This window comes from Gavia stellata, chromosome Z (assembly GCF_030936135.1).
Source record: "Gavia stellata isolate bGavSte3 chromosome Z, bGavSte3.hap2, whole genome shotgun sequence".
Classification (NCBI taxonomy): domain Eukaryota; kingdom Metazoa; phylum Chordata; class Aves; order Gaviiformes; family Gaviidae; genus Gavia; species Gavia stellata.
Genome location: NC_082637.1, coordinates 65,064,219 through 65,125,166, shown reverse-complemented (window position 1 = coordinate 65,125,166; position 60,948 = coordinate 65,064,219). Strand labels below are relative to the sequence as shown.

Genomic DNA, 60,948 nt, shown 5'->3' with positions numbered 1-60,948 from the left:
CTATGACCCTGATCTCCCTGGCCATAAAAGAGACTGTGTCTAAGTCTTGCAGAATCTTCCCAGATAGTATTTTTGTACATGTTTTTTCCTACCTACCCGTGTAACTCAAACTATTCATATCTCAATTAATTCAAGTTCTGTTCCTGGTGTTCAACAAATGCAATGTAGCCCTACTCAGAATGGTGCTGATAGAAATAATTTCCCTCCCAGACTGTTGGTTTGTTTATATAACTCCTATAATTCATAAAAATTCCTTGTTTGTGCCTCTGAGTCCCTTCAGAGCCTATGATCACACTCCTCACACCTCACTTACCATGAGGACAACAGCTTCTTCATTCACTAGACTGGGCCGGCCACCCTTTTTACATCTGTGTAGAATTTCAATATTCTTTCATGTTCTGCCCGCATGCATGGGATGGCAGTCTTTTAACCACCTGCCATCAGAAGATTATTTCACTGTCCATAATGCAAAAGGCCAAACATTAAAATTGTTCAGGAATCTTAATATGCCTAAATTTGACACTTATGATCAAGAGCTGCCAATATAAATTTGTAGCAAACCAAATGCCTGTCTGGTTTGAGTCAGGTCCAGTGATGTTTCCACCAGTTCCTGTAACAGAAATTCCTGGCAAATGTTTTTCTCCGCAACAGACTCGATCTGAAACAATCTAGGTTATTGGGAAAAGAAAGAGCCTTGGAAGGCATCCAAATTACTCAATCATTCTGACAGTTATGGGAGGCCAACTGCTGGAAAGATTTTCTGAGAGCTAAATGAAACTGTTCTAACAAGACATGTATAAGCACAATATGATACTCTGGCACAGAGCAGGCCACAACCTTCAGGTATCAAAGTATTACTTGCATCCTGAGCAGGATGTTCACTTCTAGTCTGCCACTTTGTTTTGCTCATTTTTAAAAAATTCCCTTGAATTCCTGGTAACAGTAACACACTGAGCATTGCTTCACTGATGAAGAAATTCAAGAATACATTACTGATTTATTTATAGGCACTGAGAGACGGTGACAGATCTGAGAACAGAACTTACAACTTTCTGTTCCAGTTTTGCAGGCAACAAAAGAAAATTCTGCTTTTCCACAACCCCAGTCTTAACTGCAAGCTTTTACCTTCATTCAGCTTTGCTCCTTCTTGTGATCCCTGCCTAGTGTAATTGCCCTTACAGGAGTGGAACTGATCATGGGAATTAGAAAGACTTTAGGCAGCTCAAGCTGCTAAACAGATAAAAAGATCAGGCGAGAGCAGCCTGAAGTGCTACTGAGGACAAGTACCCTTAATGGGAACAAATACAGGCCATACTCTGTAATTTCCATTAGCTCTGGGTCAGCACAGAATCTAGCATAATAAATGTCACATATAATTTATCAGTACCCAGCATTCAGTTTACAGCACTTGAACAGTACCCAGCATTGATCAGTACCCAGCATTCAGTTTACAGCACGTGGTAGAGTCACCCTCCCTGGAGGTACTCAAGGAGCATGTGGATGTGGCATTGTGGCATGTAGGTTGATGGACATGGTCCTCTGTGGTGTTGGGTGGCTTGGTTTTTGGTGTGTTGTGGCTTGTTGTTGTTGTGTGGTGGTTGGCTTTTTTTTTTTTCTTTTTTTTTTTTTTCCAGGTTGGACTTGATGATCTTACAGGTCTTTTCCAACCGTAGTGATTCTGTGATTCTGTGAACATTAACATTGACTATTCTTTTTAAAGTTTGTACAGAGTCCCAGAGAAGATACGGGATTCTCAAATACTGTAAGTGATCCCATTAAATAATAAAAACATTTAAATGTGTATGCAAAAGAGAGAACACAACAAACTATTTATACTCTCAGTGATTTTTCTACCTGTCTCAGCATTAAACACCAGGTCATACTTTGCAATTTGGGTGATCCGAGATAACAGTCCATGGCCAAACATGCTGCACCAGCTGCCAGCTAACTCCTCAACAGTGAAGGACAGAAAGAGTGCTTTGATCATGACATCCCAAATGGGGCTGTCCACCATTACTGCTAATGGCTCCATACATTGCAAAGCACCTGCAAAAGCACAGTCTCCATCTTTTACAGGGTCTGCACAACTTGAAGACCTGTCCTCTTGGGCCAGAATCTCATCCAAAGCACTGTTTACTATAAAACTTCCAAGGAAAAACAATGTTATTGTGAAATGGTCTTCCCCGCAATGAAATGAAATGGAGATTTTCAAGTTTGACAAGCTAAGGCTTATTACTGACAAAATGCTGATACATTCTGAATGAGCTTTTTTTTTATTCCAGAAATGGTACTTGTTAGTTCATGAAGTATCTGAAAACAATTTAAGTTTCTTACCCGCAGTTTGTTTCTCATTTGCTGCTTTGTGAACGTTTTTTTAAGATACACTTAAAAAACAGAATAAGAATTCCAAAAGGTTTGCCTGTGTTTTCTTTCCAGATTAATACACTGCCAGCTAACTAAGAGGATGACGCAGCCAGTGACTTACTCTCTGATGTTTACAGTTATCCCAAGCTGCATACAACTCAAGAAATAATCAGTCTTTATGGCTGTTTATCAAAGCATTCAAAACATGAAGACATATAAAAATTATTTTTCATTTTCTAAATAAGAATGCCTACACTGCTCAGCATTTATACATACCTGTATCCATATTGCTTAGGTAGAATTTTTTCCCTCCCATTACAAGGTCATCTTTGCAACTGTTTCCTTTTTAATTTTAGCCAAACTAAACAACTAGAAACTCAAGACGGGGGTGGCAGGGTGGGGGGGGAAACACAGGATGGGTAAGGATTAGTTGTTTGCTGCCTTTTTGAGTGAAAGAACTAAGGGGAGTAAGATAGAATTAGCAAGCAGCCAGCCTCAAAGCAAGCAAGAGGAGGCAACTGTGATCAGGTAAGCTGTGGAACTCCTTGCCATGGGATACTGCAGATGCAAAAATATAGATGGGTTCAAAAGAGGCCAGGCAGATTGACGAAAGACAAATCCACTGTTCAATATCGCAGAACAGTTAGAAACCACCTTTTCCTCAGACAGTCCATTAATTTCAAATTGGTAAAGGCTGAGAAAGTATTTCGGAGTAAGTATCAGATATGCTTGCTTTGTTTCACTTTTCCTTGGCCTCTGTTTTTGGCCGCTTCGGTCAGATCTAACAGAGCCATTATTATTGTTACATAAAAGCTTCACATTTATTATCTCAGCATAAAGCAAAACTTAGACAGCAGGTCAGATAAAAATATAATCTTACTGAAGTGATTTTTCCCATAGGTTATATTCCTCAATAACTTTTCAGTTCATCACAACACAGAAAAACTTTGGCCAAGAAAATGTCCTGTTGTGTGGGCACTTCTGAAGACTGATGGGTTTGACTCACAGTAAGGCATTTGCACAGTTAATTAGTTAGTTACTAATTGTTTATGTATATATACTGAAGCCCACCAACTTTGGAACTCTATATGGTGCCTTGCTATGGCCTAAGAGTTGCAAAGGAGTCTGATACAGGGTTTCTGATGCCATGTGGTACATGTACGATTGAAGTTATATGCAACTAAAAGCAGAAACTTAGGGGAAATGCTAGGCCACTTTAATAATGCATCACACTGCTAGATCCACAAACAATGAATATCCTGAAAACCAAGCACACTAAAGAGTCAAGCATATGATAAAAGCATATCTTCCCGCCTTTTTATTGCTCCTTCATGTACATTTACAACCCTCCATTATATCAGCTTCAGGGATATGATTTTTGGGCTCTAAAGCAGATAGTCAGGGCCCCACAGCACAGGAAGGGAAGTAAATGCATGGCTACAGTTTATCTGCAGCTCTTTGTCCCCATCGTTTAAATGTAAACTTCTTTTTATCATATGTATAAAGAGTGAAATGGCTGAGGGACAGCCAGGCATTCTTTAGTGTCACTTTGGCTATCCAGATAGCAGTTTTCAGAGGGGAAAAGGAGAAAGAGAGGGGACAGCTTTTAACAACATTATGACTAGATTTCTCAGCACTCACCTGACAACACAATGACTCACATGACTGAAGTGATTTGAATTTACAGAGCAATTGCTCATTCATTGCATTTCTGGGTAGAATCAAACCCAGAGGTTGCTATCTATCTGTCTATGAATATGAACCGATCTTATTAGGAGCCAGGCTTGACCATTTAGTATTCTTTTATTCTTGCTAGAAAGAAAATGGCTTGAGTTGAAGTGGAGTAAGGCTGTAATGTAAGCATGTGGTTGGGTGGGTAACTTATTTTGCATAATGGTGTTGTGTGACTCTGTTTTCCCTATAAACCTGGAAGTGCTGTTTGGAGTTAATACAGGTGAGCACTGAAGGCTTTTGCTAGAGATGGAGAAGATAGGTTGAGTTATTAGGAACTCCTAACTAAAATGCTTGGGCAGCAATCTTCACAAAACCACACAGTTGGTCAGATCTCAAAACCATAGGTCTCAACATGAAACTAAAAGACAGGGTTTGCTCTTGGCCAGCTTACCATGAATGCAGAAATCTTGATTTTCATTGCTCCTCTTCCTCTACCCCCAACTTTCTCAAGACAGGACTAATACTGAGCGCAATTGTTGGAATTCCTCTGTACTATTTCTGGTCATTCTGCTGACTTGTTAGAGGACATTCAGCAACAATGGATGTATCAAGACTGCATGATGAAAAAAGCAAGAGATAGCCAGCTAGCACCAAATTAGTTAGGCCTGGAAGCCACAAATGGGAACCCACCCTGTAGCTAACAGTCCTACATGACAACATACAGATATTTCTACATGGTCCTAAGCTACATGGTCCATTTCCCTACATATCACACAGTTCAGATAACACTTACCTATAATCATGGGTTGCTGTCAAGCTAAATTTATCCAGGTCAAGTGCTTTAAGTCTTGGGATGAAAGGACCTCCCATTGAACAAGTGGAAATTATTACCAACGTTATCAAATGAGTGGGTGCTGCTTAGACCGAGAATTAGCTCTTCAGAATGTGGTTGCTAACGAAATAACAATGGGAAAAGAAGCTCTAGCCTTTCAAGTTAGTCTCTAGCAGGAATAGCATCAGACTGTAACAAAGAATAATTGTTACACTTTGAATCCTAGAGTGGAAATTAAAGAGGTTAATGGAACAAATAAGATTTTTCCTTTATCTTAGCACAATCTGAGGAACAAACCTGTCATTTTAGTAAGATGCCCTCCCTTTCAGTTAAAGGAGAAAAGCATGACTAGGCAATGTAAAGAGTGAATCTTCTTTAGAAATATGGAACATAGATGAAAAATGCTGAATTGATCAGATGTGTCCACAATGTTTTATTCAGCTCTTAAAATTTCTGTAGATGATACATGGAAGCAGTGGGGTGAATACTGCAAGAACTATTTCACAGAAGTTGAGAGAGGACTGGCAGAAATAATTGGAAAGGTCATCAATTAATGCTAGTAAACCCTTGCTTTTCTGTTTTGGGGAGGATGGTAGTTATAGTTAAGATCTTGAGACTGTCTTTTTGGGAAAAAAGTAAAAGCTAATTGGAGAAGGAGGAAAATTATACAATTCTCTTAAGCACAGAATTTTTGTATTTTATTAGATTTAAAATCTGCTTTTTTTGTCTGTGGCTATATACACGTATTTCCAATACCTAGTTAGGTTAATATTTGTGAGAGGCAAAAAGCCTGTGGCCATGTAGACTCATTTCAACAGAACTATAGAGACTGGAACATCAGTCAAAACTGTCAGTTGTCCTTTTCTCTTTAAAGGCAATAGATTATTTCATTTAATATTTTCCAATGCACATAATATATTTATTTGGCTTTTCTGAATGTAGTTCTCAATCCCGGTTAATTAAGATGCAAGGACTTCAGCAATCTTGTCTTCACAATCTTTGCAAAAGTCTCTCTTATTTAAAGCTTTTACCCCAATCCCTCTTCAAAATAACATACTATTTTATTATGGGAAGACAACAGAAAATTAATTTATGGCTTATTATAAAAAATAATTTTTTTCCTGTTATTACAGCAGACTGTCTTGTAGCATAGAAGCCTGTTTCTTGTCAGTGGCTAGAGATTCACTGTAGATATCTCCAATCAACAGGAATCTGTCATTCTAATTGACAGTTCATTTAGGGCTGTCAGTTATTAAAAGCACAGAGCTAACACAGCTTAATAGTTACTTAGACCATAGCATCTCTTTTAGGTCTGTAACCAGTATTTAAAACAGTATTTAAATCAGAAGAACAGCGTATCTGGACTAGCATATAAAGCTGCACTTCAGAAGGGCTGTTGTAACCACCCTCTTGCTGATGGAACACATGGAGGTGGTAAAACTATTCTACCACCACAGTTTGGGTTTGGATCCTTCTCCACTATCAGCATTCAGCTTAACATCAACACTACACTCCTAGGCACCAGCCCACAGCTCTTGCTAGATTAATTCAAATGAAGCTAGATTCATCTTATCTGAACCATTTTCATCTGATGCCACAGTCACTGCATGATGTTTCTGTTTAGGCTGACCAGGCATACCAAGGAGCTCATGGTCCATGTTTGAGCTGCATATCAATTTACAGGGCCAACTTCTGCTAATCCCAGAGCTCCATCTGTGTTTCTTAGTCCAGAGACTTAAGTGGAGTTGGGGTGATAAATGCGGGTTACCTTAAGATTACTGGTAACATTCTGGGGCTCCAGAATTTCCTCCTCCAACATATCAAGATGATAAATAAGCTGAGGAATGAGTATCTAAGCTGTGCTACAGTTTTGCTTGAAAAAAACTCTGCTTTGCAGAGTTTTCAAAGCCTCTCCTTTCAGCATGAAAGGAAATGGCATGTGCCAGAAGAATAGCACCTCCTCAGCCATGTCAAAATAGTCTGGTTTATACATGTATGCTATAATCAAGATCTATTCTTTAACTGCTAGGCACTGGGCTCCGTCAAGAAATATCCTCATACACATGGAGCATAGAATCCAACATGGTCAAACTTTCATTAGCACATACTGTTTTCAGTATCATTATCCCTTAGGAGTAAAGTTTACTTCATTATTTTACCTCTAATATTTAATTGATTTTTTTCTTTCATTTTGACTATTTCAGTATTTTCTTTCTCCACAATGTAGATTAATCAAGCACTTATAAAGTAGGTTAACAAATTTTCCACACTCACAGAAACAGGTATTGTCATGAAAAAATAAATCTTACCTTAACCTGTTTTGTAAAGACAAATCTGTTCAGGTCTTGACAACCCTTAGAAACATTCAGTATATCTCACTAATAGGTTTCTGTTGAGCAAAAATCAGTACATTTTCCACCTAATTTTATCAAGTAACTGCTTTGACAATATCTTTGTATTTCCTACTACATCATTTCTTTCTGTTGCCTTTTAAGATCTTGACATTGGCAATCACAATACACAGACATTAATCCCAATTTTATATAGAAAACCAGCTACAGTTCTCCAAGAGGCTGAATTCCAGCTTTACCTTCTCTGTTTATGAGGAAATTGCTCCTGTCTGATCCCCTAAGGCAGGCCAGGAGACATCTTGCAACTTGCATGTTAACATGCATGTGATAGCCTCAATGTTTAACATTAGCCAGCTGGGGCCACTTGTGGACTCTGTTGACCCTGTCTAAGCAGAATTGCCCATAGGAACTATGTAAGGCACAAAGGCAAGATCTTGCAGTCACCTTGCTGTAAAGGAAAAGAGGGCTTGTACAGCATGGCCACAATGCTCACACTGCTAGGCAGGGAAGAGGAGGAACATGTGGATGCCCATCTCTACCCATTACGGACTTTCAGCAATCAGATCCTTGCTTCCCTGCAGGATCACTGCTATTTACTTCACTGTCTCCCGTTCCTCCTGCGTAAAAAGAGGCTCTGTGTTCCTCTCTTCCAAGCAGGTTTTTTGTCATAAATATTGCTCTGGTATTCAGGTATATGCTCTGATATTTGCATTAATTATTGTGGGAGATGTTGCAAAGGGGACACTATCACTAGAGAGGACATCCTCTCCTAACCCAAGTACCACTGTATTGGGATCCATCCTTTTCCTGAGGACTAACAATCTTTCTTACTTCTGACCACACAGGTTCTTTACACCACCTCAGGCATTTTCCTTGCTAAGGAGTGAGATTTAATTGAGTAAGTCCCCAGCTCCTGAAAAGATACACCCCAGTCTGTTTCTTTTACAGTTTTGAGTTTCCTACTGTCTTCAAGCCTAAGCAGCAGGGTCTTGCTCCACAAATACATTTCTAGACACTACCTTTTCCCTAAGACAACTACACTTTGTGTTTCTTTCTCAGCTGGCTACATGCTTTTACAGTTTCTCTTAACAGTGTTTCTTGGACCTCTCACCATTCCCAGACTAAGTGCCTTGTACCCTAGGAAGAGGGTCTTTGGTCAAGCACAAATTGTGTTACCAAATAATTATAAAATAGTCAGGCTGTAGAAGCTATTATAAAAAGAAGAAAGATCTACAGCTGCAGCAGGGGACATAATACAGTGGTGATACACAAGAATGAAACCTCCAGGGATAAAAGGCAAGAACTTGTAAAACGGTCAAATGTGTTGCGGCACGCACCAATTTTAGAATAATTTTTCTTATCAGACATTCACTTGAAATACTTTCAACTCATTTGGCAGTCTAATTCTTCTACGCCACATTGCAAATCTCTTGAATGCCAATAGCATTATTCAGCATTGCTGCATGTAATTTATTGAGCTTCTTTGCTATGGGATATTTAACAAAATAATAATGCATTAGGCATAATTAGAACGTGACTAAATTAATTTCTGTAATCCTGATTATACTGGATGACTGCAAAAGTAATTCACATCTCTATGCTGTAGACCCAGTATCACCCGTAAATCAGCTCACAGTGTAAAAGGTACATGGCACACAGAATGCAATGAACAAGCACCAAAATTTGCAAAATCTTAACTGACAGCATGCCTTTTGACATAAGTGGCAATTTGCAATGTTTAATAATAGACTATTAAGTATTTACATACTGTTATATTTGCACTGAATTTTATCATTAAATTCATGGCTCTTCCTTTGTCCACCTCAGCAGCCATTTCATCCTAGAAGGCAACCAGCTTGGTTAAGCATGATTTGCCCTCACGACTCTCTACTGGTTGTTCTTCATCATCTTGCCCTTTGTGTACTGGAGATGGATTCCAAAAGCACGTGCAGCATATGCTCCATGATTATTTTGGAGACTGAGATATCTAAGTTTGATCAACCAACAGTTCCCTGGATCCTCCACGTCACCTTTTTTAAAAATGGGCACAACAACCTCAATCCAGTTGTCAGGGACCTCCTCGAACACAATGCTTTTTTATAGCTGTTAGGCAATGCTATTATATTGGACACCATTTGTGTGTTCTGTGCAGTCCCATGGTTGTAAGGTGACTTCAGAGCACTGCACTGTGAAATCTTTCTAACCCATTGCTCCCCCATTGTTGGCAGCTCCTCTCCTTCAGAAAGGATGCTGGTACACACAGAAGATGGAAGCAGGCTTTGCCTGTGAAGACTGAAGCAAAAAAAGGCATCAAGTATTTCTGCCCTTTCCATATACAGCAGTAGGGATGTCATTCTCAGCCATCAACATGAAGGGCACTGCAGGGATTTCTGTACAGATGATGCTGTTTATTCTAGCACCATGAATAAAGCATTTCAATTATGCACTGATGTAAGCACTGCTGAAATACCTTACGTTTATTTTGATTTTGTTGAAACAATTCTTCAAAGAGAATTGGGTAGTCACCCCTCACCCTTTCATCAACCCAAAGGAATGGGAAAATACAAAGGTTAATCTCAAATGTGAACAACAACCAGCTGCACAACCCTGTGTGATCAAACCTTACATTCAACAGAAAATGTAACCCGACACACTCTGACAACACATTTACCTGGGCTTTAAACTTTGCCCCAAATGACAGGAAGGGACATGTCGCCTTACAACAGGCTGATGACTTTTCAGTTCCAGCCGTGCCAAAGAGATGCTAACATTTCCAAAGCAGTAGGGAACATCTCTGGTTGTAAGAGAGGAATGTCATAACCACTTTTTTAGTGAGCTAATTTTACAAAATCCTTTTGAGACATGTGAATCCAAATACCCATTAAGGAGAGTTTGGGGTGCTAATGGATGGGATGAGTTGCTAAATTCACGTCTCATTCCGAGACCAACATTGGGCAACTCAAAAGACAGTAAGTGCTAGACCTTCAGCTGTGTAGCTGTAAGGCAACTAGCAACTTGACTACAGGCTAATAGGATGAAAGAATCCTCTGGACCTAATTTAAGAAGGTAAATTTCTTTTTATTTCCATAGCCTTTGCAAACACAGCAACTGAGTGAAGAGTCTACAAATACATTACTTTATTCTACCTTATTCTGATTTATTCTATGGGTGATTTCACGTAACTGCCAATCACTAAGGTGGTCTGATCCTTCAGGGGGATGACCCTTAACACTGGCATACTCTAATATTCACAGCACGTCAGTCGTTTTAACACACTGGAGAGTCAGGGCAATAGTATGTACCTCCACTTAGCCACATGGACTGTTTTGTGAACTAGCAGTATACACATCAGTGGAGAAAAGGTATCTTCCAGAGATTGCCACTAACCAGCAAAGCTTCATGATGTGCAACAGAGCATCAGAGAGCTCACTCAATCCTTCTGGGGAACATGTAACAGCCAAGGTAGAAGGATATTAGTTATTTTGTCCTTTGTTTTTCTTTCCTCAATTTATCACTGCTTCACAAAAAGAAAAGCACAGGTGCTAAGGACATTTATGAACAGCATTTTATTCTCCTCTAACACATACTGCAAACTCATCAAAAAAGTAAAGCAGAATCCTTGCACTGACATCAAGTAAGGGACTGAGTGGATTCCTCATCTCTAGAAAGGTAAATAGTTTTTTTTAAAAGGTAATTTTTCATCAAACAAGTAATTCTTAAGAAGCACAGGTTTTAAAACTGGTGATGGGCTGAAACATGCTCAGGAAACATCTGCTGATGTCAACAGTCAAAAGGAAAAACTACTTATATATTGGTGATCTTGATGATCTTAGAGGTCTTTTCCAGCCTTAGTGATTCTGTGATTCTATGATCTTTAAACAACGCTAAACTCCTTCAACACAGCTCATCAACAGAGTTCAAACAGGCCAACAAATACTTTTGCTTTTCTACTTCATGGAATGCAAATGAACCAGTTTCCTTACTCTGGGACAGTGGCACTTGCATTACAACAATTTGCACAGAATTGAGACCTTTCCTTACATTTCTTTGGAAGAAGCAAGTGTTAAATTTGAAATATACAAAGTGTTCAAGTGCTTCAAGTCAGTGGTCTATGCCGGCTACTGAATGGGTAAACATTCCATACTGAATGGGTAAACATTTGCATCCATTTACTTCCACTTCACATTTGCATGTTCTTCCTCATAATACCTCTATTTTTACTTGAAAGAAAAAGGAAAGTAAAGATTACAGTGAAGGCTTATGAGAGTAGCCTCTTATGGCTCAGAGAGGAGCAGCCTTCACTGTTCAGAGTTTTAATCCAGCCAGCAACAAATTCAGGGAACAAGGTCGAACTAACACGTTTGGTGTCAAAACAACCCTGAGTACCAAATCAGTTTGGAAAGCACAACACAATCAAAAGAAAATAGTGGAAGTACTGAGACCTAACTCGACAGGACTGCTGTGTACAGGAGTTGCTAAGAGGAGCAGCTATGCTCAGAAGCCAAAAGAGCAGAGAAAATCATGGTGAAAATGGAGCACAGGAACACAGACAGGCACAGGCGAGTAACAGGCTTTAGAAGAAGCTGGGAGGAGTGCTGTGCCACAGTAACAAGGAGAATTGTAACAGCAAACCACTAGTCAGAGCTAGCCTAAACCAGGCTTGGCACTGTGTAAGAATGGTAAAATCTGCAGTAGTCATCCTGCTTGGAAGAAAACATAGGGTTAACAATGGCTATATCCCCTAATTCAGCTAATGATTTTTCTCACACCCTGTTGCATACACCATTACAATGCCAATAGGCTAAAATAAGTTCTTACGGGTAATACAAAGCCCAGTCTATCAAATTCAATTGTAATGTGTCTTACCACTTGTAATCAAAAACTTTTGACTAGTATCAAATAACATTAGTCCTTGATAATAAGATATTGTCCTTTATGTCTTGGGTGAAGGAATAATACAGGAAGTAGCAGGTGAAATATCCAATTGCATCCACTAGCAAGTGGGAATTTTTTATTTCTGAAGAAGTTACTGAAGGCAAAAATTTGCTCACCATTTTGATGTGGTGAAAAAAAGGACAAAATAAAAGGCTAAGAACAAGAGGCAATCAGAGCTATTGGTGTAAGACTGGAACCAGCTTTAAGAATAGTCAAACACTACTGAAATAGCAGTGATGACTAGGAATGTTAAGGAAAAGACAAAAGAATAAAGGAGGTGGGATATCACTAACATCTAAAGAGTTCAGTCATTTCCTTCAGAAAGTAGTGTTCCAGGTAGACCTAAAAGACATCTGTGTATGATATAAGAAACTGTATTAACACGCTTAATGAGATCATCCAGGCTGCAAATATTATGTCAACATAAATTGTTCACAAATATTACACAAATATTCACAAATATTATGTCACATAAATTGTTCACAAAAATTATCTTGCTGGTTCTGCTTTCAGAAGAATGGCCTGTTTGGCAAAAAGTATGTCTTTTTTTCTCCTGATAACATCAAGTAGTCCAGAAAAAAAGAAAGAAAGAAAAAAACCTCCTCTACAAATCTCACAAGTTTTGTACAGAAATGTTATACACAGATTTAAACATCTGTGCCCAAAAAAGGTTCTTGTATGTCAGTTAAAAAACACGTGTGCACTCAGGAAAATGAACTATCTCCTTCACAGGTAGAAACCATTTCACAACTGCTCTGTGGCTGAGAGGCAGTGAAGCATGAAGACTAGAGCACAATTATTTCTCACATTCAAGAAGCAGGAGGGACATACAATAACAGAAGATAGCAGGTCTGGAGTACACAAACAGAAATACATCATTCCCCTTAGTATTTAATTAAATTGTAGGTGCCATTACTACAGGATGTTGTGAAGGATAAATGGGTTCTAAGAGATTGGATGAACTCACAGAGAACAAACAGGTCTGTCACAGAATATTAAACACAACTGTTAAAATACAGCTGGGTCATGAAGTATCTAAACAGCTGTCTGCTAAAAGCTGCTGTGATGTGCTTGAGAAAGGATCACTTTATACATGACCTGTTTGCTAGACCCTTCGCATCTATTCCTTGCTCCAGCTGAAGACAGGACACTAGGCTTGACAGACCTTTGCTCTGATCCAAGAAGAAAGATTTTTATCCACTCTTCCTTCTACTGAGGCACGTCTGCAACTAACTACTGACTTACTCATCTTTTAATATTCTAATGTCTGATTCAAAAAATGATTCTTTAAGATCTTCTAAATTAGTTACAGTACCACCTATAAGCTTAGAGGGAGTGATGGATTCTTGAGAAGAATATCACCAGAAGCTAATCATTCTATGGTACAAAGGATTTTCCTCAATCTCAGTAGTAAACTTCATGAAAAAATCCCGGGTGTACATAATTCCCACAGACTCCACATTCTCAGTCCTAACTGGCTACAACACCACAGTCTATGAACTTCCATATTTCTCTGTTCTCTTCAAGCTTTAACATGAGTCAAAGTTATGGATAAAGAACAGCCAAAACAACACAGAGAAGTTGCAAAAGCTGACTTCCCATCACCTCTGCACTCCTTTGATAACCCTGACGACTCTTCTTGCAAATTTGAGCAGACAAAAGGATGCTGATCTCATGATACATGTGGAATTGTCACTTGTTTCAGGCAGTACCCTACACTGCATGTACATGTTTGCAGATAACTTGTTCCAGGATACATGACTAAAAAAAAAAAAAAAATAGTTCCATAATGTGATGGCATTAAAAAAAAAAATCATGTATTTAGAACAACAAAACCACACTATTTTTTCAGTCTTATGCCAAATGCAATGAAGCCATCTTTTAAGTTTTCTCATGAGAATTGCATACATTTGTATTAGTTACTCTGTTAGTCGGTGTCTGTAGCTGGAGCATGTGAAATATGTCAAAGGCCTTGTTCAGGAGATTCTTCTGCTGTGAGGCAGTACTCTCAAACAGCAAAGTTTAAGATAAACCCATTCATGAGTTCCCAAACTCTGCCCAAACCTTATTATTTGTAATGTAAATATAAATTCATAAAAATAACATCTGATTCAATTAAAAATTCTCCACAACTCAAAGCTTTTATTCCAGTAATCTTTATCTCCCTAAGAAAAGAATCCTAATTTTCTTAAGAAATTGAGCCTCCAAAATTAGAGCAAGAAACCTGGTTATAAAAAATGGGTGGGTTTTTTTGGTTTAGTTACTTTTTTTCCAAGTTCCATCATTTGCAGTGCAGCTAGAAGTCTTTGCTTTCAGAAATAGGTGTCTGAGGCAAAATAGTGAACACAGCTTGCCAAAGTGAGAAGATGACTAATTTTCACAAACTTTATAGGAAAAGCACTCTGATTGCAGAGGAACGCAATTTTTATATTCATTTGCTTTAAATTAACGTTAATATATTGTTAATAATTCAGACTTTTTGTTTTACTTTTGCATCAACAATAATTGTTTATTAAGCACAATAGAGGTTTTGGTGTCCTGCACAGAAATTACATTCCCACTTTTTTTTTTTTTGCAAGCCATTTCTTCATTCTGATTTACATTTGTGCTCAAGAAAGCATAAGATAACTAGCTATATTACCTATAGCCATCCAACTGTTTGTTCACTGACAGCATTAATACAACATGAATATTTAAGCTGCACATATTAATTTTTGCTCCAACTGAAGTGAATAAAAATACTGTTATGCATGTGCTAAAATATTTTGCCATACACAGATATATAAAATACAGTATCAGAAGTCCCAGTATAATTCTTGGAATCCAGTATTTTTGATAATAAATTGTATTGTTATTCTGAAGGGAATTTTATGCAGACAAAACCCTTATGTATTTCACAGCAAAGCACTTTTCATATATGTTAACACACACAGACTCTGATTAAAGAGTGTCCGCAAATGAATCCAAGCTTCCTCAAGTTGCGTTGACAATCTGGATACTTCTTCCAATAGGTTTGGCTCTGATGAGAGAATCTTAAGATGTAACTGAAAATGACAACAAGCAGTTAGTGAAACAAATACAGATAATAAAAAAAATTAAAAGATCAATTTCCTCATTCAATTCCAATACCTTGCTTTCAGGAATGTCCCAAGTAAGGGAAGGACTCTTTTCCTTCAATTAATTCCCTCCATTTAATGTTGCCTCCCTTTTGCTAGTCTTTTACAAGCCATTTTACTCCCACGGATGTATTAAGAGGGGATAAGGCAGCAAAATGTCTTAAATATGCTACTGCTTTACTAGATCATCCGTGGCGGCTGCTGCTGCTGAATCTACCCTAATCACACTTCTCTAGAGGGTAACTTTCTCCTTTTTGCCAACTCTCCTCTAACTTGCATCACAAATTCCTCTTTGGGCTAGAAAGGCTAAACAGATGCCCTGAGGTCAATCAGGTTTATTATTTTAATTACCCAGGTTGCCTAAAGCAAGAAGAATGATGCCAGCACACTCTATACTGATACAGGGAGATGATGTCTCTCTATGTAATAAACAGTAACCTTGGTAAAGCATAAAGAAAAGAAACCTCTCAATCTTGCAGAGGCAATACATTATTACCACTTAATGGATGGAATAGTTATTTTCCTGACTACAGCTTAAATCTAGGAGTCTTGCTAAGCTCAGAGCTGTTTTACTTGGAACCTACAACAAAAGATATTGGTGTTCATGTGTCACAGGATGAGTTTGTATTATTCTAATGTAGTACAGATCAGGAGCAGACTTCTGAGGCAAATTACCTAGCTGTCCCTAATCTACCCTGCAAGAGCTAAATTTCTTTTGTATGAAACTAACATCTAATATTGAAACTATTAAGCATATCCAGTCCATGGGACCAGACTAATAAAAACCAGACTATTAATAAATAGACGTGATAAAAAGCCACTGATGAAGACCTCAACCCTAAGCGTTCCACTCTACAGATCTACTTGTCTGCACTACTTGTTCTTGTGGAAGCTGCCCCACATGTTCTATTTAACCCCACAAAAGGAAAAGAGCAAGTCATTTGTCCAGCATTACACCCTATCATTAAAACCAATCCCTGCAATATTGCTATTAAGAAATATTCAGTTAAACAGACAGTATTACATAAGTCAATGTTTATAACAACTTTTTCCTAGTAAACTGTAACTAATTGCTTTCCCACAGTTTCATAAATCAGAGTATCTTGACAAGGTAAGCATTTGTACATCAGAAGTATTTCAATCTTCTGCAGACCCACTTGCTCTCTAAGAGTAACTGCTATCGTATTTTATCACAATAACTTTCTAACTTCCACACACATGGGAGTAATTTCATTAGCTCTGTGATGCTTAACAGGTTACAGAAGAAAGGCAGCCCACTGACATGGAAAGTAGAAGTCAGGCTTGCAAAGCCTAGTGATAAGCCCAACAAAATGCCTATTTTACTTCCCCAAACATTGTGCATTGAATTATTTTCTTACTTAAGACATAGCATATCTTAGCTTACCAATTAACAACCATTAAGAAGTTAGGTACGTTACTAAAAATAAAAACAATTCTAAGTAACGAATACTAGAATAAAACCTGTCTGGCATGGTCCTCTTCACAATACCTGATTTTTGCAAGTTTTTCTTGACTGTGACCAGACGAGTTGTCAAATTACCCATACATTCAGTTAGTCATTTTAAAACCATTCCCAACAAAAATCACTTAAGATTATTCTTTCAAGCAGACAATTAACATGCTTTTACTGCACAACCATCATTTTAAACAGGACTAACATAAAATTTTATAAGAAAAATGTTACCTTTAGAAATAGTGCAAGGTATGCCTGAGCAAGTTCAAAGTTGTATTTCTTGTTCAGCATCATCCCAATCATTCTCAAAAAGCTTAGCATCACCTCCACTGAGCCACCACCTTCAGGGGCCAAACCCCTTAGTTCTACCTCAATATTAGATGGTCCCAAGCTTTTCAGTAAGTCAAGTGGAGCTGTATCTGTGTTAAAGCATTGAGGGATACATTATCAGTAACATTTGCAGAAAAGAATCTTACAAATCCTTCATGTGGACAGGTTTATTCCAAAATTCTTAAGCAGTGAGTGTATGTTTCAAGCTTCTACTGTTTCCTCACTTTTTTGTTTTCCACAAAATGCTATCCTGTCTTTAATTTACTGTCCCATCACATACTACAGAGAAGCACATCTCTAATAAGACAGTTGCATTTTATTTGTAAGTTCACCTTGAAAAATACAAGCAACATCTTTGTATTTGTATCCCTTTTTTTCCCCATTTCTGTCTTTTAAGCTGAACAAAATTTCTTATTAACCACATAATGTTGTCATTTTACATCTCTTGGCAAAAAGAATGTATATACTTGGGACTTCAAGCTGTTTCTGCAAATATATCCTAGAAGAGACAGGGTACTACTTTTAGTAGGAGTCTTTACAGTGTTTACTCTTATTGACATTAAGCTAAATTAAGGATCACCTGGTGCATCTAAGGTAATTATTACTTTTGTTAAGTGAGTACCTCCTGCTTTTCTTGGAACCTGGGGGGTGGTGCAATGGGGGAAATCTTTTCCTTGGTAGGAATACATGCAATTTACAAACTCTTTCCTCCTCTTCATAAGTGTTCTTCCTCAGGATTTCTACAATCCTACCTGATCTTTGAGAATTCCATCTATTTGCTTTAAAAATTCAGAAATAAAAATATGTATGGTTGCAAACACAGCTGTTATTAAAAACATCTTCTAATTAATTTTTCTTTTGCTAAGAAGTTGCTATGAAGAACAACTTCTTATACTCTTATATCATGGTAACTAATGGTATCAGGCATTGATTAATATTCCTCAGGTGGTATAAATCTATTTCCATCTGTATTTGATGCCTTTCAAAATCATCAGCTAGTTTTAAATGTAATTGTGACAGTAACAGTACTAAACAGATGCATTTACTCATTTTTGTGCTATGACATGAAAAAACCAAGGATGGAACATACTATGAAGTTGGTATACATACAATATGCAAAAGGTGCCCAGCTCAATCTATGTTCCACAGTCCTGATCTGAGGTATGAAACCCTGCTTCCATCCCAATGGTAAGCCAGGATGGCTTCTAGTATAATACTGTTTATCTGCATAGCCTAGTCCCCTTTAGAAAAGATGCTTGTAACCTAGCAAGCACAGAGCCAGGTTACACAACATGAGCTTCCCAAGTCAGGATCAACAGGCTCCCTGGATTGGGACTACACCACAGACCCTGGCACACACCTGCCTTACAGCAGAAAGCTGGCTTGAGGGAAGTGCACGGGACCACTACTGCAACGTGTCATGGAGTGCACTTGCTCCCTGGTACAGCCAGCCTCTAGGTGCTTGGTTAGGTTTTTAAACATTCACCCGATATTTCACTCTTCTCTGAGCAGCTCTGAAGTAGCTTAATAGAATACTATCAATTGAATACTAAAACCACAGCATAAAACCACACGTTTGTGATGCATAATAAAGTTCTGCACACAAAATGTTTTAAGTACAGCTCAGTAAGCTGGTCATCTCAAAAGAGTTTAAGAAGGGGTAGAAAAATTCCCAGCACAACTGCCTTGTGGACAAGCTACCAGTGACTGTCCATTTACATTTCCGAGACAGCTACATCAGCAGCCATTTCCAAAAATACAAATTTCAATGATTCTGTAGCAGCATAAGTTAAACAGGGAAAACAGCAAGTACATTCCACAGACAATTTAAGTGACTAAATTTAAAAATTAATTGAACGTCAAAATAAATCCAACAGCTTATTTTTACATCAATTATTTCTCCTTAAGCTTTAAATTATAAAGCAATCAATTAAAGCTCTAAGTTTGCTGAATGTTTAGTGAAGCAGAAACTTGAAAACAAAACTTGCTAGGCAAATTACATTTTTCATGTTGCAGTGAATCAGCAGACTATTCCTTACCAGATCATTCCCTTCTTACCTGACAAATAATACATAGTACCTTTTCTAGGTGAGATCATAACAATCTCCAAAGAAGTCTAACAAATGTAAGAACATTACCTTCTTTCTCTATATGGGTTTTAGCCGGAACTGGGCTCCACGCTGCAGGCAAGCTGGAGTACCATTGGATCTTTGATCTAGATTGGCTATCTATGTATTAGTCAACTTTATGCATAACAGGCCATTCTCTTTGCCTTTGCTGCTGTACTATGTGTATTTTTTTCCCTCACACGTGTTACAGTTCTGGCATTAGAAATCAAATGTATAACTAAATATTATTAGCATCTACATTTTCAGTGAAATGTCTTGTTAACTTACATTCGTTAGTGCTCAGGGCTTCTTCAAGATGAATGCAGAAATCAGATTTCTGTGCCAGCACCCCAAGGTTTACTACCTTTGACTAGACCATGAAATGTAAGAGAGTATACATGAGTATGCAAACATACTTTTACATCTCAATTAGATACTTTTCCTGCCGAGACGATAAAAGACTTCAAGAAAGAAAGCATTAACGTAAATGCATTAAAACTGGTACTTTGAAGTCTTCAGCAAGATTTCACTCAGCATGAAAAAGGATTTAAGATTTTCTTTTAAAATACACTAGATAAATAGTATTGTATTGATTCTTGTTTTTACCTGTGTACCACTTTCTTCCTCTGGAGCAATGTATCGGGGTATAAGACCAGGAACTGTTGGGATGAAGAAAGGGGCTGACTTGGGAACTTTTGGTGGCTCTCTTGGTTTATTTTTTTTCTGTTAATTAGATATTTAAATTAAAATCATCATCATAGTAAGAACATGTGAGAATTTTCTTTGTCAAGTGTTTTATTTTTAAAATACTATGAAAGCTGTAAGGACTAACTGAAAACTAAATATATAGCTTAAATGTTTTACCACTAAATATGAAAACTACTATTTAGAAGAAAAACAGCCTCTCTCCCAAATCCCAGAAATTTTGAAAAAGTACTATACAGTCTTCTACTGCAAAATCTTGAAAAATACCTGAAAAGTGGGATCAAATTTTGTAATGAGGTAAATGCAGCTCATAGAATGGAAAATGTATCTGGCTGTATACTATTATTTTTTGCACATCCCCTCTTTTTCTGGTTACGGGAATGCCTGACAGTGATTTGGAGGCATAAGCTAGAACAGCTTTACAGGCACTTACTAGCTGCATTGATGTGGAAATATCTGCCTTCAGACAGCTATATTGTATCTTGCAGAACTAGTAATGGCAAAAGTTATGTAACAGTTCCTCCTTCTCAAGGTTTCCTGAACTAGAAAATGGTTAAAGCAACTGTCTGTTTTACATTACAGGAGAAATAGCCCTTATTTTAACTCCTTCTTAAAATATATAATCCAAATACTACAGCAGACAAGCAATGGTGTGCCTAATATCATTACCTTGATAACATCAAGACTGAGGAGATTTTTCCACCTTGATTCCGGTAATGAGGAAAGGGTCACCAGCTGCTCTCCTAATTGCTCAGGTGAGACATATTCTACCATTTCACCACATGTTTCTTCATCTCCTGCCACATCCACATCTTTCAAGAACAGGTATCTTTTATGAACATACATACTTCCGATTTATTTTTTTTAAAAAGCAAACCAACATTATTATTTCTTCTGCAATTTTTGAAAAACACATGCATAACAGCTATATATAAGGGTGCTGGCATAACATATAGCTAAAAAGCTACAGAAACAATCTTTATTAACCCTACGAAATGTTAAATTTAAATTGTGAAAAATTATAGCTAAAATGCAGAATTGGATAAACAAGATTTTAAAGACTAACAAGATTTATCTGCTTTGGCTGAAATGATATAAAAGCAATTTTTAGAAGTCCTAAAGGAAGAATAATGGATTATATGAAAAAATTTGTTAACTGTTTTAAAAATATATACACAGCAATTTTAGTTCTGAGTTACAAATCTGTAAAATCCTTGCATTTAAATATGCACAACATTCACAACCTGTTCATAGGTATGACTGAAGTGGCACATAAAAATTAAGAAAATCTCAATATTAAAGCACAACATGACACAATAAAAGATATGCAGTCTGTTACTAGGTTTTCTCTAGACTTCCTATGTGGTCTTGACCAAACACCTCTACTTTCCCTTCCTTTTTGCAAAATATTACATGGCTAAAACCAGGAATGTTGTAGAAAAGCCTAAACCAACAAAGAAATGTAAACCATTAAAAGCTCTGAGCATCTGAACAGGAGCTTTACATTTGCTGAAAACAGAAAGTGAATTAAAGCATTCAGCCTGAATCAGTTTATATGATTAAAACATTCTAAGTTTTGGGATGAAATCCTGTTTCCCTAATGTAAGTATCTAAAATAAGGATGTGCTTAAGAGAGCATCATCAAGTATGTTCCTCGCTCCTTTATGCAGTCAATAGCTAGGTGAGTTTCTCCTCCAGATGGAGAGCTACATGTAGGCACTGCTAAACTTGGGCAAACAAGATCTCCATCTAGAGGCCTTCAGAAGCACAACCATTTCTATTAAATGGATCATCAAAAATGCAATTTAGGCCTTTCTTTCACTGGGAATCTATCACAGGTACATGGCAGGTCAGCTGAAACCAATTCTCTTGAGAACAAGACAATATACAGCAGTGAAACTACCATGGCATACAGGCAGACAAAAAAGTTAGAGGGAAATGAAACAAAGAACAATCCCCTTCCCGCTGCCAAACAGTAACGTTAATTTCAAACTGGCCTCACAGAGGTCAAAACAGAAGGTATTTACACATGTCTGGGATTAAAGAAAGCCAGCAAACAGCACAGATGTTTTTATTACCTACAAAATCTCCTTCCAATCACAATGTAATTCTTTATGTCTGAACATAGAAACATGATTAGATTTTAGTAAATAACGTTAGCATATGAGTAAATATGCCAAAAATGGTAGAAGCAAGAGGAACAGTTCAGAGAACGAATGCTAAGACACAATGACTTTTCACTGAGGAAGCAAACCACCTTCTATTTGAAATATAATACAAAACTGAAAATAAAATACTCCTTCATCTGAAGATTACCTTGCCCGGGGCTGGTGCTAGGGCGTGTCACCATAGAAGGTTCATAATCTGCCGGAAGGGGCCGTAAAGATACAAGTGAATACAGAGAACGGTTTGACCTGAAAAATAAGACAGGCATTTTAAAAACAATTTTCAGGTGAATAGGAACAAGTATTTTAGACATAATTTTTACTGCAGTCTAATACTACTGCATGACGGCAATTCACCAGGTTCTATTCAAGATTAGTTTTCCTCATCTACCAGATAAACCAGAAATTAAACGCAGTGATATATACCATCTGAAAGTCTGAAACACAGAAGTTATGCTGAAGTATTATTGCCAAGAACGTTTAATAAATATGGCATTACGAAGTATGATTACTTCAATCATTGGCAGTTACTGTATCTACCTGAAATTGAACAACTGCCTAACTAAAAAGGTTGCTTTGTACTTCATATGTACAATACATTATGCAAACACAAATGATTCATCCTGCTTTCATAGAATTTTGGAGTAGTACTCTTAGCAAATTTTCTCAAGGTGTGGAACATGCACACAAGTCATTGTGGCAAATGATTTTCTCTGTCAATATAAACCAGGGCTAGGTAAAAACATTTGTCATTATTCACAATGAAGCACTTTCACTTAATCATAGAAAGGTCTAACAATTGAACACCCCTCAGGCAAAACTACAGGCAACAAATGTAACCTGAAAGATCTATCTATCTATCAAAAGGAAAAAAAGCCAAAGCACTTAAAAGGTGTGTTATTTCAGTACTGGGCCTAATCAGTCATTTGCTTTAAAGCAGTATCAGGAGGAAACTGAACTAAAACATACTTTACAGCTGTGCTGATCTATCATTAATAAACAGAAATAATCACAACTTCCAAATTCTACTGTCTCAGACAACATTGTATACCAGGATGAGAAGAAAAGCCCTTCAGACAGTAACACTGTATGAGCACCGGTATTTCAAAAGGGTAAAAAGTAGCAGACTCAAAAGAAAAACTTTAGGAATGGCATAACAGGAATTCTTTAGAGCAAGAAAGAAACATTTAGAAAAAAGAGATCATTTAATTATAAGAGTAAGTAAGTATCTTAACTGCAAGAGATTTCAAGATTTACAAATCACAACAATACAGAATACGTGTCTTAATTAGAATCAGAGAAGACAAAACCCTGGAGATGATACTTCACAGAACAATTCTCTATTTGCGATAAAGGTGATTAAAGAATTCTTCCCCATCTGAAATTCTGTGTAGAAATAGATGTATTACATACTCACCACAAAAAAATTCCAAGATCATCCACATGTGTTGAAGCTAGAAAATCTCCTGTAGGAGACATAGTAAGGCTCACAGCTGCAGAGTCTACCAAAAAACAATCTATGAGGCTAGGAGAGAAAACAGAACAGATGTATTCTCAGCAAGATGAACTTGTTTATCTATGCGTATCTGAATTACAGCACAAATACAACTGAACACAAGCAGGACACTGGAATTATGTACACAAACTAGCTTATTAGAAGTATTCAAATATGACATATAAACTTAGCAAATGAATGGCACTGTGCAACAAACCACTCACCTCTATAAAATTCTGTAAAATCAGCTAAAGCTGGTACATTTATGCTACCTCCTTAGACATCCACATTCTGTGGAAAATAGGATGAACCATATGCCAACATTCAACTCCTTGTGCCTAACACTAACCTTTTTAGTGGCCATAAATTTCGTACTTCCAATCAGCCCCATGCTGCTCCAACCTCATCTTTTAATGCTCTGCTGTTAATTGTCAATTCCCTCTCTCAAGATACTTCATATACACCTGGCTAACACTAGGACCTAATGTTTCTGAAGTAAAGAATGAACTGTGTACTGCAAAATTTGATTATCGGCAACAATTTGTTTTGACATTCCCATATCTTCAGCCTGATAATACCATTCCTTGATCATTCCTTTCACTATTGCAGAAAGCTGAAAAAATACCACATAAAAAGAAAGTTAAAATATTCAGTGGTATGTGACTATTTTAACAATAAGCCACTTTTGAGTTCTGGGTGATGCCACAAGTCCTGGAGGATGGTACAACCTAGTAGACTTCCACTCAAGCCCAGGTTCATAGCACTGCTTGTCACTTGTTGAAGTGTAGATTTCAGTTACTTCAAATTGTAAGAAGCAGTTGAGTTTGACAACTAGTTCATTGAGATAAACAAAAAGAACAAATGGAGAGCTTGAATACTTTGTTCTTGTTTACAGACCAAAATCAAAAGTAAAGTGAGAAGTGATGAGAGCAGCTTGTTCTACAATCCTGTTCTGTTCACTAACCATAGAAAAAATATTGATGTAACAAAGCAGTTTAAAATGTAAAATTTTGCGGGAATGTATGTTCTTATGTACCGAGCACTCCTGTGATGGTTTGACAAACCATGTTTAAAAAAAAAGCCATTTTCTCCCCTGAATGGAATGTTTTATTCCTTCTGCATGCTGTTAGATGCATGTTACAAGTAAAAAGTAATCAGGTAAGAGCCACATCATTCATCGCTTTCAACATAAAATACACAAACACTAAACCCATAAATGTCAGAACATGTATCAGTTACACTGATATATTTTGCACAAAGTGCACAATGGCTAGAAAATGTACCATAAATACGGTTCTTAGCTTCAAATCCATCCTTTTACCACAGTCTTTATCAGTACCTGAGAAATATTGTTCAATAAAGCAACTGTAAGGAACAGCCACAAAACAAAGTTTTAAAAAATTAAATTTTTCTACTTATTTTAAATCATGATTAAAATTACAGACTGAGGGGGAGAGGGAATCAATCCACTACAGGACAACGAGAGATATGCTTGTAATTTTTACTCAAAATGTACAGTAATTGCTAAATGAATTCTGTCTGGGGGCTGAAGGCATTCACCTTTACACTTCCTGCCTAACTGTGAAAGTGAGACAATGGAAAGTATAAAATTGCAGAGCTCACAATATCAACATGTTTCTTTCACCATTCTGTCTCAGGTACTCGATCCAAACTATAAAGAGTCAGCTTGCACTTTTGATTCCTTAATTTGTCTACGCAAGCTGCACTGCAGAAAGAAAAATTTGCGTAATGCCAAGGTTCCTGCTTGTAAATTTCTCTATACAAATTGGTAATTTTTTTCCCACTTTTCAAAAAGTCCTACATAAAAAACATGCACTAGGAATACTTACATTATATAAGGACAGTTAAGCAGCATTTCCAAGTAAAAACAGATGTTCAATAAGTAAATGGTATGATATCTATTAAAGTCAGTTGCTATTTTTCGTAACGTAGGACTTAGTAATCTAAAAACATGTTTTCCATCCTTTCATAAGGACAATATCAAAGCTCACTCTTTAGAATGCACAGTTTATAACTTGGTTGTTCTATTTATGAGCAAATATACCACAGTAGAAGTAAATCAAGCATCTGGCTCTTTATTAAAAACTGTTCTTCCTTTTCAATACACTCCTCTGCCTATAGTTATGGGAAAATCTTTCCTTTAAATTCTAGAAGAACAATTTAACCTAATTACTTTCAGCCTGCCCAGAATTTCTTGCAGTTACTTAGAGAGAAGAGACAAAATATTTACTTATGTGTTACACACAAACAAGAACTAGTATGAGATTACTTTTAAAAAACAGTATGAAAGCATTCTTACTGCAAAGTGTTACGTTATTAATGAAATGAAAGATACAAGTAACATTTCTGAAGTTTTATAATTAATGCCGCAATTTTTTGTAGGCATATAATTTTGGAAGGGAAAGAGGGTTAGAAAGAGCAAGTCCAGAGTGTTAATTTCCCTCCCATTTGTAGTGGAAAGATGACAGTTACTGTCCACCCTGTCCCATTCTAGACTAGTGTCATTCACCATGTAAGAACAGATCAATTTTTTGTTGAGATTCAACACACTTTTTGTAGTAAAATGAAAACTTCTACAGTATACAAAATTATTTACCAAACCACATCAACAAAAGTGATCAATCCAAATGAAAACATTCAGTCCCGGGTATGACCAGAGCTGCACACTGTGTAGCACTACTCAAAATGACTAAAAATCTATCTGATGTGCTGCTAAAAGAATGTACTGGCAGAACTCAAAGTTACTTTTTGGCCTGTTTTTTCTGGGCTCCTGAACTTCTTGTGTGTACTTGTGTACTTCTTGGCTAAATTTCATTCTGGGAGAAGACTACTCACAGTGGATCATAAAAGAGTATTTTTGGCAGTTGCAAGCATACACAAATGAAAAATATAACTGAGGTAAGGCCTTACTGCGTTGCTAAATGAATGTGAGAACAACCTTCTATTTACAAAACCAACTAGAGTACTGCATCCAACTCTGGGGACCCCAGCACAAGACAGACATGTAGTTAGAGCAGGTCCAGGAAAATGATCAGAGGGCTAGAACACATTTCCTACGAAGAAAGGCTGAGACAGTTGGGGTTGTCCACCCCAGAGAACAGAAAGCTCTGGGGAGACCTTCTTGTGGCCCTTCAATGCTTAAAGGGGGCTTATAAGAAAGACTGAGAGAGACTTTTTAACAGGGCCTGTAGTGACAAGACAAGGGGCAATGGTTTTGAACTGAAAGGGGGTAGGTTTAGATTGGATATAAGGAAGAAATTTTTTTACGATGAGGGTGGTGAGACCCTGGAACAGGTTGCCCTGGGAAGTTGTGGATGTCCCATCACTGGAAGTGTTCCAGGTCAGGCTGGACAGGGCTTTGAGCAACCTGATGTAGTTAAAAGACATCCCTGCCCATGGCAGGGGCATTGGACTGGATCTTTGAAGGTTGCTTCTAATTCAAACCGTTCTATGATTCTATGAATACTCCAGCATATCACAAAGCAATTCACCTTAAGCAATCTCTTGCCATTTAGATTATAGTGCTGCTTCCAGACAAAGAACAAATTCACACTACATGAAAACTCCGGGTTTCATACCTTCAGGACACTGTTATTCTGTATACCCAGAAAAAGGCACATATTGCTACTGCTGCACGCAACTAAAATACTGAGTACTGAGTTGTTACGCCATGTACAGCTTTGACTATCACACAGTACAGGTTGGTAACAAATAATCAAGCCAGAAGGTTTTTTGCCACTTAACACAGAAATGGGATTATAATACATTACTGCTCTATATTTTTAAACTGACTCACCATCCAGAGGGAAGGTCCCAGGTCTTAATGGTACAGTCCATTGATGAAGTTATTAGCCAACGACCATCAGGACTGAAAGTCTAAAACAAAATAGTAAATTTAATGACACAACTGACCAGTCAGTCCCTACAGGAGGTCCTGTTTTACACAGTTCAAGATTAGATTGCTCCCTAACACCACGATAAAATGGTCTGGCAATAAAACAAAACTGATACCACCTTATTCAAAGTAAGAAAAGGACAAAAATGGAAGATATTTCATAGCGGGCTTAAATACGTGACACATAATACATCTGGCTGTTAGTAAAAGCACTCTGGTCCTCACTTTTACGTTAATGATGAAAATCACTGAGCATAAAACTGAAGAAATCAAATAAATACTTACTAGCACTTAAATCAGAAGCTAAAAACTATTTCAATGAACATGACAAAGCACTATTACACAAGATGTAAAATAAGGAATTATCAGTGCATTAGATGATCTCAGATCTGTTTACAACTTTTATTTACCTGGCTCATCTTTTCTATATATACAGTTAAAACTATTGCACAATTTTGCTCCTCATGCTTTATTGTGTTAAACTCGGAATCAGCTTATTGCAAAATTATAGTAAAATTCCAAAGCACACAAAAAATACATGGCCATTCGAATGCTACAGACTTTAACTTGAAAACTAACATGGTCAAAACTGCTGCAGAGCTGAACTACAATTTTACTATTCACAGATGAACATAATACTCAGTGACTTAACACATGCAGAGAAATCCACCATCTTTAAAATGAATTAGCTAGTTGTGTATGTCACTTGTTACAGAAAATGAGTTAACGATTACCATGTCATTAATCCGTCCATGGTGTCCTGAGAACATCCTGACAATCTTCCTGGTTTCTATATCCAAAACACTAATACTGAAGTCATCAAAGGCAATTCCCAGAATACCACTGCCAAGAAACATTAGCACATACGATAGTGAATACTCAGAGACAAAAAATAAGAAGAACATCCTAACATTGCTCCAAAAATCTTTTATCCTGAGATAATCTCAAATAAACAGTATTACATTATTTCAGTCTAATAAAATGTCTTTGTTTTGTCATTTTGTTTTGTCAACTAGTAGTTGTACTTCAAAGCATCAGAAATTTAAACGTCATTAGAATATTTGGCTGCCATCCGAGACTTATGTACTTACAGCAAAACAATATGCACATGAAACAGCTTCTTTCTTACCTGTCTCTATGAAGCAGAATTCCACTTGGAGAGGAAGAAAGCTCAGTGGAGTAAACTAGATCTTTAGTTTTGAACTTCCAAAATTTAATTAATCCTTCACTACCTGCTGTGATTATCAGCTGGTTCAATCCATCCACTGCTACCCCCCTAATGGCCCCCTCATGTGCTGCAAACCAAGGGAAAAGAAAGTTGTGTTTCAGAATTTAAACATAGCATAGAAATCAGCAGAATGCCAAACACCATTCTGTGTATCTTTGCCTAACTACACTAAATGAGCAGTAAGCATGTGACAAACAATTCTAAAGCCACCTGACAAGACTCGAATATTAGAAGTTTCTTTATCAGTACAGAAACCAGATTGCTTCTAAGTAAGCAGCTAGAATACAATACAAAAGTTGTAAGTAATTGAAGCTCAATATTACCTTTTATTTCTACTTTCAGTTTAGGGAGCTCTTCTTGAATGTGAGATTTGAGGGAGTTTTTGAATCATTTATGGAATGCCTCCATGGGGCCCGACCACTCTGGACAAAATTTACAGCTTCAGTTGTGGCACAAAGTCTGGGAGTTTTGCTAAGCTACTGCTACACTGCAGTGTAAAGATAAAGCATAGCTCCTCTGGTTTTGGATCAATTTTATTTCTTAATCTATACCTAGGGCTGCTAGCCCGTAACCCAACTTATAAAATTCACCCCACTATCAAGCAATGATGTTATCATGTTTGCTAGATGGCTTTTAGAAACCCAGTAAGGTTTAAGGATTCATCAGGACTCTTTCCTTGTTTCTACAACAAAAAAAACAAATCATGAGGGCCCTATTATAAATTGCAGACTTACAAAGCAACAGCAAACATACATGAGGATACATGACATGAAATATATATGCCTGTAACCATTAAAAGGAAAAGTCTGAACCCTGTCATTTACATTAAGTCCCAAGTTTGCAGCTGGGTAATTGAAAATAATAGCATATGCAAAGAACTGGACTTGCTTAGGATTTCAATTTCCCATGCATGTAAAGTATTCTTTCATTTTTAAGAAAGGAGCACAAAACAGATGGGAAAATTTATCTCAAAGATAGAACCCTATAACAAGAAGCCAAGCACTGGAAATGTTACTATCTCAAAAAGAGCTGAGGCCAGATGATCTCATTTTAGTGCTAACCATTTTGGTAACTGACAATTTTGTGTTAATTAAAACCAAACACATGCTAACATCAGAGCTGCTAAAAGATCCCGTCCTTCAGAGTAGGTTTCAAATTACCTCCGATTACAGTGCAAGATAGGACAGTGTAGGGTAATTAGAGAAACAGAAAAGATACCCAAATTCAGCTCAGAAGCTATGTTGAATTTCCTAGATGACAGAACACCAGGTTGCTGCTGTTAAAGAGTCAGTATTTCAAAAGCATAGCAATCCTTACCTCTTTCTTTGCCATAACGCCCTCTGTGAATGCCAGACTGCATGTTATACACATCTACCTGTCCAGTTGACAGCCCAATTACAGCGAAGTTCCCACATGAGGTAATGTCAACTGCCTTTCAAGGGGAAAAAAAAAAAACACCTATGAAAACAATTCTTTAAGTGTATATCTAATTAGCAAAGTTGTGAGAAGATATATAACATATCAGGAATACTAAATGCTAATGTTTTTATTAGACTTATTCAAGGAAACCTGAGCAGAACAAACAACAGATTATATCTTTAAAAAGTAGAGAGAAGAGCTCTTAAGATAAGCAAATAGTCAACAAGTAATAAATATGGCAGTGCATGCTTATGAAGAATAATGAAATACCGACTTAGTGACATCCATCAGAAGTCATATCTCATAATATCAACACTGTAACCTAAGTAACTAATCTATATAATCAAGACATTTACAAATTAAATCCCTAAGACAAAGTCCAAGCTTGCCGACTGCATGCCTCTTTCAATGCCCGTATTGCCAATGGCATCCCAAAACAGGGTAAGTTCACATAGTTTAAATAGCAAGAAACAAAGAAACAATGGTGTAGATGTCTTTGGAAAGATACAGTCCAAAGAATCTAGTAGTTAAAAGAGAAAGAGGTATTTACAACTGAACTGATCTTGTCTACCACTGAACTACTAAGCATAAGGTCAAAAAAACAATATGTCACAAGATACAGTAGCAGTATGAATGCCTAGCACATGAACTATGCCACAGTAACTACTTGTCTTGCAAGCTTGTAAGCCTCAGCAAACATTTATATCTCTTTCATTGAGTGTTTGACTTTCACTGTGTCCAGCTCAAGTTGTAAAGCATTTTAGAGGGAATATCCTCCCTGCAATTTGGAAATACATTTTTCCGTATTGCCAAAAAAAAAGTACCTTCAGCAGTTTGCATTCACAGAGCAAGTTTATCATCACAGGCGTACAGTCAACTCTACATCATTATGACAGATTAAAGGTAAACACCAACCACCTATCTGAATCAGAAAATAAAATCTCCACTCAACCTCAATGTTTAAGGAAAAAATGCATATGCAGCATTTTTCTTAAGACCATATGCATTACAAAACAGCTAGTAGGACACACTAAGCTGGCAGAACGCACTTTGCAAAGCGACTAACACATGTCTAAGATAGTGCTTTTTCATTCTAAATATTGCTACTGTACAAATAGAAATCAAAAAAGATTGATTAGACTGTAATGCTGAAGAAACGTTATCCTAAATAAACTTACTGTTGCATATATATCAATAGGTTTGTGTTTGCTAAATTCTTCTGGCCTCAGTTTATGAGCTCCCATGGAAGTTTTCTGATAGTTCCAGGTTGTACAGGTTATATACCCTTGATGGCAGGCAACAATACTATCCCAGTCACTCTGATGTGCTACTTCTGCAATGTAAAACATACGCCTTTTAGAAACAATCATTCTGAAGTCAAATAAACTCTTCTGATATCCTAAGAAAGAGTGCTTTGAAATACCTTTAGGCAGAACAGTTTATATTTAGTGTTCTTGCTGGACAGTCAAAAGGCTCCCATTCAGAAAAACTGTCTGGCAAATCATTGTGCATATGCTAGTGTAACTAAAATACTAACAAAACCACAAGCATTTTTTCAGTATGTTGTGTTTCATGTATTTGTATATTTCAGTCTATGCAGTTTGAAAAGCATATTTAAACTTAAATGGTTTAAACTGCTCAATCTGTATGCATTTCCAACTGAGTCTCTCAACTGTTTCTTCAGCTACTGAAGCAGCTAGATTAACAAGCCACTAGATGAACAACTTTTTTTGTAATGGTTGGACTTGATGATCTTACAGGTCTTTTCCAAGCTTAGTGATTCTGTGATTCAGAGTTTAAGAGCTAAATCTGCTTCACATAGCAAGACTTCTGCATTTGCAGTAAAATCCTTCCACAAAAGCTCAGTATCCAAACTTTGTAGTCAAATATGATACGTGGGGATCTCAAAAATAAGCAAATTTGCCTTTTTTCCAGAACTTCAAAGAATAAAACAACCAGATACAAACTGGTTCACTTCACCAAACAAAGACAATATAGCAAAAAAAAAAAAAACCAACTCTAATTAAAGTGTACTTAAATAAATGCTTTCTTATGTCTCCAAACACATTTAAGGTAGTTCTACTACCTTAAATCAATCAGACAGGTCTCATATTAATTTAAAAAGTCTGTATATATACACACACATATTTGCAACAAGTATGTACAGATACTCTGTATCACTAAAGCCTGCAAATATAAATACCATATGTAGTCAAACTGCTACACAAAATTGTAAATCCAAACTTTTCAACATATGAAACAATTAACCATCCTCACCAGACAAAAAGAATAGCTACACTTAAGACAAAACAGACTTCAAGGCTGAAGAGGGGGTCATTAATTTAACTTTGACGAAGCAAAGATAATTGCAATTCTGCTTCAAAAAGTTAGGTTCACCATTTGCATAATGAAATACGAATGAACAGATGAACAAAGTAATGGAAATTTGACTTTGAAAAGTGACTCAGATAAAGGAACTGGGGAATCAACATCAACCACTATAACTAAGATTTCCTCAGCTGACAAAGAACTTCATCCCCCCTAATTGCTGGTTCTCCAGCCTGGAATAATAAGTACACCAGCAGATTCAGGATCCCGTGCTGGAGATTTTCAAGTCAAGAGCCAGTTAAACATAAAAGATGTTTGAAATAAAATGCTCTTTTTTCAAATAGAAAAGTGTACCAAGTAAAATGTCATTTTAAACTGTCACTCAACAGCTCATGAAGGGCCACAGAATCTCAATAATCTCATCTTGATACAGCATGGGCTTTCAAAACAGTAGTGTCTTGAGGGTTAAAAGACAAAATGAAGACATGACGAACTCTGTAATGTATCTTGAAGACTACTTACCTGAAGCAAAGACTGTAATTGGTGGAAGTGCCATCGTATCAAGCTTAAGACCTTTCTTTTTCGATTTCTTTTTGTTAATTGACCCTTAAAAAAAAAATTAAATGTCTCAATCTCATGACTAGATCTGAGAATAATGGTTTAAAAAGGACTGTTTACTAAATGTAAAGTTTCTATTAAGCTTAGAAAAAATTTGGCTTACATTAACACAGCATTGCTGTTACCTAGGACTTGACGAGCTAAAATAGAGTTCCTGTCAAAATTCATGTGATGCTGAGCAAATCACTAGCCTACTACATTCACAGATGTACCACTCAACCCATTTGTTCCAGGATCTTGTGCTGACATCCTGAGGCAGAGGTCACAACTACAACCATGGTCATAGAGACATGACTATATAAAGCAATATATAACACCCAGCCCTTTCAATAACCAAAGAGTCAGGAATTTCAAATTTATGCCCAAAGGATATATATAATCAATTAATCTACATCTGTCTATTCAAATCCATCTAAATATAAATATATCAATATACAGACACAGATATTTAAAAATAAGAATTACTTTAGTCTTTCTGAGCCTTGCTCTCTGAACTGTACAAGAAAGTGTCCCTTAACCAGGGCACTGTGTGGAAGACGTGTTTTTTAAATTAAACTCTACATTAAATCAAAGGAACTAAAGTCAAGAAATATGAATTAACTAATAATTTAGTCAATTGAATAGAAGGGGAATGGGGTAAAAAGTTGTAATTACACATATCAGCTACCGCTTTACACATTTCATACAAAAATCATGCCCAATGTTTTCCACAGTGAAATAACATACACTGCCAGGCTACAGAAATTACTTTTCTTAAGTAAAAGCAAATCTGACAGTACACTTCATATACATCAGGAAGGACTGAGTTTACAGAACAATTGAGGTGAACAGCTTTTATACAACAGTTAAAGTGAAAATAAGGCCTACTTAACGTTTTAGCTCCTGTTTACATAAATACTTGCCAGGGCTTTTTTCACTGATATTTGTACTTTCACTGAAATACTTACCACGTCCTAAACTTTTATTGAATTTTTCATGCACTGTTGAAAAAGACTGCAATGTTCCATCTTGACCTGACAAAACATTAGCAGAGAGCAGTGAGGGGCAAAAAATCAACTTTCTGTTTAGTCATAAGCTATCTGAGCAAGAAAAGCAAAAAGATAATCACTAAGAAACCTCAAACTCCATAATAAAGTATTTACTAAAAATACTGGTCCAAGAAAAAATACAGATATACTATAAGCAGCGGAACTAATGGAACCTAATTTTCTATGACCTATATCCCATTCCTATTACTGCGCCCCCCACATGATCAGAATGACACGTCTTTTACGGACATCTTCTCCATGTTCAATTACTCTGTCCCCCCTCCCTTCTCCATCACAATATCTAGCTGATTCCAGCTTTCTATGATTAAAACCTTAAATTGTTACATCCTTCAAATACCTCCATAATGCTTCCAAAGCTTTCCCATAACCCCATATACTCCTTCACCAACTACAATATTCCTTTCTTCACCCTTTGTCTAACCAACACATACTGTGGCTGGTTAAGAACTACATCTAGGTTAGCCAGTAAGCTAACCCAAACAAAAAAGGTAAAAGCTGAGTTGCCGATCTTTCCTGTAAACCAGGACACTAATGGGACTTCCCTCCTCTACCCAGCAACCAATGTTCACAGAACTGTTAGGAATTTAATTTAGTTTAACAGAGGGACAAGAGGCTCAAATTTGAAACTAGCAAACAGGTCCACCTTGTGGGGGAGACATGGACAAGGCAGAACCAGAAACTAACAGAAAATGAAACTGTACAACGTATGTAAAACTAAAGGCACTAAGATGATTTTTAAAAGTCAGAAGAATCACAGAACATTTTTACTAGGCCAAACAAGTAAGGAAACAGAAAATTAGTCAAAGTGAACTTAAAGAATCTGAAAGACAATGGAACAATTATAGTATGCAAGCAACCTTTCCTTGCTGCGATGATACAGAAGTAAGGCAGAATGTATATACTGGGAACTGGAAGAAACGTTAAGCAGGATGAAAGCCAGTGACATGGGTGAAATTTTATAAAGTTAATTTGTGGAGATGCCTGTTCTAAGGAAACCAGTAGCACTTCAAAGGCACCCCACAGCATTGCTACCTCATTTCTGTTGCACAAAGTTCTACCACTGGTTCAGAAATAAATGTAGAGAGTCAGTCTCCTTACGCTACAGATACATCAGCTCTCAAAGCTTGAGACCCTTTTCACTTTAGGGGTTGCCTCTGTGCCCTCTCCATATGTTTCAGTACAGTTAAAGTAGTAAACTGCAAAAGCAAATGTGAGGATTTGTTAAGCAACTCTTGATTATTACTGTAGTTCATCTGGTGTGAGCTGAATTACTGTGAAGAAACTAGTTACTTGAATCCAAGTTACCGTGCCGTATTAGCTGTAACGTCCATCAAAATGTAGTGTAATGTTTTCAAACATTGCCCATGTAGACAATTTCATTACTTCAGAGTAATTAAAGATTAAGTGAAGATTCTCTATTATTCCATTACTGAAGTGTTCTGGGCCACAAAACAGTCTGATCGAGTACTTAATTTCCTAAGGGACCTATTTATAGATTTTTAAATATGCTAGTTTATAAGGAAGGGTAGTCACGCATTTTTACACTTGTAGATTAGTATCTTGGTAACAAGTGACCATGGGAATATGTATTACAGACACAATTGAGCTGTAACAGATTACAAACACATTGCAACCCACACAGCTGGCTCAAACTAGTGGGAAAAGTGGAGGGCTCTTCTAAGTTACCAAATGCATTATGCTACTTATTTTTCCCCATCATAACAGAATTTCCCTAGCTGTTATGTGTTTTCATTTTGACCAGCTAATAGTTCCTAAGGAGACAATGCAACAAATTTTATTCACCAAACTTATAAATACAGATGACAAAAGCAGCTCCTAAGCTTTTCTGCTTGCAACTACTTTTCAGCCTACCCACTGAAAAATGTTCCTCTAGGGAAACCATGAAACAGTTTCATACAGTAATAAATGATACTGTCTACACTCATCACTTATTATGTTTCATAAATACACATACATAACACATGAAATATAATCTATTGTTTTATTAAAACAAAGACACTTAGCTCTGCATGTTTTCTTTGCCGCTGCAGGAAAACAGACTGAAGAATGAGAATGCATACCTGCACTAAGAATTTGCTCTCCATTTTGCCCATGGTATCTGATTTTTGTTGGTGGTGCACTATGTCCCATTCGGCTTCTCAATACACGTCCTGTACCACCAGGTCCATCAAAAATCCACACCTGGAAACCCAAAAAAAGCAGAAAAAGAAAGCTGATAAACACTGCCCTGCCAATAATTACATCTCTTGGCAGTGGAACAGGCTTAGCTGGGAGCTGGCGCAGCAAACTTTACACATTGGCCTTCATCCTTGATCCTAAAACTCTGGAAGTTTCCACTACAGCAGATGATTATTTCCCACTCTTCATTCTGCCCCTCCACCAAAGGCTAATGGCATCAGAGGACAGGCAGCACAAGGGACTTTTATCAACAGCAGCTGCACATGACCCAGAACATTGTAAAAATAGATCAAGATTTAAGAAAGTGCACCAGGATATAAAGTGTGGTTCTGGAAAAGTGGATCCAAAGCTTTGTTCTTCAAGGCTATCATGAAGCAAGAAGTAAAGCAATGACATCATGGTAGCAAATCCTTAAACTGCCTCAGTACAGATCAACTGAGAGCCAGCAACTTCAGTAATTTGAGTTTTGTTGTATTTGTTTCATTTGAGAAGTGCTACTTCAATCCAAACTAAACACACTTTGGAGGACTACAAGAGAAAAAAAACTGTAACAGCAGATAGCAGCAGCTATTGTAACTTACCCGTATAGCGTTATCAGCACCATTAGTAATAAGAAGTGGCTCTCCAGGGACAAACGACATACCAGCTATTGCTGTAGAATGGGCATCTTGCATCTGACACATTAGTTTCTTCTCTTCTAGATCCCACAAAGCAATGTGTCCAATTGGGCTACCAGCTGCCATTACTGGGTGTCCATCTGCTCAAAAAAGAAAAAAGTTCAAGAGGTTTGCTTATTGACATTCAGCTCATCATTATTGACTTCTCACACCTTAAAACTGATGCAAGAAAAGGCTATAATCACAAGAAAAAAAATTCTCAAGCTGCTTCTAAAAACAAGATGTTCTAACTGAAATATTCTAGTATTTCAAACAGAAAAGAAACAAAGTTCACTGATAATAAAAACAGGATTTTTTTCATATCAGATAACAACAAATATATCCAAATCCAGCAGCCGATGCTAGAGGTTTTGCTTGAAAGCACAAGAGTTATTGTACCTGTACCATTTTCAAAAGTTACTCTATACCCCAGATTCTTCCCCAAACTTAGTAGCCTTCACACTTCAGGATGTGAGAGCTACTGTATCACCATTCTAGATGTTATGAGGCCTTTTTTTGAATCCTCTTTTTTGGCTCAACATCTTGCAAAAATAAATTCCAGAAGTTGATTACATGTTTATTCAATCATTCGAAGCAGTAATTAAAACTTCAATTCACAGAATTTCTAATTTCATTCTACTTGCTCTATCCTGTCTAATATTAAGGAGATAAACATATCATACTAACTTCCAAAAACATTACAAATAGCCAAGTAAGTTTTAAAGCTTATCATATCAAGATAAAATTCCACCAAATACCCTGCATAATTTGTAACTAATCTTTTTGCTCCAACAAAAGAAAAAGCCAGTTTCCAATTTGCAATTACACACATCATAGGTAACTAAACCAGAGAGGCCTAGGGTTTTCTTTTTCAGTAAAGCTTCACAGATATGGGAATTTGCCAAGTTCATTTTCATTTAAATGAAGAGCACTTTACTAAAAGACTAAAATGAGTACATGAGTTCAAAACAACCAGGTTATATTTACACTGAGTTTCCTAACTATAAAGTCAGGAAGAGAGGGAGATTACAGAAAGTCTGAAAGCCACACATTCAGGCAGGCAATGGAAGTTATTTAACTTTATTAACATTTTGATAAATGGCTGACACAAAAAGGCACTCTTTCAATTTCTCACAAGTCTTTCCACAAGTCTCTCCAGTAGCATTCTTCTTCAACAAGGTCTGCATCAATCTATATTCTGTTAAGATTTGCAAGTTTGTGTATTCAAATGAGAGATTAGATTCAGTATCAACAGCTCTGTAGGCAGGACCAACATTAAAATAAATAGCTTTAGTAATTAGTACATGCCTGTTAGACAAAAGAACAAAAAGCTGTGACTATAAACAGTGTTCCCCAGTAACATCCAATCAGTAGTCACCCAACTATTAACATTCTGACTTTGTTTCAGAGGGGGAAAGACACTACTGGGAAGTAGGTTTGAGTACTAACTTACAGTGTACTGATTACTCTGCACTAACTCCCATAACTGTGTAAGCTCTTGGCACACTGTAAACATAAACTGTCTTACTTTTCTTTGAAAAGGAGTCCTGTATGTCACAGTTCTTGTGCACTGAGTCAGTACACAAGAAAATGCTATAAAACAGCCAGCATGATCTAGATTATCTGCAGCCTTTGAAAACAAAAACTCTTGACCCAAATTTTGATTCTGAAATGCTTTATCAAAACATATTTTCCCACCTTCCACTTAGTTTTAGTGATTTTATACATATTTTCACTAAAAATGCTAAGACTTACCTGTACGAAAAGATATTGCTGTGATGGGGCCCCAGTCTTGTTGAAATTTCATCAGAGTTTCATCAAACTTAATATTATGTATAATGATATGACCAGATGCAAGACCAACTGCAACAACATCCACTGCTGGAGCCTGCAAGAAAAATTGAACAGCAACTGAAATGAAAAAGGAAAAGTTTGTTGCTACACTACTAATACCAAGACAAACAAGACAATATATCTAAGTCGAGGACAAATAGTAAAGAAACAAATAAGGCATCTAGCATGAGATCATCTATCTATATTACTTTAACGTGCAACTGAACATCTGAGAAATCTGAACAAAAAAAGAGAGATGCAGGATTTTGCACTTAAGTCTCCACTGGATGAAATAATTCTTCTTCCAGAAGCTGGAACTCCTTTGAAAAACACCTCATTTTAAGTTTTCAGTAGTTCTGGTAGACCATTATACACCTTGCCACACACTCCCATATTTACAAGTTTTATCCAGGACAACTGCAGACCATTTCAAAGCTGTCATCAATGCTACCAAAAAGTTTTAATTAATTTTTATACCTAAAAAAGTACAGCAAATACAGTATCTTTTATTGAATCCGCAAAATCTACATTTTATTAACCTCCAAAGTAAAATAAATTTAGCAAAAAGCAACGAGTGTAACAGAAGTTACACGATACACATGCATCTTGCAAACAAACTGTTTCTGTGAATTCATTACATCATTCAGTGAATAAAGACTACAAACATGATTAACACAAAATAGCTAAGATGCTAAATGCAAGAGAACTAGGACTAGAGGAAAGGCAGATAATAAGCCTTCCAAATCTACCTCTCTTCAGTGTATAAAATGCTCAAGAGAGCATTATTAAAATTACCTGAGCGAACATGAGTCATCTTTATTGCTGTAACTTTAAACAACAGTATTTTGCCTACTATTCCTGACCAGTTATGTGAGAAAATAGATTAAAAAAAAAACCCAAACAAAAATACCAAAAATACTAACTTGTTCAAGAGTTGTGACCGCTAAGTGCCATCCTGGAAACGAGTATAAGAGTTTACTGGAAAACAAACAAACAAAAAACATAACTCAATTAACCCTTGGGTATTTTCCACAACAAAATGGATGCTTTATATGCAGTTACACAGAAAAGTACGTCAGCTTTCTGTCCTTACAAATCAGTTAAAAGGAAAAAAACCCTGTGACACTAATAAGTAAGGTTAAGAATAAAACTTACTGTTAATTTTTATTGAAAAGTTTAGTGTCATGCACGAACACCTCAAAGGTGACATAATTACATAACATGAATAGGGAGGAAGACCCCTTCTATGCCAGTTGCTCCCCACGTGTTTCTGCTCTGAACACACCTCTTCAGAATTCTTCACATCAACATAAAAAGCCAGTCTTTGTCCAACTTCTAATAAAAACAAATCCTTCATTTGCAGAGTAACTTCCCTAAATAAAGACACTAACACGTATTACAAGCACACCCCATCTTGTTTCATTCAGAAATGGTAACAGCCAAAATGTGAAGCAGGACTGTTCACTAACAAGGCAGTCATCCAGTACTTATTAAGGATGAAATTATGAAGATAATATTTAAGAACAGACATAATTAAAAAACTATTCCATCACCACAGATATAGGTTGTCATTCTTAAAAGTCTGCTAGCAGCTATGTCTTACCACCTCTCACTTTCCTTTCTTGCCAGAGACCATAAAACTTTCCGCTCAGTTCTTGCAATTTATTTTTTTGTCTAATTGTGCCCATACCTATCCACAAAATAATCTATGTAGGGAACAAACACTCCAACTACAAATTGCTTAACCCAGCAACATTGCTAAAAGAGCAGTAACAGTCCCATAAGTTTTTACAGAATTAAAAGACAAACTAAGCCATCTAAGGAATATTTTCTGTCATCTAGGATGTATTGCATCTCAGATGCTGTGACAGGCATTGAAGAGACACAAAAGTACTTTAAGTACAGAGACATTTACTTTTCTGTATTTTTAGGTTACTCCTATTTCCCGACTTATATAGCATATACGGCATCTCCAAAACATCAGAATATGAAACAAAAAAATTAGCAGTGATAGAATGGAAAGTATACAGTAGTTATGAAAATAAAACACTGAACTACCCAGGCTGAGATAACACTTATTTGCAGTATGTACATTAACATGCAGGGAAGTTGACTACAGCTGTAACTTTCATGAGCTAGAAAAGGAGCTGATCATGGTAGGCATGAAATACTGCTCTACCAGGACATGCTCAGAGACAACTACATGTCTACACATCTTGTATTTGAGTTTAAGGATCAAATGTTATTAAATACCTCCACACTACCTGTCAGAACTTCCTTGGACCCACAACAGCCAAACAATTATGCTTGGAAGAAGGAAAGCAGAACGCCCGAACATGCATTTACTATTATTTTAATTATTTTCATGGGAAAGCTATATGATTCCAAGAAATAGAAAAAAAAAGATCTAATTAAAAAAAAAAAATTCCTGAACAATCCCTGACATTATGCAGGCAGAGCAAACAACACACAACTTGAAAGGCATCAGCATTCAGGGAGCAGCAGCATTCTTTGCTCCTGGAGATAGACCAACTGAAAACTTGTGCCAAAGGACTCAGTAAAAGATACCATGTTCAAAACCTACTGTACTTAAAAGTATTATTTGTTGCATGTGAAACTATCGAAGCATGAAGTATACCCAAGTCATTAAGAATCTTACTTGGATCTTATATTCCATAGCTGCAAGCTCCCTTGTTCACTCCCAAGGAGAATTTTATTCAAATAGGTGCTAGGATGCAGAACTGCAGAAACTGCAAAAGTGGCCTTATCAAAATCCACTTGAAGATACTCCTCTGCAAAAAAGTAAGAAACAATGTTAGTGTGGCTACCCCTACCAATCCGCAGGCTTGTCATCCCTTGGCAAATGTAAAGGCAGAACTGATGTTTACTCTGTACCAATCCCATAACTGGTATTTCTTGCATTAAAGGATTAGCTAATGCGTAACAGGACAGGCTAAACTTGTTTACGTTATAACATCTGTTGGCTTGAAGGTACGTTTTTTTTCCCTATAAGCCTACCTAGCACAACAATGCTGGCAAAACTGTAGTGATTTGTATCTTTCTGAAGGATTCCTGCTCTTGCCTGAGCAAAACACCTCATCTGATTAGCGTGCCTTTTGTTTGTTATAGCAAATTCAAATCTCCAAAGCCTGTCTGCAGCCACTTTTGAGACCCAGCATCCAGGGAATGACATTGGTCACACCAATGAGAATGCTTTCTAAAGAAAAAAAATCAGGGCACTGAAGCAGGATTTTGGAAGGCACTTTACAATGGCATGAGAAGATGCTGCCACAATCAAAAGATTATTTGTAAGAATTTAGTCTTACCCAGACTGGTAAATGTCAAGGAACTACAGGATTTCAGAGATAGTGCCAAAGCAGCTGTACCACAGTCTTTACCAGGAAACGGAACACTAAAATGCAATTTCCATATAAGCGTATCTCTTCACACCTATATGGAACCTTACTGGGTCTCTCTGCACGTGGTGCCGGATTCATTTATGAAAAGTTTTTGCAGGATTAGGACTTCAGATGACCGTTTGAGTAGCACTATCATTTAAGGATTTTTTTTCTTTTTTAAGAATAAACTACTTCTGAATATGTGCATTTAAAAAGAAACTTTTTTAAAAACTACTAAATATTTAGCAATGCTATCTATAAAGTAGTAACAAAAATAAAGTGTATCTCACCTTCTGACTGTATATTCCAAACAATAAGAACATTATCAACATCCACAGAGATGACATGATCACCAAAAGGCTGCAGAAGGTGTATCCTTGCCTTGTGACCTTCATAGGTATGAACCACCTACGATTTCAAAATAGAAATGTTTTCAATATAAGCTGTTCAGGTAGCATATCACGTTAAGATAATACTTGAGGACAGCTAACACAAGTTAGCAACAAGTTTGAATAAAATACATGGAAAGGCACACAACTTTAAGTGGAAGATACATCATTTTCTCTGATATTTAAAACTGTTGGCAAAAGTATTTTAACGAAATATCTTTAATTATGTAGTTTAATTTTAATTCATTTAATTATTAACAATTTATTTTTATCTTTAAGTAATTACTTAATTATTATAATTAATACATAAAACACAGGTCAGCCATTACAGAATTTGCTCATACATTCTCCTATTCTAAAGCTTTTTATTCCTCATTCTACAGTTTCTGTCTCCCCATAATTGAAGGTACTAAACTTCTACAGAAACAGACGTTTGTAGAAAATTAACCATCTTGAAAACACAAACACTACACAACTGTTTTGTACTACTAAGCAATAAGTAAACTAATAAAAACCTCTTTGTTCCTGGCAAAAGCATGGAGAATATTGTCATATGAAGCAAATATCAACATGCGGTCTGCTGCCAAACATGTAATGTCTTGTGGCAAAGCATTACCTGTTAAACAGAAAAAAAGTTCAGCAAGTTTCAGGTTCATAACAAAAGAGAAAGCCCAACAATGGATTTATTTAGCATAGTCACCCACAAGGAACACTCTCCTGTTGGACATTCTGTTCAATTTCTTAGAGAAATGCACACATTTCAGATGAATGCAAATATTACCATAAATAACATCACACCGGTAACAGCAACGTAAATAACATCAGACTGATAGATCACAACGTGGTTCTTCTGAAGAATATTTAATAAGATTACTGAATTATCACTGTAAGTAAAGGTACATGTTAGCTTCATGAGGGCTTGTAAAGAAGTTATCCCAACGTAACACTTCTGTGGATTGTCAGAGCCCCATAGCCCACTAGACTGGAAACACAGATGATAAATCAAAGTCTCAGCGTTAGCAATGCCTATTAGGTTAAGCCACTCTGCAAACCTGGAAGCTAGTGACCCACTCCTACACCCGTTTCCTGATTACAGCTAAAGACACTGGGAATTTACTGCTCTGAGAATCCGTCTCTCTCCCCACTTTGTGACTGGTTCAGAAAAAGTATCTACTGTTGTGATCTGCTACTTCACTAGTTCAAATGCTAGAGTCAAAGCTCCAGACCACGCTGAGAAGCTGCTGATGTGGTCCCAAATGGTAGAAAACTTAAAAAAATACTCTAGGGAAAAATACTCTCAATCTAGGGAAATATAAAAATGCAAATCACAGCCATAATGATTGTACACAGAAACACCAGATCAAAAACCAGTCACCGTGGGAGTGCGCCTATGATACAAACTTGCATGATCACACAGTAGCCTTCCCCACACTGTTACTTTGTATTATGAATTATTATCAGACACAAAGAATCACGTACCCTTCGCTGTACTGCAGCACAGCTTCAATGGGAAGAACTAAACTAAGAAAATGAAAAAGGTTGCACTTTGTAAGAGGTTTCATTTGTTTAAACACGTTAGACATCTTCCCATAGCGCCTCTAAAGTGACTTAGGCCTACAATCAGATTACAGATACCTGGTACTCCACATCAGCTGTATGCAAGTCTGCTTAGGCCAGAACAGTTTTAGGCAAACAACAATTAAAAAGTTCAGAGCACCAACCACATAACACCAATAAACCAACAACACTGCACAGAGAGGCACATTGCTTATTTTTTCAATCACAATTTTGTATGTAAACGTCTCGATTTCTCAAAAAGCTTAAATGATTATGTCTGTAAGATGTAGCCCACTGAAAAGGATTTGACAGAATATGCAATGTTTTTCTGAGTTTGTAAGCTGAAAATGGAAGTTACATTAACGTGTTTGCAGCTGCAACTATTCACTGCTGATCTTCTAAATCTAGTCCTGGTTGTGTGACAGTTATTTATTCTCAAATTTATAGGTGCTCTGTTAATGAAAAATATTTTGCTTTATGAGGTCTGTGTAAAAACTTTGTGGTACACAGAAGTAAAAAACCTACTTTTCCAGACAGCGTGCATCTCACTGAATCATCTAAACGTCGGTTGGAAGGGACCTTTGGAAATCATCTAGTTCAACCTCCCACCCAACTCCTCCCAATGCTGGATTATCACCAGTACTAGATCAGGTTAGCTGCAGCTATGCTCAGCTGAGTCTTGAAAACTTCTGGGGAAGGAGATCGCTCAAGGTCTACCCTGTACTACAGTTCCCTCTTAGTCAGGGCCATTTCTCCTAACCTCCACTGTGACCCTCTCAAGCTGCAATCTCTGGCTTTTGCCCCTTGTTACTTTGTCTACCATTACCACAAGTTCAGCTCTGCCATCTTTTTAACTGCCCTTCGGGTAACAGGCTGCCTCTAGGTCGCCCCGTATCTTTCCCTTTGCAAGACTAAACAAATGCAATTATTTCAATGTCTAGTCTCATCCTGTGTCCTGTAGGCCCCTGACACTCCCCAGTTCCTCAGCACCCCCTCCTGAAAGAGAAAGAGGAACGGTGGGAGGGGGAGAACCACACTAACTGCATATCGCAGTCCAGGTATGGCCTCACCAGCACCAAGTACAGGAGAATAACAGCTTTCCCTGATCTGCTGGCCACGTTCCTAATGTAGCTCAGTACACGCTTGCCTTATTCACAGTTACTGCATTGTTGGTCCACATTCAACCTGGCACCAGCACAGCCCCAGCTCCTTTTCAGCAGGATGCCACGCAGTCAGTCAGTTCCCAGCTTGTTCTGTCCCAGGTGCAGGATTCTGTACTTGCCCTCGCTGAACTTGGCAAGGCTTCTGTTGGCCTAGGCCTAGCGTTTTGCAACACCTCCCTGGACTGAAGCTCTGCTATTCTGGGTGTCAGTTACTCCTCCTAACATAGTATCATCTGCAAATTTTTACTAAGAGTGCATGCCGCCTCATCACCCAGGCTGGTGGTGAAGGCACTGAACAACACAGGCCCTGTTGTTGACACCTAGGGTGCTATGCTTTGTTACCAACTGCCAACTGGGTGTAAAGCCAGCAATTCATATCCTTTGTATCCAGCAGTCCAGCCAATTTTTAACACTTCCTGAAGACTTTTAGTTCCATCCACACCTATTCTGTTCCCGTAATTATTTTCCTCCTATAACACAGCCTTCTATAACCACAAAAACCACAAAAAAAAGGGACCTGGAATTAACAGTTTTATTCACTGCTCACTCCTTAAGGCCTAGGGGTGTTCTTGGAAGAACAAGTGACAAGAATAGGAGGTTCACAAGGTATATCCCTAAGAGAACGAAGTTACAGTTGCAACAGCAATCTTATTTTCAAATTGGTATCCGACATTTCAGAGACTCCTTTCAACACATTTCAGTGTAAATATTAGCACATTCAATTAATTTTCCATTTTTGAGTTAAGAATCAAGTGCAGATATCAGATGTGTTAAAAAATAGGAATGAACAATCTGTGCATACTTACTCACAGCAACAATACCAAGCTTCTTCACCTGCAATGAAAATGTTAAAAAGGCATTTTTAGTGATTGGTTGCAATGAATTTGCTATAAACAGAAATTCAAAACTCTAGGAACCAACCCAGATGAGAAAAGGAATTTGCCTGCCTCACAAGACAGAAAAATTATTCATCTTAGCTTACAACAGTACCTACAGGAAAACCCACAGATACCAGGTCAAAAGGAATGGGACAGTATATTTGCCAAAAGACAGCCATTCAGCAACAGTAAGTTGTGCTTCTTGATATACTTTATCCTAATGCATGGGAAACTAAGCACATGTTTAGACACCTTGCAAAGCTCAGGCAAATTTGTTTCCACATAATCTCTGCTTCTACTTTATTTCCACTACAATCACACTGTTATTATTTTATCTCTGTTCACAGAGAATTTGCTTCAGTTACAGTCATCTTTGCCCAGTGATGATCTTTACTATTTTAGTTCAAAGTCTGTGGAGAAGATTGACAGGAGTGAACACTGAAAGATGACCATAAAGGCACTGGAAGACCTATGCTGTCTGCACTCTGCTGTTCACTATAATCACTCGATTCAGTTCTGTTTTGTTACTGCTTCTATACACTGAAAATGCTTTTATCCTACAGTCAGAAGTGAGTCAGTATCACAGGCTCCCATCTTGCGGAACTAAATTACTCTCATCTGTGTCCGCACAGGATAAGTTTTAATAGGATCTAATGGATTGCCCCCCAGACTCGTAGCCCTCAAACACTAAACCGCAGCTATCCGAACTGCAGGTGAGCTTTGGTTTATCCAGCAACGAAGGAAAAGCTTCACCATCTGGGCGCAACTCTGCCAGAGGGATGGGGCTGTGCTACACCCGCCAGGGCACGCAGAAACCCGCCAGGGCTGCCCACACGGCTAAACAAGCCCGTTCTGGCCTGTTTAACCAGCAGCCTCCCTTCCTCCCGGCCACCCGCCGGCGACCAGCCCCGCTTGCCGCCGAGGCCTGCTACCGGGCGCCGCGGCCCTCCTCACACTCTCCCACCTCATGATAGCGAGGCCGGGGGGGGGGGGGGGGGGGAGGCGGGAAGGGAAGAGGCGGCAGTCCGGCCCTGCTCTGCGCCCGGGAGGGTCGCCCCGCGCAGCCCCGGCCTCCCCAAGGCCCAACGCCGGCCCGCGGCGAGGCAGCCCGGCCGCAGAAGGAGGCGAGGGAAAGGAGAGGGGGCCCGGCGGCCGCATACTCACGTTGTAGGTGTGGACGCTGCGCCCGACGGCGGTGGCCAGGTAGAACTCGCGGTGGCGGCCGTGGTAGCGAAGGATGTGCGGGACGTGGCCGCTGAAACGGCCGAGCACGCGGAAGCCGGCGAACAGCCCGCCGCCCTCACGCGCCATCGCTCTCGCACGCGCCCGCCGTCCGCCCGCAGGAAGTGTCCCCCCCTCCCGCTTCCGGCCAGTCCGCCCGGCACTCCTTCCCCCCACCCCGGCATGCACCGCCCAAAGCGGTCCCCGCAGCGGCCCCAGTTCCGCTACCGGGGCGGCGCTGCCCGGCGGCACCGCGTTCAGCCGGCGGGGACGCTGCCCCGTAGCCCCGCTCCAGAGGCGGGTTTGCCCAGCGAGGCGCGGAGGAGAGCGGCAGCGCCGCCACCCCGGCGGGCGCGGCGCCAGGCAAACGCCCCCAGGGCCCCGCGGCGGCCGCCAGGGCACGCAGGGGACCGTCACCCCCGGCCGCCTCTACAAATGCTCCCCACAGCCACGACTGCTTGGTTTTTCCTTTTATTCTTCCTCCCCCCCGCCCTTTCCCCTCGCAAAGCACCAGGCCCGGCTCGGGCTCGGGGTGCGGGGCAGCCCGCCGCGGAGGCACGCAGCAAGGCAGCAGAGCGCTCGGTGAACCAGCCTCCACCGCCGCGGCCCGGCGGGGCCGCGGGGCGCTCCGGCCGCCCGCGCGAACAACCTCCGTACCTCCGAAGGGGTTTGGGGGTTTTCTTTTTTTTTTTTTAATAAATTATGTAAAAAAAAAAAACCAACCCGCGGGATGATTTCGTTGCGATGACTGCACGGCGGGCAATAAATACTCAGCAAAGTCCGGTGCAGGGGAAGAAATAAAAAGTCACCCCCCAAAAGCCACCTATCCCAAATTGATGTAGCTTCTCCACACCGCCATCAGCTCCCGGGCCTTGCTCTCGTCGCACGGGGCTCGGCTCGCCTTCCTGGCCGCAGCGCCCTGCCACCGCACACACGTTAGCGCCCCGCCGACAGCCGCGGCGGACCTCCCGGCGCCGCCCCCGGGCGTCCCCGCGGCCGGGCTGCCCCGCCGCCCCGGCCCCGCTCCCGGTCCCGCACCCACCTGTGGCGGCCGGTAGCCCGGGCAGTGCCGCTGCACGACGGTGAGGGTGTTGCGCCACAGCGGCAGCGGCCGCCGGCGGCAGCCCCGAGCCCTCTCCAGGACGCACTCCAGCAGCCGGCCCGCCCGCCGGGAGCTCTGCGGGCAGACGGCCGGTCACGACCCCGGGCCACGACCCCGGCCCCGCCGGAGCCGTCAGACCTCAACCCCCTTTCCCTTCAGCGCCTCCCCACGCATCCTTAAAAAAAGGTTGCCCACCCACCCCTTCTCCCGCCTCGCTCCCCATCCCCGCCCCCTTCTCCCCGCTTTCCCCCCGTTTTTTGCCTTCTCCCCCCTTTTCCCCTCTTTCACGCCCGTTTTCCCTCTCTTTCCACCCTTTTTTCCCTTTCTTCCCCCCTGCCTCCCATCCCCTCTTTTTCTTTTTCCTTTTTTTTTTTTTTTTTTTCATGGAAAGGGAATGCCTCCTAGCCGCCGGGGAATGCGTGCACCCGGGCGAACCTCGGACTGCTGCGGACCCGCCGGCGGGGAGGGCGCGTCCTCGCAGGTGTGAAAGTCGAGTTGTAGCTCCTGGAGGGAAACAACAACAGGGGATGCTCGTTAAAGCCACGGCCCCTGCCGTCGCCGTCGCCGGCTGCCAGCCGCCTCGGACACCCCGTCATAGCCGTCCCTACGGCCCCGGCGCGCCGCCGCGCCCCCCAGGGCCGCGCAGGGTGCGGGCGGCTGCGGGCGGCGGCTGTGCGGGGCAGCCGGTGCTGGGCTGTGCTGGGCTGGTCCGCCCGAGCCGGCGGCAGGGCTGCTCTCACGGTGCGCCGCCCCGAAAGCCGCCGCCTGATCTTTCCGCTAAGCGCCGGCTCCGCGTGTGAACCATCCGCGTAGTTTCTAAACCACTTATCACCTTTGCAACCGTGACACCATCTTCAGCGTCGGTGAAGCATTACACAAGCGACTTTCAGTCCTACGGGTCTGCAAGGCGCCGGGAAGAGTCGGGTAGCGCTCTGGCAGCAGCCGCCCGGGCTCCTGCTCTCCGTCCCTGCCAGTCCCAGCTTCAGCGAAGCACATTTTAGGAAGGTCGCCGGAGGAGAGTAGGGGATAACTTCCCCGTCCTGTTTCACAGGCACCGGTTTACTAAACTAGCCAACTCCCGGCTTGCTAATCGAGATTTTCAGAAAGCAGCTGCCGGCGGTCAAGGGTAAAATCGTGGAGGCAGTGCCGTCCCGACAGTTTCCCTCCGATGCCACCAGAGAAACCACCAACCTCTTTTTTAAAGGTCGTGTCTGGATCCAAAACGTTTAGAAGATCCTCTTGTATCTCGTCGTGGTTACAGAGGCTGAAATTGTAGGTGGATCCCTGCGGTAAGTCGGCGATCTGAAGAAAGATGATCAAGCCACAAAAGACTGTGTAAGAAAAAGCCAAAGGTTAATTCTCCTGCACCGCTATGTGACCCGACAAGGCACGGAGGACAGATCTGAAGAGAGGGATGCTGGTGCTTCGGGAGCACTAGAAAAAACTGGTTGGTTACCCTTGTGACTATCCATGGTGTCTTTACACGTTGTTTTTCTCCTGCTGGGCTTCAGATCGTTGCTGGCTTCATATATGTACCTGTACGCCTACGGAAATGAAGGTTTGCAATTCCATAACCGGGGCTCATTTGGACGTCTCATGCATCTCTTTCCAGAACTGTAAATAACAATTATTCAGACTTGAAGTTGTGTCACTGATCCGAAAAGTAAACCGGGATAATGAATAATAGTCAAACGCAGCATCCGAACACAAAAAAAACCAAAAGAAAACACAAAACTCCACAGCAGCCAATCTTGCTTGAAACAGGTGTGAATAGCCCTCCCCATAACTGCGTGGGGTCCGCCTTCAGCGTGGACTATTGCAGTAACACGCGATTTTCTCTCAAAGGCGAGACAAAACGCTGCAGGGCACCTGCAAATGGACTGCCCAGGGGTGGACGCTCTTACGGTCCATGTTGAGGTCGCAGGGGCATCTCTAGCGCATCGTTTTAACAGGGTGGGTAGTGGTAGCGTCATTTCGCTGTGCCGGCTATAGCTTTTTTTTCTCTCGAAGGTGAACGTTTTACCTTACATATCACTTTCCCCGAGGAGCCCCTTCGCTTGCGCAGGCTGCGGGCAGTGCAGCTGAGGGGCATCTGTGCTGCCTTAGGGACAGCCGGCTGTCCTGGGCACTGAGGACCAGGATGCCGGGGACGTCGGGGGCCAGGCTGCCCCGCGCACTAGCGACAAGGATGCCCGGGACGTCGGGGGCCAGGCTGCGCCGGGCACTGGCGACCATGATGCCCGGGACGTCGGGGGCCAGGCTGCGCCGGGCACTAGCGACAAGGATGCCCGGGACGTCGGGGGCCAGGCTGCCCCGGGCACTGGGGACCAGGATGCCCGGGACGTCGGGGGCCAGGCTGCCCCGGGCACTGGCGACCAGGATGCCCGGGACGTCGTGGGCCAGGCTGCCCCGGGCACTGGGGACCAGGATGCCCGGGACGTCGGGGGCCAGGCTGCCCCGGGCACTGGGGACCAGGATGCCCGGGACGTCGGGGGCCAGGCTGCCCCGGGCACTGGCGACCAGGATGCCCGGGACGTCGGGGGCCAGGCTGCGCCGGGCACTGGGGACCAGGATGCCCGGGACGTCGGGGGCCAGGCTGCCCCGGGCACTGGGGACCAGGATGCCCGGGACGTCGGGGGCCAGGCTGCCCCGGGCACTGGCGACCAGGATGCCCGGGACGTCGGGGGCCAGGCTGCGCCGGGCACTGGGGACCAGGATGCCCGGGACGTCGGGGGCCAGGCTGCCCCGGGCACTGGGGACCAGGATGCCCGGGACGTCGGGGGCCAGGCTGCGCCGGGCACTGGGGACCAGGATGCCCGGGACGTCGGGGGCCAGGCTGCGCCGGGCACTGGGGACCAGGATGCCCGGGACGTCGGGGGCCAGGCTGCCCCGGGCACTGGGGACCAGGATGCCCGGGAGGTCGAGGGAGGCTGGCGAGAAGAGGCGTGGCATCGCTGCCTCCCTCGCCGCGAGGAGACCCCGGAGCGTTTTCTCCGAGGGCGGACGGCACCGACGCCTCTGCCGCGGTCCCCACCAGGTATCCCCTGAGCCCGCGAAAGTGTTTCACGTAAAGCGCCCCGGGAATCGCTGCGGCAGCCCCGGCCGGGGCGGCGCAGCCCCCGGGGAGCGGCGGGGCAGGGGCGCGGGACTCGCGCTGCAGAGCCGAGCCGAGCCCAGCCGAGCCGAGCCCAGCCGAGCCGCACCTGGCTGCGGGCACGGCCCCGGAGGCTGTAGGACCAGCCTCAGCTCAGTTTCAGAGAAAGTTCGTGTTCGTTTTTGGCGGATGCTTCTCCGGCATGAGTCATCAGGGGAACCCAGGAGGACTGCCACCGCCTCGGAAGAAAGGGCTTTTTTGGCCAGCTGAGCTGGGGACGAGCCAAAGCCGATTAGTCAATACTGCGCGCCTGCCCGCTTGAGTGGGTTCCACCCACTCCCCCCTCCTCTTCCCCCCGGATCTCTCCCGTCTCCCTGCCTTTTTTTTTTCCCGTCCTTCACCCGGCAGCCGAGCCGGGTGCTGCCTGCCGCCCGGCCCGGGGCTCGGAGCAGGAGGGCGGGGGGCGCCCGGCCCCGGCCGGAGAGGCGCAGAGCAGGGCACGGCGCTTCTCGGGCTTCGCCGCTGAGAGCTCCCAGCCGCTGGTTCAAAGTGTGGCATCAGTCCTGTGGCTCTGTGTATGTGTGTGTCCGTGGATACACATCTAATTCTAGTCAAAACCGACTTTAAAAAATCGATGCCTTTAAAGCTATTGCACTAACTGAGATGCAGTTGCAGAGCAGGTGCACTGAGCTTTATCGAGCTTGGGTATCGCTTAGCACTGGAGAAAGTCTTATCAGGGTGCTCCCCTTCATCGCTCTCACAGTGTTGCCAAACAAACCAACAAAACCCCAGTTTCCTAAAGGATGACTTGTTCTCTTATTCCAAGCAGCTGTTGGGGTTTTCTTAACTTGCAAAGTTGTGTGCCTTCATCTTTCTGCGGGGCTTTTTGTCTGAAGTTGCTAATGGGCTTCATAAAAGTTAGTAAGTTAATAAAAATACAATTCTTCTAAAGAGCTCATTTTACAGCTGCATAAACAAGGGTGCACCCTAGCATAAAGGAAATTAGGTGAGTTTTGTTGTACTCCTGAAAACCAGCAGCATAACCGACTAAAAGCCTGTTCCTGCCATGAATTCAGTGTAATACTGATCTAAGGAAACAATTCAGGACCAGGAACATGGTACTTTTTACTTTCCATCGTTCATTTGTATTTACTGAATGGGACACAACAACCGTATAAATAGTTAAATAAAGGCATTTATTTGTCCTTACTGAACAGGACATAGTAATCCTGTGTATAGGTAAAGGGTACGACTTGTTTCAATGCAAAAAAACCTGTGTTGAAATTCTTTTCCATCACTGTTAATATGCACATGCTTTTATTTCCGAAATTGCATCTCTGAAGTTAGCAGTAGAACAAAGTTGCAGCAGCCACTGGCAATGTAATCAGATCAGCAAATGAAAAATGTGCTTTTCAAAGGAAGCAAAAATGTATGTGGTTATAAAAGACAATTTGACATTCAAAACATATGTGTAAGGAAGTTCAAATGAAAGATTATTAAGAAAAAAGGAATTCACTTACTTCTTTTATGTGAAAAGTTCTGTGAATAAAAAATATCTGTTAACAACTTCACTAGTCTCTAATTTCCACCCAGGAGTAGCCTCAGAAATGGCAAATCACAATTAGTATGTTTTAAAGGTTGTTTTCTATTTTAACTTCTTCAGAGATACAGGTTCAATTACTGGCATGTACCAAAGAGGCAGGGGGGAAAAAAGAGGAATTTAGAAAATTCCATCCGTTTTTATAATTATAGCAATTCAAAACTTTTAACTTCTACTTGCTCCAGCCACAAGAATGCTGAGGCCTTACTTCTGACAGCAGCTTTTGACCTGAGCAGTTGGCCAAATTTGAGGGATTTGTAAGAGGTTTCCATTAAGAAAAGTAACTCGTGACAAGAGGCATTTTTCTGATGGAGCTTTATACTTGCAGCACATCTACTTTCTTCCCTAATCCCTGCTGCCTCGTTGCCTTGAAGCCTCACATTTGTGACTGTGCTTGAGCAGCAGTAAGATGGGATTGAGAAATAGCTGTTGCTATTTCTCTGCAGGTAGAGATGGTGTCTGTGTGGGTGGGACTGCTGCTAGCCCTCACCAGGAGAGGAAGGGTTCAAAGCCAACAAGAAGTCACTGACTTTGGCAGGCATTTCCAATCAGTATTGTTATATTACTGGCATTATAATTTGTCAGTTTGACTTGTATTTCCTGAGCCAATTTTTGATTGTTCCATCTTTGTATATGTACCTGAAAGTCAAACCTTATGCTTTTTTTTTGTACACATGAGCAATATATTCCTTCCTAAAATACCTCATTGCTACAGAAATGCTGTCATATCCAGGATTTTTAACATAATTATACTTTGGACATGTAGGATTTGGGAATTTCTTAAATTATGAAATTATGTACTTGGGAAGGAGAGGTGGGGGGAGATGGTGATTACCTGAGGGAAGCTGGGGAGGTGGAAAGGAAATGGGTCGGTGGTTGAGAATATGCACGGTGTATGTCACAGCCCCAGTGCCCAGCACAGGCTGCCCTAGGGTGAGGCAGTTGCATACGGCCTGTCTGTGAGCTGCCCACCCTTCCCAGCAGCAACATGCACAGAAGATCCTCCATCTGCCTGAGCAAACACTGCTCAAGTTTCTGTTTTCATGGATCAGGCTGTGGCTGAAGAGTTCCCTGCTGGCCCCTCCACAGGTGCAGAAGGCACTGCACACTTCTGTGGTGCCCAGCACTGTCTAATCGCTGGTGACAGCACCCACCCAGCTAACCAAAAACATCCTGCCTGTAGCAGCTTGGGTGTGTGAATGTCACCATCAAGAAACCTGTACTTCAGCAAAGATGAAGACAGTGTTAAAGATACCCTTCCTGCACAGAGCATGGGGTAAAAGCTCAATGGCCTCACATTTTTTCATGTTTTTGTTAAAACAGTTTTATTTCGGAAAATGATGTAAACTTTTTTTGGAAGTATCATAATTTCCAACATAATGGAAATTTAAAGTGTTGGCCTCATTTTTTTCCACATTCCCATCTGATGCCTGGACCCTCCTCTTTCTGGTCCCAGATGCCCAAGCCTGGCTGGTTGTCCCTACGCGTGTTTAGGAGCTTATCTTCTTGAACACAAATAGCAGCTGAATGCTGGTGATGACCTCCACATGCCACTTGGAAGAGGTGTGTATACCCCCGTCAGGAGCACCTGAGGTTGACTGGTGGCTGGCAACAAACAAAACAGCTTTGAGAGAGTGTAGCAGCTGTTCCCTTTGGTAGTCCTCAGCTTCTCCCAGAGATCAAAAGACATGTCAGCCAAACACAGGAATATGTCAGCATTATTGAAAAAAAATCTAACCCGTTTGGTATAATACGCCATGATGATGGTATTAATTTGGGTAGCTGCCGACTAGACCATCAGCACATCAGCAGGACTCAGGCATGTGGGTCCTGAGAGGAATACAGAATACCTTTCTCCCAAACCTCCCAATGCTGGTGGCTTCTACGCGGCATATAGAAAACCCCAGGTGTGAACACTAAGGTGTCCAAGTCCCACAACTTGAACAGTTGGCACATCCTTTCATTTAAGAACTTCATACAGATCTTAACATTTTTCTCAGGACTATTTGTTACTAAACTTAACCTCCTGGCTCTTTAGGAAAGCGAACACCCATCAGGAAGAGAAGCTTCAGCACCAGGAGCCAGACTGATGGCCACCTTGCTTTGGCAGGATCCAAACTCTCAGCTGAGGTCTCTTCCATCCAGGCTGACTAATCATAGCAGTGGTAATCTGTTATTCTCTGTGCAGGTCAGTTGCTAGAAGGAAGAAAATGTGCATTCCCAGGAGGAGTCACACTGTTTCATTGCTAGAAGAAGACTGCAAAGACTCAGCACACTTGCAGTTAATATTAAGGCCCTTAAGGGATTGCAGTCTATGGGTTAAATACATTTGTCCCTACTGTTTTACCCACTGCCATCCCCTGTTCTCTCGCCATCTCCATTTCATCTGTCCAAGCATCTTCTGCCTCCACGTCTCCAATGTCAGCCTCTGAGTCTTTTACCCTTCTATTCTCATCCAGTCCTGACCATTTTCCAAGTCCACCCTTAAATGCTTATTAAGCTTTTACCTTTCCTGGGTAAAGAAGAGTCTACCTGCTGTCAAACTCCTCCCTTACTTTGTCCTACTCCTCATCTTTTGAGATCCCATGAGAAGTTACAAACAAGTGTCTTAAGACATCAGCTGCATCTACTTTGGTTCACAAATGCTAGAATGCATTACCCAGAATGGTAACCATGTCATGATCTTGGGGATTCTCAGCTCATTTGAGTTAAGGTTGTTCAGATAACTTAGTCTTGTGTGTTCATACCTTATTAACATGTTTAACTTTCTTTGAAGTGTAGCTTGCATTTCCTGAGTTAATGAATGGTCATTACAACAATGCTACCATCTTTTTTATCCCTTTCTTTCAATAGTACTCCAGTTTAACTTTACTATGCTTCTCTCTCAAATTTAATGTACTTAACACTGTAACTTACTGTCCCTACACTTTGAAATGTAGTGTTTAACGAGACATTGAAAAGAAACACATGGAAGTACTTCGATCAAATCCAGCGTGCATGCAAAATCTAAACAAATGGGAGATACCACTTCAAACGGATAGCAAAATAACTCTCAGTGTGCTGCTGGAGTATAATGAATCTGCCTGGCATCAGAATTGGTACCTACTGGCTGTCATTACAACTCGATATGCCTGACCATATGAGAAACACTTCTAAAATCATCAAAGCAGCGTTAGCAAACTCCTCAATCATTTTTCCTTCAAACTCCAGCTTTGAAGCCACCACATTTAGCTAGGTCAGTCAAAGGTTTTCCAGCTAGCAAAGATCAGGGAACATCAGTTCCCTACGTTTGAAATATTTCACCAAATATCTGGGGTTTGTCTCATCCAAGAATTGTTTCAGTAGAAACCCAGTTGGATTATGGGCGTGGTTTGTCAAAGGAGAAACCCTGAGGCCCTTATTCAGCAAAGTGAATTAAAACCTCTGAATTCCTGAGAAAGTCAGTCTAACCGGTGTTGAAAGCAGTGAAACTGAAACGACATCCTTGCCCTTGATCAGTCACCAGATCCACAACTTCTGGAGAAGCTGAAGAATGATACATATCCAACTGGAAATGTTGTTTGCTAAATAACATTGAATTTTTTCTGATACACAACTGATAATCTTCAAAAAACCAACAGTAGCCTGTTCCTTCTCCTATATTTACTTTTACATGCACTTTGTTGCTTACTTTGCTTTTATGCAATGATGATTTTATAGAACATTTCTGAACATTTCAGTTGCACACTGTTTAACAGAAATATAATCAGACAAACGCTGCTATGAATTTGACATTATTGGTGCAATTAAAGGGTACTGTAAAGAAAAAGATAAATTTGTAAGATTTTTTTCTCACAAGTATTAGTAAAGTAAGTAAATGATTTAAATCACATGTGACTGAATGAGAAGGTAAGCTCTAAATTAAGCAGTAATAATACTGAGATATCACATTCACTATGGGGAGCAATGTAACCTTAATATTACAAACAGCTTGCTACAAAACAGTTTCTTATCTTGCTGTTCCTGACTGAAGTGCAGTGTTGACAAGCTTCTGCCTTTGTCCTCATTCGGTAAAGATTTGGAGCAGGTCTAGCCAGTACTTGAAGGTTTAGATCAAAATGGGACTAAGCTGTTGTATTTCTAGGGTTGCAGAAATGATCAGAATTAAGCTTCTTCATAATCACCTGATCGGTTTTATACCCACCTACAATATGCTTTACTTTTTATTAAAGAAACCTAGCATTTAGCTGAATTTTCTCTCCCCCTATTCTCAAAAAGAGCAATGTGCCAGAGCACTGCTCTATGTAAATAATGCTGAATTACATTTTGCCAGGAAAGACTGCCAAGTAGAGTAATGGATAGATGTTGTACAGCCTTAGGGAAAGCAAATGGAAATTCCTGCTAACTAGAACCAAGGGAAAGTCTAACTATCACTTTACTCCTGGTTTAAAGTACCTCCACTCAGAAGAGCAATCCTCAATGCTGCTGCTCAGCTGTTGCATACCCCAGGAATACTCACTCCCTATTGGAAGCCCTCTACCCAGAATTCTTTCTTAATAACAACTCAAATAATATCAAGGACTCCTTGCACCTCATGGCCTTGGATTTGCATCTGGTGCTGCAAACAACAATATGGCGCAGGGAAGCTACAGAACATGGCAGCACCTTACAGGACACTATTTTGGAGTGCCCTGCTTGTCAGCTTGAGAGATTTGGATGAATATCTGCACTGAAAGTACAGCAGTTTGTTTACTTGTTCCTGTGTTCATGGCTCCCTCACTTCCCCGCCAGCCCAACAGCAGAGAGAGGCAGGCTGCATGTCCCACATCTGGGGATGGCAGTGGCATTTCCCAACCACCCTGAAGCCCAGAGCAGTGATGTGAGGAGCTGCTGCCTCCCCTATAGAGGTGGCAGCTTCTTTGGCATTGCTCCTGGGGGGGACTGGAGACTGGAAATGGAGCTTTTGCCTCCTGCCAGAAACCCCCCCTCCTGCTGGTACTTCCTTCATTAGCTGGCCTACTAAGTGTGCTCCAAGAGATGTCTATACCAAAAGCCACTGGAGTATTACAGGTAACCTGTAGCTTGTGCGGGGCTAACAAAGCTGGAGTCCAGGTAAAACATGCATATCCATTCCACCTTATTCACATATTACACCCTGTTCGAAGTTTCACATCCCTGTCGATAGCCAGGCACACACGATGTCTCCGCGCAGTCCCTGCCTGCCAGCCCTGAGCTACTCCCCATGCCCCAGCCTGGCTGCAGGCAGCCATGTGCTCTCTGAGCCCTGCTGCCACCCCTGCTTGCTCTCTCCAGAAGTCTGCTTTCAGATAACCCAAATGCCTCCCATCTCTCTGCCTTTAACTTTCCTCTTCCTTTTCTGCTCACGCCATCTGTTAGCACAAGCCAGGCTGGGTGAAGGGCAGAGGGTAGGGGACGCTGTGGCTTTTGCATCCATTCCCAAGCGGGAAGCACCAGTTCAGACCTGCTGCTAGTGTGGGTCGGTTGCAGTCATGGCTTGAATGGAGCAAGACGTTTCCCATGTGAGTTCTGTGCAATTAGGAAACATAGATTGTGGTAGAGGCATTGAAACAGAGCTTGAACACAAGACAAGTTTAATTTGGCAGAGGCGGTGAACCTTGAGCTCAGGCAAAGAAGAGTTCAGGTCTGTGCATAGTCTTGACAGCTGCAGGGCAGAGGTGCCCAGAATTCAAAGCAGGGTGTGAAGTAAGCGGGATGGACAGGAAAATGAGACTTCAAATTTAGATCTGTGCTTAAGCAGTGCTAGCGCAAAGGTTCTGCAGAGAGAAAGAAGCCTCATGCCTGGGGACCCACGGGAAGCACGACGGAAGCCAAGCAGCAGCACAGTGCTGACTGACTGCAAGCAGCCTGATAGGTAGCCACATAACAAAAACACCAGTGTGACGTACCGCTGAGTAAACCTGCATCCTCTGCTGTCACAGTGAGGGAGCGGTTTTGCGCAAAATGAAGCAGGAGAGAAGGAGGTTGTAGGTGGAGGAAAGGGAAATCATGGGGATTTTTTCTGTCTCCTTCCCCACGGCACAGGAGATGCAGAATGCCTTACTGGGAATTGCCCTTGGATGGTAGGGCCCTGACCAGCAGAGAATTAAAAGCCAAATTTTTCTTCGACTGCAGCTACTCTGTGCCAGCTCATAGGCAGCGGGGACTAAGAGGAAACTGGGATCCAGTCCCTGCTGCAGATGGGAGTGGGGTCTGGTAGGTTAAAGTAAACTGGGAGACATTATTCTTACAGCCTTGATAAGCAGGTTCAAAAAGGTTGCTACCGGGAAATGCCTGCTTACTCATGCAAGTATTTAATGTCTCTTGACAAAAATTATGAGCAGCTGGAGACAACTCATTTTGGCATTTTAAAGTTACAACTATTTTTAAGTTTGCAACCGGTATCTTAATCACGCTTTTAAGGGCTGTTGCGAAAAGATTGTAAAGACCTCTGGCATTGATGTTTGTGTAAAACCAGCCATTTCCGTGGTTTGTGAGTTGAAAGACTGAGCCAACCTCTTTCCTGGTCTTGTGGGTGTTGATTCAGTGTGTGTTATGCAGTGTCAAATAAATCAAAGCTGCTGCTTTCAAGTCCAGCATTGTCCTAAAAAAGCCGCACTCTGATTTTCCAATTGTGGGAAGAAGATGGAGAAGCAGCAAAGCCATGGTTTGTGGAACTGGAAGGGACCCTGCTGTCTGAGACTCCACGTCAAGCAGGTACTTCACATGCTGTGTGCCAGCCTTCAGTGTGTGCCACACAAGTATTCACACAAGAATAGCTCAGTCAGAGATCGATTGACAACAGGTCTTTTGCTTTTTCAGTTCAAAATACTCTTTTCCTATTAAAAAAAAAGCTAATAAAAATAAAAAATAAAAAAGAAAAAAAAGATGATAGAAACTGAAATTCACCCTGATCCTGTTATATTCTATATGCACACATGGTCTTAAAATAGAGAGCTACTGAAAAACAGCAGAAATATTCGTGACAATAGTCTTTGGAAAGATTAATGCAAAGTTTAGCATTATGTTGTATAGGGTGAAATAGTGCAAAGGAAACATTAATAAATAGAAGTACAGCATATAGATTTAGTAACTTAACTTCAAAGCAAGCGATACAAGAAATGTTAACAAATGTTGTCCAGAAAGTAACATATTTTCCTGGGAAAAATAGACTGCAGAGTATAAATTTAAGTACACTGTTTCCAGTAAAATATGGTGATATATATAAATTCAAGAATAAAAAAGTAGGAGGCAGTAGGGAATTTAGATGTGGTAACTTTTTCAGATAAACACATTGTTTAAAAAGTTAAGTTTTCTGAAGGACAAGCCATCATTATGAGTATTTTCTAATTTCTCAGTTTACAAGTTATTATATTTGTGCTGGAGCTGAACAGTATGTAACTCCTATTTAGATGAAACCATTTAGATGTTAATTACCAAGCAATGTTTAAAACAGATATTTTGCATATTGAAATGCAATATTTCTCATTTATATGATATCAACTGCCTGAATGCTAAGATTTGTTTCTCTTAGGAGAAGAAACATAGGTGGCATGAATTAATTACTCCTTTTGTGCAGTTCTATTTAGTTCTGAAGAATGTATGTGCAATCTCATTTTCCTGGAGACTGTGGAAAGAAGGTGTGGAAAGAAGGAAAGAAGTGCTTGTCCCTCTGCTCTTGTCTCATGATAGGGGTCAGAGCAGGAGCCTGAACCCGCTAGTTTTCCAGCTGTCTCACAACTTACATTTTCTCC

The 60,948-nt window shown here is 40.4% G+C and overlaps 1 protein-coding gene across 1 annotated transcript; it reads right to left on the bottom strand.

The window, feature by feature from the left end:
• Window positions 1–14,650: 14,650 nt before the first annotated feature.
• On the bottom strand, window positions 14,651–47,491 carry WDR36 (WD repeat domain 36). Its single transcript, XM_059833598.1, has 23 exons — window positions 47,345–47,491; window positions 46,109–46,136; window positions 43,098–43,198; window positions 42,484–42,601; window positions 41,455–41,587; window positions 39,719–39,773; window positions 38,718–38,850; window positions 36,888–37,063; window positions 36,189–36,309; window positions 34,006–34,071; window positions 32,963–33,046; window positions 31,291–31,445; window positions 30,011–30,125; window positions 28,595–28,760; window positions 28,200–28,308; window positions 27,367–27,446; window positions 23,472–23,579; window positions 22,206–22,303; window positions 20,559–20,701; window positions 19,791–19,907; window positions 19,473–19,554; window positions 16,978–17,165; window positions 14,651–15,200 (listed from the first exon to the last, which is right to left on the bottom strand). Exons 1-23 carry the CDS (start codon window positions 47,489–47,491, stop codon window positions 15,051–15,053), a joined length of 2,673 nt encoding a protein of 890 aa, XP_059689581.1. The 3' UTR covers window positions 14,651–15,050.
• Between the last annotated feature and the right edge of the window lie 13,457 nt (window positions 47,492–60,948).

Excerpts from the sequence above, each read along its gene's own strand:
- WDR36 (XM_059833598.1), bottom strand. The coding sequence starts at position 47,491 with ATGGCGCGTGAGGGCGGCGGGCTGTTCGCCGGCTTCCGCGTGCTCGGC. Across the intron at positions 46,137-47,344 it reads GCAGCGTCCACACCTACAAC|GTGAAGAAGCTTGGTATTGT; the intron begins GTGAGTATGCGG and ends TTTTCATTGCAG. Across the intron at positions 15,201-16,977 it reads ACCTTGCACTATTTCTAAAG|TTACATCTTAAGATTCTCTC; the intron begins GTAACATTTTTC and ends TGTCATTTTCAG.